Source organism: Hyaena hyaena, unplaced genomic scaffold (assembly GCF_003009895.1).
Source record: "Hyaena hyaena isolate Hyena2069 unplaced genomic scaffold, ASM300989v1 scaffold_1180, whole genome shotgun sequence".
Classification (NCBI taxonomy): Eukaryota; Metazoa; Chordata; class Mammalia; order Carnivora; family Hyaenidae; genus Hyaena; species Hyaena hyaena.
The window spans coordinates 64,908-136,996 of record NW_024081814.1 but is presented as its reverse complement, the minus strand read 5'-3'; the positions used below and the strand labels follow the sequence as shown (position 1 = coordinate 136,996).

The window sequence follows — 72,089 nt, the reverse complement described above, 5'->3', positions numbered from 1 at the left end:
TTTGGCTCATTTTCATTGGCTGCCTGATTCCTGAAATTATTAAAGATTATGACCATAAGAACCAGAAGACAAGAAAAAAAATTCCTGGAACAACACTTAACATTTTAGCAGATAAAAACAGCATCTGAAGAAAGCAATTGTGAAACCTGAGAGGAACACCAGATGGCTATTTCCCATCAGATCCAAAGGAACAGAGAAAGATGATGAAAAGCATCTAATTCAGCAGAAAAGTAAGTAAAATGAAGACTAAACACAGTACGTTGAGAAAGTTGTTAGATACTGTCAAAACTTGAGAGAGAAATTTCACAAGATATTGAGTAAAGGAGGCAGATTTTGGAAAGATGAAGGTGTGAACAGAAAGAGTAAGTCAGACATAGGCAACTTCAGGAATACCTAAGCACACTCACAAGGAGTCTTTTACTTACCAACATTTACATCTGAATATCACTGGCTACTCAGCTTGGGTGACTAGTTAACAACTCAAAGAAAATGTATTCGAAATTAAGGTTTTTTTTTAATAGTTTCTTGTCAAGTTCCATATAACACCCAGTGCTCATCCCCACAAGTGCCCTCCTCCTCAAATTAAATTCTTGATTTTTTTTCATGCAAAGTGTTCCACTCAAAAGATTGTCCATTTCCATTATTTGAATCTCCATCTTTCTGACTGCACAGATCAAACAATGAGCGAAATGAAATGAGGGCACCTTCCTCACTTATAAGACCTTAATTGGTGCTTCATGGGATTTAAACAAACAAATAAGAACAACAACAAAACACCTCCAAAGTGGCTTGTGTGGAAAGCAGTGTCCTCTGGGGACAACAAGTATTGTTGTAAAAAGAAAAAAAGATTGGGGCCCCTGGGTGGCTCAGTTGGTTAAGTGTCTTGACTTTGGCTCAGGTCATGATCTCTCAGTTGCTGGGTTCGAGCCCTATGTTGGGTTCTGTGCTGACAGCCCAGAGCCTAGAGCCTGCTTTGGATTCTGTGTCTCCCTCTCTCTCTGGCCCTTCTTTGCTTGAGCTCTCTTTCTATCTCTGTCTCTGTCTCTCTCTCAAAAATACATAAAGAAAATTTCAAAAATGAAAAAAGAACATATGGAGAATATTTGAGAAGATGTTAGTTTAATGATGATTAACTTATAGAAAGTGGAAGAGTGGACTCAAGTTGTGATACACTCTGTAAAGTACATGGGTACAGTCTGCAGTCACCACACATTAACATTAGCTTTGTTATTGGGCATGTACACAAGTTATTTGTGCCTTAAAATCTTCATTGTAAAATTGGGATGAATAGAGTTGCCTCCTGTATTTTTGTTTATTTGTTTTGTTTTGTTTTTGGTCTACTGCTTGTGAAGCTCTGAGTGTGGCATCAGAAATATGACAAGTGGTGGGCTCTCAGTAAATGTTAGCTATTATTTTCTTTACCTAATAGTTCTCAAACTTACATAATTCTGTCATTCAGACATGATCTCATCTTCCCCTCAATTGTTCCAATGCTGATTATGTTATTACATACACTGGTGCATTGTGATATTTGTGTATATCATATTTACCCCAATATGTTGTAAGACTAGAAGTTCTACTTCTTTGTGCCATTTATGACCTCATCCATGCTAATACTTCCAATCAAGTGTTTTACTAACAACCTTTTTTCACTACTTCTGGGGAAAACTGGGAAAATTTTCTTTTAAATCCTCAGTTTCTCCTCTTTAATAATATCTACTTTGTAGGGTTTCTGTAAGATAATTTAAAATGCTCCACACAGTATATTGGCACAGGCACATGTTAAATATACCTAAGTGTCTGTTCCCATCTCTTTTATATAGCATTCAGTAAATAATTATGGACAGTGGTAATGAGATCTATTTGCTAAGATCTTATTAACATGTCATAGACATATGAGCATAGACAATGCATAAAGTAGAGATGATATCACTGCAGGAGCCTAAAAGAAGAAACTATTATAATGTGGCCCCATTGTATTCAATGAGAAGGAGTAAATGACAAGGGAAGATGGGTACTTTGGGGGCATCAAGTTAAGCATTGAGATGGTGCCCCACATTGGGCTCTGAGTTGAACAGTGTGGAGCCTGCTTGGTTGTGATTCTCATTCTCTTTCCATCTCTGCCCTTCCCCTTCTTGTGTGCTGGCACCCCCCTCCCCACATACATACAATATATATACAAAATAAGTAAATTAACAGTTAAAAAAAGGAAGACAGCTATTTCGGGTGTGGTGAGACATCTTTCACTATTCACAAAGCTACCATATTTTCTATACTCCTATGATATTATCCATAATAAAAAAAAATAGTTTCAGATATAGAAGTATCTTTTAGGGAAAAAAAAAGCTGCTCTATTTTAGAATGTCATCCAAAGTTTGCCTCCATAATATCTTCCTCTTCACCTGTCCCAAGTCATGAAATCCATGACAGGTCACTTTAATCCCCAAGCTGTCTGACTTTTCTTTGAACCAAGTGGGAAGAGCAATGCTGTTCCTTCAGCTGGAGAAGGTGAGCATCGCCTGCTGGCCAGGTGGGTTAGCAGCTCAGGTGCTCTAAAGCACACCAAGTTCTCTCCAGACAGCAGCTAAGGCAGACTAAAGTGAGAAATCCATTATAATAACATGCTTTCTGAAGAAAGGGGATTACAGGTAATTTTCTTTTATTCCCTAGTAACAGGGTTTTAATACAGTGCAGAGACAGTAGTTGAAAATCAAATACCTCATTGAATTAAGGTGAAAAACAGATGAATTGTCTCACTTCTTTTTCAAGAAGCTTTGGAAATGTGGAAGTTAGAGATTTTTTAGTGAGTCATTTTTTGATCATCAGATACGCTTCAGTATCTAGAAAGCATATTTTCCCCCCAGACATGATGCAACATGACCGACTGTAAATTCCATGAAATTCATGTTAATGGGGTTTTGAAAACAGAACACTTGAAAATGACCACATACTCTGGGAGACACACATTTCAATGAGCGTATACTTGCACTTGAAATCACAAGGTTATCATGTCTATCAGTTAATTTGTTGTTGTTGTTGTTCTGAAGCAAATCTAAAGACATTTAGTAACGTTGTAACAGAGATGTGGTTTTGTTCTCATTTACCATATTTCTTTGATGGTTTGCCTGCTGATTGGTGACTCCGGCTGCTGTCAACAAAGTTTCTTCTCTCAGATATCTCTCTCCTTATTGTCCTGTAGTCATTGTAAAAACGAATCTCTGGATATTCATTCGGCTGAGACTGCATGGTGTGGTCAACAGACTGTGAGACTAGGTGCCATATCCGATTTGACCACATTCAAGGAAAAGGCACACACCCTTTTTGGGCCTTAATATTTTAATTTAGAAAATTGGAGAATCTAGTCTTGATAAAATTTATGGTCCAAACCAGCTCTAATATTCAATGTCACACACACACACACACACACACACACACACACACACACTCACCTTCACAGGCAGACAGTAGCTCTTTCAGAATATGATTTGTAAGTTCCTGGCACATAAAAGATGATCAATAAATATTTGTTGAATAATTAAAAGGGATCTGTACATATGAATTTTGTTAAATAGCAGAGCTCCTAAGACGCCAAAAATAACTCATTTTCTTCCACGTCTTATTTTTAAGTTTCAATGCTATGTGGATAATTTTACATCTTCTATGAGGTAGAATGTTTATATATTAAACCCTGAAAATGAATTTCTATTGGAAAAACCAACTGACCATTAAGTAGAGTGGTATTAGCAGTCTCTTCTCTAATGGCGCATTTACGAGTAGCTGACTAGCACTGCTGTGATTACAGATTGGTGAATTACTTTCTCTTTTAGCCTCTTCTGAGGGCTTGTACTCTATGCTAAAGTGTTTTGGAGCCCAGCTTTGTATTACTCCTGATTTTGCTGAGTGAGTAGAAACCTGAAATTATATGGTTTTCATAGGAATTTACTCAGCTCATCTTTCATATCAATGTCAATACAGTGTTTTACAGTTGGAATCCCTAAAGTAAATATAGAATGGTACCAAATTTTTAAAACAAAGTACCATAAACTCAAGGTCAAAAAACAAGGTTTTCAGAGCGAACTAAAATTTAGCACAGTAAACAGTGTCATCTACTTGCAAAGGAAAGTTAACATTTGACCTAGTACAAAGGAAAATCTCGATCACACTATAGAACCACAGGGGGAAAAATATTGACATCATGGTTTGGCAAAAGCATGTGGGATTTTGCAGGAATGGTGGCATATCTTTGCTGCTGGTAAAGCTTAAATTAACTGGGCCAAGGCTTCTGAGTACAAAATTTCTCTGTACAAGTTTCAAAGGGACAAAAATGAGGAGAAAGAGGGTTATCTCAAATGTATTGGCAAACTTCCTTAATTTCTGCTTATGAATTCCAGCATAAATCAAAAAGCCAATAGAAACTGATTGAAGTGGAACTGAAGCCAGATGGTGACACAGAGGAGGGAAGGGTCCTCAGCTGGCACTGACTACCACCCAACCATGCCATGATGACAACGTGGGGAGTTGTTGGAAAGAGAAATACTGTTTTTCCCTCTGTCAAATGCAATTTCAATCATGGCTGACTTAAGGCATATTACAGTTTAGTGAAATTTCCAATGTGTTATTTATGTGGATTTGTAAATTTCATTCATTTCCTTATAATATATTAAATTTCACTAAACTTGTCTCTCACTTGAGATAATACATATTATTACTAATATTTATATTCATCATTTTCCTTAATCACCAGGGACAGAACAACAGCTGGGGATTGCCTTTAATCCATCAGATACTATACCAGATACAAATGCACAATCTTCTGAATCATTTCATCAGTTTCCAAAACAAAAATATAAACATTAGTTATCATCTGTCACAATAGCTTTAAGTGATCAAGCCCTTGCAATTGATCAAAATTGAGCCGTTAAGCAAAATTATAATAAAGGAAAGTATATGATAAAAGGATCCCTGTGTATTATGAATATTCTGCAGCCATAATAGATTTTCCCTGTATCTTATCATGTTCCCAGGGCCCTCTAATACTAGACATCTATATCCCTGGGGCTAGAAATTAGGCCTGAACCCCATCGAGTTGTTGAAGTTTCAGTGGAAGAAACTCATAAGCAACACAGCTGTGAAATCTATTGATACATTTTTCTTAGAGATAGTTTATGGTACCTCAAGTAGATGGTCTTTAATCAGTGATACTTTCTTTATGCAAAAAATACAGATATATTGTCTGATAGTCTATATAGATATATATATGTACGTGTAAATGTATATATGTATATTTATGATGGAGGCATAGAGTTTAGTGAGAGAAGGCCAAGAATGTGCATCATTTTCCTCTTACCATCTAAATGCCTAGTGCCTGTTACTATTATTGCAAAATGTGTGCCACTGAACTTAGTTGGGTAATAGTATAAGCACAGCAATATTCTCCTGACTAGCAATTGAGGTACTTAAAATCAGAATGCAAAGTTGAGCATTCCAGTCTCTTCTTGATTGCAAGGAATAAAGACCAAAGACTAAATTCCTCTCCAATAAATTGAAAGAATGCGTGGGAAAATGACAACATCATGAGTCACCTCCACTACTGTGCCTTAAAGGGAATCAGCTAGGTTTCATGGAGACTGAAATATATGTCTGGAACTAGAACAAGCATTCAGGATACTATGGAAGACTCAGAGAAGTTACTTTATGGGTAACCCCTCTGCTACTGCCAGCCATTATTCCCGATACTGCCTTCATTATTTCAAGAACATTTTTTCTATGATCTTGATATAACTGCATTCTACTAATATTCAATCATTCATTCATTTGCCAAATATTTATTGAGTGCCCATTCTTATACTATATACTGAGGATTTATGAAAGTAAGACAGACATGATCCTTACTATTGTGAAGCTCAGAGTCTAGTGGGGAGAAAAGTATCTAAATACAATTCCACAATTAAGAAAAAGCTATGAAAGTTAGGTATAATTTTCCATGAGAACAAGTAACAGGTGTTTTTACCTTGTGCCTTCTATTTATTTGTGTTCCCCACTATCTCTACTATCTCATGGCCCCTACTAAGTGGGTCTTATTTTAGATTTGAGGTACTAACCACGATTCATTCTGTTAGAGAAAAACTGATTGATTGATTGATTGATTGATTGATTGAATAATTTGGTCATTATCAGCTTAGAGAATCTGTTTCAGGAAGAACAAATATTGCCAGGATGTTTCAAAATCCACGGAACACTTATGAGATTTTGGGGTCTGCAAAAACCATCCGTTTGTGTTCCAGGTGAAAGGGACACATAGTAAAAACATGAAGACCTATTTATAAGAATTCCTTGGAAGGGCTATTGGTATAGCAAGGACTCTGACTCTACCATTTGAAACAGATAGGTCCCCTGTGTGACCTAACCAATATTGGAATGCAAGCATCTTGTTTTTGTAATGGCTGCTTGCTTTCAGAAAATTCCCTTACAGACTGTTTTAAGTTAAAGTCCACTCAGTGGGCAATAACAACACCTGTAACTGATTCCGGGAAAATTTATTCTGAGGAAGTATTAAATTAGTAAAAGGGGATTAAGTCGCAAAAGGGGTAAAGAGAAGTCTAAAGCATAACGGGATAACAGAAGTAGGAAGCGTCACCAACTCCAGCACTGAGAGAGAAACAAACTTGGAAGTGGATGCTTCCTATCCTCTAGCACAAAGCTGACAGTGTCCAAGGAACCCCTTTTGGATGACAGAGAAGTTCACCGAGGTACTTCAGGAAACCACTCCCGGGATGCCCATAAAACTTACTAGGAATTCGTCTAATTGAGTAGCCATGGGAGTCACTAAGAAGCTGTTTGCTGTGCAGTAAGAGAGCTCACTGGGAAGCTGCCTACCCTGGTGTTGTGACATTAGCTGGCAAGCCATCACTAGGATATCCTATCACTAGGATATGATAATGGCAGAACTCTCCTGGAAGCTGAGGTGGATATCCCTCTAGCACCTTTACAACATCACCGTGCAGATGGCAAGGAGACAGCTCCAGCATCACAAAGTGTGGAAAGAAGGCTAGATTTGAAGTTGAGAAGCAATAAACTGATAACTAGCATACCCTCATAATTAAAGTGGAGGTCTTTGCTTTCCTCACTGCCATGGTTTTCAATTATGCTGAGGACTTTTGGGATCCTCTGATGAAAATCAGTCCTTATTTTAACTTGCATCCAGAAAAATGGTGTTTTCTAAAATTATTTATTGAATATCACAATCTGCAAACAACTCTGTGTGCAACACATAATGATGAATTCAACTATTTTATAATAGTGTGCGTACTTACATATGGATTTATTAGATTTGTACATCTTCAGAAAATTTGTTAATTCAATTTAATTCAACAATTGTTTACCACCTACTATGTGCAATTCTCCTTCTAAAGATGCAAAGATTTACAGGTTTCGTTGTTCTACTGATAGTATAAGTAAGACAAATTCATACAAAAGTAACTTTAACACAATACGAATTTTTGTGTGTTATTGTATTCAGTCATTTGATACATGTTGTTTGGCTGCCTACCATGAACCGTGTAACTTATTATGGTTACAAAATATGAAGGCATTAGGGAGTTCCCCTGGAGATCTCAGACATTCTTTGTAAAAATTGAGACTTGTATTGTGCTTTGAGGTATGGAATTATTCTTCAGTAGCTGAACTGGGGGGTGGAAAATGAGCAGTCAAGACCCAGAGAGCAACCTGGGCAAAGAACTGGAGGAGAGTGTAAGAATTTTTCTATTTATTACATTCAAATCATAGTCAGCTTTCAGTGTAAATAGATTCTCTTGTCCTCTCTCCCCACGGTTTAGTTTTCCTACACACTATAGCTATTTTAATCTTTGCACAACAGAGCTTGGATTATATTGTTATTGCTCGAAACCTGAACACGTTCAAACCACCTCCTTCTGAATTCAGATAAATGCCTCCTGTTTTTCAAGGCCCTTCATGGTAAAGCCTCCAACTCATGCTTCAATGTGCTATCCCAACTCCCGAGGGCTCAACTCAACTAATTGCCTCAAGTATCATTGTTCATATGTACCCTTTCACCCAGAACACACCCTTCACAACTCTATCAAAGAAATGCTAGCTTTATTTTTCCCCAAGCCCATTTTAAATGTTACTTTTCTACAAAGACAAATTTTAATCTCCCAATTAATGGAGTTTCTTTTCAGAACCCTGTTAAGAGTAGGGGTAGAAGAAGGGTTGGTAAGATCAATTATAGAGCTTCACTTGTTTTTACACCTCAAAGGTAATGATGAGGATTATGGAAAAGCTACGAGACTATAGAATATAAGATGTCTGGGATGCCTGGGTGCCTCAGTTGGTTGAGCGTCTGACCCTTGATTTTGGCCCAGGTCTTGATTCCAGGCTCTTGGAATCAAGCCCCACGTCGGATTCCGCACTAAGCATGGGAGCCTGTTTAGGATTCTCTCTCTTCCTCTGACTCTCCCCCACTCACACTCTCTCTCTCTCTCAGAAAAAATAAAATAAAATATAAGATGTCTGCTCAAAGTAGCTGTGACTAGAAAGGATCAAATGTTATGTTGGGAGCATTTCATTACCTATTCAGGAGGAGGATGGGTCACAAACCTCAAGATAAAACAGATTCAAAAAATGAATAAGCAGTTTTCTCCTGGATCAGATAAATATTCTGAGTATTCCAGTATTCCTCTCAGACTTTTCTAGAAGTAAATGGCTATCCTCTCCATGTCAACTTCAAAGGTCAGGGACACGCTCCCACAATATCCTAGATTCCTTTATGAAACATCAGTAGGAAGAGAGAAAGCCAAAAGCAGATTTATTGTCTATCTAGAGTTGTCTGATTATTTATACCGCTTCATTCTTCCAGGGCTTCAATGAATAGTAAATTTGCAGTTGACATCTATGCTTGCAATTGAGGTGCTATAAATCAAGACTGAAAGGTGCCACATTTTAGTTTTTTAACGGTCAAATGTTGGCAGTCATGGGGTCTCCTTATAGAAGGCTGCTTTTATAATCCAAGTGAAAAGCTTATTATGAATATTGAAATACAAGTTAGATTCCAGGGTATGTGCAGACAAGATTGGAATGGGAGAATAAGGTGGTATGGAAGACCATGATCCCATTCTAATTTCATTATTAATTCCTTAGAGTTACCGGTCTGTCTTGACATACTATTGAAATACAGCATCTAAGGATGCAAGATACCTTGTGCTGGAAACCACTTCTTTTGAAATGTGGCAGAGCAGAATTATATGGCTCTGTGGTCTCTGATGACTTGTTGTGGATGAAGCATACTATATACCTCTCACATCCTTTTCTTTCTAGAGAGTTGGGCTTATTGAAGTGTAACTGATTTTTCTTTATAGTATGTCAAACTGGCATTTTATTGATGTAGGTAGTGGTGTAATACCATAATACTTTAGATGCAATTTTACACTATAGTGGGATTTGGGGGGAGAGTTGCTGGCTTAATTTTCTTTTCTTTTCTTTTCTTTTTTAATGTACAACTTAATATAGATGTCCTTCCTTTGGAACTCAATAGAACGACGTATTTAGGTGACCAATAAAATAACCTTTTTGAGCTTTTTGCTGATTAGCCTCTCTACCTTTTAAACCTGACTTAAAGAAACTCTAACCCATCATTTAAAATGAAATATAACAACCTCCCAAAATCATAACCAAAGAAAAAGATAGCATTTTTATTTTTGATCTTGTGGCATAATTATTCTCACTCTTAGTCTTACTTGTTAGGACTTATTAAGAACTAAGACCATTATAGTATGTAAATTATACATTAATGTCAATTATAGTGAATAATCCTTTCCCTGATTATTGGGAATATATATTTTATTCAATCTTTTAAAAGCTTAAATGCTTCCATATTAAAAAGCAGCAATTAAATTATTTAAGCTTAACTGATTGCAGCTTTAGGTTTACAGTTGCAAGGAAAGTTTCGACACAAACTCACCACTCACAGAAAAATGGAACATTTCAAAGTATTAACAGTTAACTGCTTAACAATCAACTTAAAAGATCTGACTTTAAAAGTACATGCACAGACATTTATTGTCTCCAAGACTGGCATCACACAAGTGATACCGGCTTTTTATTCTTTTGCTTTTCACTCAGGGCACCTTTGACTATGAAGACCATTCATCACGGTCACCATTGTCTGGCACTTTAGAGATCTCACTACCAACAGGAGCAGCAGGAGACTCTGGTTTAGAAGAAGAAACGTTTTCAATTTCATTTTTAAAGAATGTGAGCCATTTAAAATTCTTTGTATTTTGACTTGTTCTATATTAGTAACAATGTCAGTCACACTATTGTCAATGTGCTCTGAATACATACTTATTAAGGGGCAGCTAAGACATTAGAAGCTATAACTCTGAAGGTTGGCTTCCTTTTTATTCTTTTGCCAAAGGGTTGTGACTAAAAGGCAAGGGGATGGCGTTAGTTGTGCTGGTCTCCATAACATCTAAAAGTGATGGGCTAGCTGAGTCCAGGGAACAAGCTGGGAGAAGTCTGGTACTGGTAAAGGTAGCTGGTCGCTCCATAATTCTGCAATTATCAAATTTTGAGTTCCAGCAGGAAATTTTAAGTGCTGACAACTTATTGAAAACATTTGAAATTACACACTTTAGTTCTGAAGATGAGCCAAAATAGTCGTCAGGATGAAACTTCTCTCAGACCAGAGTATCTGAATGTTTTTTGCAGGCTTTTGATATCTGCTTTCTGATATTCTTTGATTCATCTGATAGATTAGGCAGAGAATAGAGGATGTGGTTGTTTTATGATCATGTTTTACTGTCTGAGGTGAAAGGAAGAAAGATTTTTTTTCTTTAACTCAAAAAATAGAGCAATGAGCATAGTGAAGAATTTGTTCAGAATTGTTGGGTCACAAAATTAATCCTGAAATGGTTTGTGGTCTAGAAGACATAAACTGGATTAAGAACCAGAAATCCTGGGTCTCATTTCCTGTATTGTCTGACCTGTTGGAAAAGCTGAGAAGGTTGGGTTTCTTGACCTGCAGGATCGAGAGAGGAAGTTTTGAAATCTATATCAGTTATATAATTTCTCAGTCCCTTGTTTTGCTTTGGATCGGCATAAATCTGATCTAAGTAGGGGCAAATGAGATTGGGAATAGTGTCCATTTTCTTTTTAATAAACACGCTTTTGAGAGTAACTGCATGTAACATCCAACTGTACAGAGGATGTTATCTTAGGAAGCTGCATCCCTCTGTTATGTAGGCACACCCCCAAGATATTGTGCATTCATTTCCAAACCACCTCAATAAAGCAAATATCAATGTAATGCAAGCCAGGTTAATTATTTGGTGCATATAAAACTTATGTTTACATTATACGAGAGTCAATTAAGTATGCAACGACATTATTCAAAGTATGCACATACCTTAACTAAAAATACTTTATTGCTAAAAGCATTAACCATCACTTGAGCTTTCTGTGGGTTGTAAACACTGATCACAGATCACACAACAAATACAAAAATTATGAAAAATTTGAAATATTGGGAGAATTACCAAAATAGAACATGGAGATATGGACTGAGCTTTTGCTATTGGAAAAATGGTGCCAATAGGCTTGTTCGATTTGAGATTCCCACACATTTTCAGGATGTAAAGGATACAATATCTGCAAAGCACGGTAAAAAAAGATGGGGCTATTTATTCTTGTTGGAAACTACACTTTTCATTTAAAGCACTTCCCACAACTTTATGTTAATTTTTAAATGTGCAATTATCTATTTAGTGTCTGTTCTCTGCACTGGGCTCTTCATTCGAGAATGCAAGGAAGTCTATCAGTCTTGCTCTTCATGCCTCACACAGTGTCTAATACATAATATGAGGATTTAATATGTATTTATTCTCTGAATAAATTAATAAGTGGTAAATTTAAATTGAAAAACATCAGAGTCCCAATGGCTCTAGCTTTGGAATCCAGAAAAGGAGGAATATATAAATGGGGAAGGGAATGAGGATGTTGGACATTCATTCCTTCGATCACCAAGGATCAGATAATATTACTGAAGTCTTTATAAAGTTTTGTTTGTAATTGATCAAAATGCTCAAATACTTTATAATGATACTAACATGTTTTAGTATATCCCATCTAGTTTATAATGAAATGCAGTCACATTCTATAGATGGATTCTTATACCAACATCAAGAAAGAGAAGCATGGCTAAAGAATGAATGCTATAGATAATAATGGTAATGTAAAACAAGACAATTTTTAGCAATCTAGACACTTGAGTCAGAGAGATAGAGATTCAAATCCTTACTAATTTATTTTAGGCAAGATGCTTGATTTTTACACCCATAAAATACAAAATCGATAGGATGCTATAATAGTGAATTTAGACGATATATGCAAATCATATCACTGTGCCTGGGTGCCTGGTGCACAGTAAACATTCAAGAATATTAATGTCTAAAGTTATCATATTTGTAATTGTACTTTTTATTGAGTATTCCAAGTTTACAAAAATGAGTTCTATAAAAGTCTACAAAAAGTGAGCTCTCTAACCAGAGCACACTATCTGTGAACAACAGAGTTCCCATAGTTTCAATATCATGTGTGAAGTTTCCCTTCACCTTCCATCTGTTACTGAAATTTGGCTGTTTCTGAAGACTCTGCACCTGCTTTCAAGTGGAGGCAACTTTGCTCCCATACCCCGTGTATTACGATGCCTGAGGTGCTTTCCTTGACTTTTATCTCTCAAGTAGATATCTCCACTACCTGTCAATCACAGCTGTGTTAAAGAATGCCACCCACTGTGATTCTTTGTGCAGTCACGTATAACCTCACTGATACTCTCCTCATTCGTGAATGTTTTGGCCCCTGACTCGCTGTCTTCCCCTACAGAGGAATCCTGTCCTGATTCCTGGCAATTTCAAAAATCACAAAGGTGATTCATCTGAATGCTAGCTTCGGTTCTTTGACCGTATTACCAATCCTCTTTTCCTCTGCCACACTTCAGATACCCAACCCTGTGGTCATACATTAGAATTTGCTATCAATGCTAATGGCCTCACCTCTAAATGCCCAAATTCAAAAAGCCTACAGTTTTGCTGTAATCTCATAATTTTCCCAGATCATTTTCTCTATGAGTTTGACTTCAACTATACAAGGGCTCCAATATATTGTCCCTACCATGTGTTTACTCTGTTGTCTTTGTCCATATCTTTACTCTTTTACTTAATTAGCTTAGACCTCATAGCCCATTGTTAAAATCATTGAAATGTCTCTCTTATAGATATTTTTATAACTCTAAAACCCCTTTTCTACTCCTCACTCAGATCAGATCATCAAAATAACTTTAAAAATCTCATTTTAATGACAAAATAAAAGTGAAAAGAAAATAATCTCATTTTTTATGATTAAATCTGTTACCCACATGTAACCTAATTCTTTATATTTTTTTCTCTCAAATTTCTAGTTTCAGAGAGAGTTAACCTCTTTAAATTTTTTTAAATGTTTTTGATTTATTTCTGAGAGAGAGAGAGAGAGAGAGACAGCGTGAGCAGAGGAGAATCAGAGAGAGAGGGAGACACAGAATCTGAAGACAGGCTCCAGACTCTGAGCTAGCTGTCAGCACAGAGCCCGAAGTGGGGCTCGAACCCACGAACCATGAGATCATGACCCCAGTCGAAGTCCGACGCTTAACCGATTGAGCCACCCTTAACCTCTTAACCTGGGCTCTAGCCTTTACTCTTTAACTCAGGATTTTGCTGCAGAAATTATTTCTTCTCTCCCCTTTGCTACCAATTTTCCCTTCTTTGTTGGATCATTTTCAAAAGGAAAACTGAATGGCCTTATTAAAAATCCCTCTACCACCATCTAGCATCACATTTCTCAGTAACTTTTTGAAACAAAGCTCCTTGAATGGTTGATTTATGTTCCCTGATAACTTGTTCACTTCTAATCTCCTTATTAATATATGGTTGTCAGGATTTGGTCACCATCGCACCACTAAAGCTGTTCTTGTTAAGGCCATCAACAGATCCCTGTTGTGTAAAATCCAATTTTATCTCTCATTGTGTTCAAATGCTCATCAGCAATGGACACAAATATTGACTCTTTGGGTCTTGACCAGTCAATCCCCATTCATTTGATTTCCAAGACACCAATACATTTTGTTTTTTTCTCCCACTTCACTGATTATATTAAATTATTCTTTCCTCCTCTCTACTTATCAGTACATCCAAAGCAATTCTACTTACCACCATGGCTTTGAATACAGTAGAATTTTATGCCAACTCTTAAACCTTTATTACAATCCCTAAAGTATAGATCTGAAAAATCTTTCTGACCAATGACTTTCTGATTCCTGATTTCTACCCATTTTCTGAATGCTACCCATTTACATGCCCAAATCTGATGCTGCTAGTTCACCCTTATCTTAATAAAAGGCACTACCATGCAAGCCATTGTTCAAGCAAAAACCTTAAGAATCTTCTTTGATTTCCCACTTTCTTCATTTTGCTTTATCCAGGCAATCAGCAATTCAGCTTCTGAAAAAGTTTAAGAAATATTAAAAAAAAAGAAAATATGATGATATCCTTCAAGACATTGCATCTTCCACTCATCACCAAACCACATCCTTCAAAGACTTCCCATCTCGTTATAGATGATATAAGAAATCTTCTTCATTGACTGTATGAGCCCTACGGGTTAAGATTCCTAATTTTTTTTTCACTCACTCAGTCACCCATTCCAACCATATGGGCACTGTTGATGCTTCTTAAATGAGCCACACTCTTCTCCATCTCAGAGCCTTTGCACTGACCCACCGAAGTGCTTTTTGTTAGACCCTCACATCATTTCCTCCTGCTTACCATCTGAGTCACTGCTCAAATGTCATCTCTTTAGAAAATAACTTTTGACTGCTTTATTTCAAGTGTCTCCTACATCCCCAATAAGGAGCAGTCCTTTGATTGTATGCTTTACTTCTTATACTATTCGACAGTATCAGACTATGCACACACACTCCCCATTCACAACATATATATTTGCTTATTGATTTTTCTTAATACAATTTAAGATTCATGAAAGAAGTTACACCTGTTCAATGCTGTAATTACATGGCTTAGAATAGTGCCTACTACATTTTGGATATTCAAATAAGTGTTGAATCAGATTGGAGTCTATGACAAAGATGAATTACATATAGATGACTTTTGATTTTGTCTATGTGTCCTGTGGATTAAAGCAAAAATGTGGGGGGCAGAATAAAAATTGTGATTGGATGATATTATTGCAGTGCACCTGGGTAGGTCAGACAGTTAAGTGTCAAAATCTTGATTTCAGCTCATGGCATGATCTCACAGTTCATGAAATCAAGCTCCTCCTTGGGCTCCAGGTTGACAGGGCAGTCTACTTGAGATTCTCTCTTTCCCCTCACCTGTCCCCTGCTTGCACCCTCTCTCTCTCTCAAAATAAATAAATACACTTTTAAAAACTAATACTATTGCACAGAGAATATTTTATTCTCAGTCATTGAAGGTTTGTTTTGGTTTGGTTTGGTTTTTGTAGGAGTGTAAGGAGTATAATTTCTTCCAATCAGTATGCTGCGCTTCCTGCCATGGCAACGCCAGAAATAGCTTAGGGATGATCTTAAGGGTTTCAAAATTGCTGACTTTTTTTTATGTCCCTAACAAAGCTAAGAATATGTTACATGAGAATGGCAGTAATAAGAAAAAGGATAATTGGGTTCAACAATTCACTTTCGTGTTCAGTTCTAAGGCCTTTGTTTTAGTCCTCTCTGATCGGTGAAAGGGCAGTCCTTAGGAATTGAGTCACCGCCTAATTTTACTGAGAAGAAGCTTCTTGGTTAATATATAAATCCACGGATATTAAGCACCTACTATATGTCAAGTTCTCCTTAAGGCACTGAAAAATCACAGCGAACAAGACTGACTGCAATATTTCCAACCTTCATTAGGTTCATCGTTTACTGGGGAAGATGTTTTTTATCAAGAAATTGTGGGTGTGACGGGCCTTACAAAGGGGAATCGTAAGGTGCCATGTCACAATGATCCTCTCTAAAATACTTGCTTTTCAGTTTTTGATGGTCTAGATGTCTTTGACTTTTCTTGCTATTCCTTTGATATCGTAAGAGCTCTGGGACCCTTGTTCATGAGGAAATCCTTTTCACCCTGGACCAGTTGTACTCCAAGAACCCCAACTGCCCAAGAGCTGAAGCGTCAGACAAAAGTTATGTTATGATTTCGGCATCCTGAGAACTTTCCCAGTAAGTCAATACATAACTCCACCTTGGAACCAGAGATATTCTTATTTATCATTGAATGCTCACCACCTGATAGTGCCTGGAAAATGTCATCATTCCCTCTGCCTAATTGACACTTGCCAGGAAGACTGAGGACACAGTAACTTTCCTAAATCAACTCCCTCCAACTCCAGTCACTGAACCGGAATGGGTCACTATTAGAATGTGTATGTGCCAACCTCATATATCTCACAGATTATGAAACAGTGGCTTCCTCTGAATTTTACAAGGCTACAGGAAAAAAAAATATAGGTGATGGCAAATTATTTTGTTATTTTTATCTTGTTTAATTGGAGAAAAAGTGTTTAAGACTAATATTAAATACAGTTGATATGTTGTGAACATGTGGCTATGTTATATAACAAAACAGCAAGTAAGGACGCATATTCTACTTCGTTTTACTTGAACATTTTAAAGTAATGTTTTAATATTTGATAAATATAGATTTAAGAGCTTAAAAAAAGTGAAAATTAGGGGTGTATGGGTGGCTCAGTTGGTTAAGCATCTATCTTTGACTCAGGTCATGCATGGTGTCACATCTGGTGAGTTCAAATGCCCCCTTTGGGGTCTGTGCTGACAGCTCAGAGCCTGGAGCCTGCTTTGAATCCTGTGTCTCTTTCTCTCTCTCTCTGCAGCTTTCCCAGCTCACACTCTGTCTCTTTCTCTCACAAATAAATAAACATTAAAAAAATTAATAATTAAAAAACATAAAATTGTAGTTGCTCCTCATCTCTTTTGGACATTTTTAAAGACCTTTATGACTTGCTATTTTTTAAGGTTAACATATTCAAACTAAAATTCCCACCAGTATTTGATCTATTGAACCACCTCGTACTGAGTGGAATTGCTGAACCTCTTCCACTGTACATTTCCCAAGTAAGTGTGGTGAAGCAAAGCAAAACTTGTGTCTCTTTTGTGAATGTGAATGCCAGCTCTCCTGGCAGAACACTTAGTTTCTAAGATGGATGGGCAATTGACACTGGATGGAGCACATGTAAGCTTTTTACCTCCTGCAAAATAATTGAACCACATTGTGATTGTAACTTATTTCTCTTTCTAATGCAACACAATGTAATTCATTGGCTGTAAACAGATTTAAGAATTTCATGTGTCAGAATGGGATTGGAAATAATTGCTTTGTTATTAATGAATTAAACTAATTATGGGCACTGTATGATACAAACTTTGCTTTAAAATTAGGATATTATTGTAGAACTTAGTTTACCTTGATCTACTTATGACACACCTTTCTAAATGAGTAATTTGATTAATTATGGAGAACAGATTTTAAAAATATGAGATGCTAACAAAATATATTTGGTCTATAGAAATTAAAAAACTATCAAGCCCTCTTTCAGATCATGTGGCGTTACCTTTTTTATTTGTTTTTTAAATTTATATCTTACCTCCTAAGACCAGTGCTTTAAAAGCATTACATTGTACTTTCTTATGCATTATTATTTTGAATTATCATTATTTTTCAGAGTAACTGAACTTTGCAGAGACCTCTATCTACTCTTCAGCACTGAGATTTTGAGATACTAATTTTTTTTTATTATTTATGCCTAAAATAATATGTCCTATTGTCTGAGATTCTCAAATACAAATAATGTGCTTATTCTATTTATGTGAAGAACATGTATAAGCACTATCAGAAATATTATTTTTTGAAAAAGAAACTTCATCTGTTTGTGATATTAAAATTCTAGGCATTAGACAAGTTTCTCCCTTTAACATATTTGCATAATTTGATTTTTAATGTACAGCTGCTCTCAATGATAGTTTTTCTTTTAATGTTTTTATTTATTTCTGAGAGAGAGAGAGACAGCGTGAGCAAGGGAGGGTCAAAGAGAGAGGGAGACACAGAATCTAAAGCAGGCTTCAGGCTCTGAACTAGCCATCAGCACAGAGCCCGATGCGGGGCAGGAACCCATGAACCGTGAGATCATGACCTGAGCCAAAGTCAGAGGCTCAACTGACTGAGCCACCCAGACACCCCTCAATGATAGTTTTAATATGATTAAAAGTTATCTCTTATGAAAGGGTTCTGCTGCATAATACTAGCTTATTTGTGTTCTTGGAAACACTTATATTATTCTAGAGTTTGTGGAAAAACCTCAAGATTCCCACAGCCACTACTCTCCTGTCATAAAATCCAGAGCTTAAACTCTCTAAAAATAAAGCCAAAGGCTCCTAATCTCACTTACTTTTACTAATGCTTATTCTTCCTCTTCTTTCATGCACAATGACCAACATATTGGATCTATTCAACTACATGGAAAAAACAGATACATGTACTGGAAGTTTCCTTAGAGAAATCTATTTTTAACATCCTGTTACCTGAATTGCCTTTATCCAAATTTGATTGTCTTGACTGCACTGCTCCCCAGTTAAACTCCCTCTATCTGACCATATTGGTTCAAGTTTTTTCATAACCCGACCCTGTGTACTACTCCTCCAACTTGAAATGCACATGCTCTACCAGTTAGGATTTTGTCCAGCTCCTTTTATACAGAGTTTATGTCATGAGAATAACAATTATTTTCGTTTTCCTAATATAAAGTTGTGTTTTGTACAACTTTTCTATATCTATCATTGCTCCGAATCCCTTGTTATCAAGATAGCAAAATGTTTACCTCATTCTAGACCAAGAACTGACTTCAGATATCTCTGGTTATGATAATCGGTCATTAAAAACAGCCCCACCTCATCATTTTTTCCCTCTCCGTCAAAAACATTTTTCCTTAGACATAAATCTTTATTAAAAGTTGCAACACAGCTTTAGAAGTGATTAGCAGGGTTATGTAGAACATATTTATGGCAGACTCACGTATAAGTTCCTTAGAAAATTAGTGATGTTTTTTCTTTTGTCTTATAAGTTGTTCACTAATTTTTAGAAGGCTTTTCACATAAATGATGCCAATCAATTAAACTGAGTGATAATATTTGACCCCATCTACTGGAATCTTCTAGATAATCATATCTCAGTAGTTCTGCTTTATGGAAGGACCATTTCATCTCCACATCATAAAGAAATAGCAATTCTTCAAAGGTGATTGAGAGGATCAGGAGAAAATTATTTATACTTTATAAGAAAGTTGAATACTCAAGCGGTCCCTACCTTAGTAACATACATATACACTCAAGTTTTGAAGATATACTGTATTGAATATTTTCTTTAAATTACATCATTTCCCTAAGGATAAATTGCATGTATATTTTTCTCAGTTCAACATTGTAGAGGAATAAGCAGGCTTTAGTTAGCTCTGCAATACTCCTGACTACATTTTTGTTTCTTTTTCTAAATAAAATATCTCAAATTATGGAGATCACTACCAAAAACTCAAAGTCAGAAGCTCTTAAATATTTAGGCAGCCTGCATTCAACCATTTATAACAGATGTTTACTGCATTTAAGTATCTAGATGCATATTTGGAGTTGAACTTTTCCCAAAATATTTTCCCTTCTATGAATTCAATATTAATATTTGTGTTTAGCCATGCAGAGTCATGGTAGTATGTGATTTGCATTTTTTCTTTACAAGGAAAGTTTATGAGAATCATGTTTCTAAGTTGAAACTTTGGAATTTTGAGCATTAATTTTTCTGCATATTGAGGTGAAGCCAGGACTTTTTGTGAGGAATTTTTGCAGCTTCTCACTCTACTTCCTATGCCAACCATGTGTATAGGTGAGGTTACTACAGGACCCTTGGAATAAGGTCACAAGAAGATGGTGACCCTTCCTTCCCCCGAGTTGTTACATGACAAGCATAGTGCATATGGGGTTTCTGTCAGATTATATAACCTTGCATTCACCACTATCTTCATAAAAAATGTGGCTGTGCAACCAATATTCCTGGAGGAGTTCACAAAAATATGTAGTCTATTCACTTGAGGAGTTAAAAGTAATACATATGCCCAAGCCTCACACATGGGAATTCTGGTTCTATAATCTTGGCCTGGAATAGGGCTACCCGATTTTTTTTTTAATCCATGATTGATTCTGAAGAATAGTTGAGATTGAGAACAACTGTTCTAAGTCTTTTAAGTTAACATTCCTTGATCCTGTCAGAGAACCTCAAATACCCACTGTGAGACAACCTGCAAATTTGATTTTTAACTTTTTTAAGGAGCTAAAACCCTGAGGCTGCATCTATGAGAATAAGCCTGGCCACCCTTCTGGAATCTGCTGAGTTTTCTTGTATTCATTTGGCTCACAGTGGCCCTTGAGCATCGCAATGGTACAGAATGTGGTGTGTATCAAGGTACTTCATTACATGTGAGACTGGTATGGCAACAATGAGATTCCCAGACAATTCCAAAACTCTCCCCAAAGGATTCAGCTCCATTTACACTACTGTAAAAACTTCCCTGCTTCATCAGATGGTCATCTGATGCTGGCTGCCATCGAATTTTGTTTGAATCTCTATTAATAGCTTTTATCATCTTGATGGATTAGAGTGAGTCGTGTGTTTATCAGTCTCTCCATTGGTCTTTCCCTTGAGTTCATGGACATTGTCTTTTCAGCACTTAAACTTTCATGTTGACATCCAGCATGGTGCTTTTCAACAAGGTGTACTCAGTGTAAAGATGTCTCCAAAACCCAAATACAAGCTGAGTCTCAGGACCATAACTGCTATAACTTAGTTTACCAAGTAAATATGCAATAAGGAATAACAACTACCATTTTTGTACTAGTTCTCTATTGTTACTGTAACAAATGGATGCAAATTCAGGGACTAAAACCAATAGAAGCATATCATCTCACACTTCTGCAGATCAGAAGTCCAGGTGAACTTGGCTGGTTCCTCTGCTCAGGATGTCACAAGACCTAAATTAAGGTGTCAGTTCACATTTAGTTGGAGATTCTGGAGGAGAATCTGCTTCCAAGGTCACTGAAGTTGTCAAAATTCAGTTCTTTGCAGTTGTAGGTCTAAGGTCCCCATTTTCATGCTGGCTGATGGCCTGGAACCTCTCTCAGCTCCTTAAGACCACCTGCATCGTTGGGCCTGTTTATTATTCCCTCTGCCTTCAAGCCAGTAAGGATGAGTCTTCCTCATGCCTCCAATCCCTCTGAATTCTTTTCTTCTCTTTCCTTTTCTTTTTCTTCTTTTTTTAAATGCGTGTCTTCTGCCTCCAGCTAAAGTTCTCTGTCTTTAATGGTTTACGTGATTAGATTGGGCCCAGCTAATCCAAAATAGTTGTATCTGCAATCTCCCTTTTGATATGAAACGTAAGATGCTCTCTGGTCTACTGGATTAGACCATGGACACAGTGGGAGGAAATGGGGCCATTCTGCCTATTAGACTTTTGTGCACTTATTAGCACTCCACTTTTTCCCTATCCATTTTGTGTTTACCAGTATAACTCATAAGGAATCTTGCCATCATGTATCAGTTGGTTTTAAAGCAGATTAGGCAAAAGCCGAATCAAAAGGTCAGTGAGGTGTTACAACATTAGAGAGGTTCTGTATCTTCAATACCACCGCCTCTTTTCCCTCCCCAAGACACACTGACATTTTATAGTTCGTTTTCTTTTTTCTTATTCTTGTTCCTTAGGAGCCATATCACACCAACATCCAGAACACCTTGGCTTCATGTTTAATTAACTCTGAGCTCATAACTTCTCTTCCCCTTAGAAACTACAGAGAATATTTTTCTCCATTTATATAAATACTCTCTCCTATTAATTTACAAGAATGAGCATGAGCAATTTAAAATGTGTGATTCCCCATGGATTTAAGCTATAATTTGTTCCCTTAAATGCAAAAAAAATAAATAAATAAATGGAATATTGGGGGGCTTTTTCATAGAGTATACTAAGAGAAAACAATGTACATTCAAATCACAACTTTGAAATTTGTTTCACTTTTAAAAGAAGCAGCTCTGTCTTAAAATACAATAGTGTTTTGTGCTAAAAGCTGAAGTACTAAAACACATCCATTTTAAAATAAAGTCATAATGGTCTCAAGAGCTGCATCTGATCTCACTCACTTCTCACCAGAAAATAGTGTTGTGTACAGATGGCAGCAGTGATGTAATGTAATGTATGTCAGAGTATTTGTTAAGATACCACTGGGGGCTGACGCTTTATAGCAGCTGCACTCTTTCCTTGGTGAGTTTGGTTTTAAAAATGACTTCTCATCCATTCAAATAGGTTCTTTTGCTGAAAGTCTCCAAAGACTATTTCATTATCCTACCTTTTCAATGGCTTTCCATAAAGGAATACAAGACTTGAATCTGGTTTTAATATGTACCTTTTAAAGTAGTTATCAATGATACATTAGTCATTCCATCCAGTGCCCCTGTGAGGTAGGTGAGTGAATAATTACAGGTGACCTTCAGACAAGTGAGGATCTAATGTAGCCTTGAAGGCTTCTAAGTATGGGGTGTTTTGTCTGAAGGGTGAATAAGCACTGAGTCATTAGCATGGCATTTGAGAGACCATTAGGGATTTGTAACTAAAATAAACCTATTTTTCTTAGTCATGACAATGGGTTATTCTTCTTACCTGAATGCCAGATTTTAGATTTTTCTTTCCTTATTTCAGGATTTAGCACTTTATGGTATATTTTCTTTCAGGAAGGGACACAGAATGGAACTATCAAAGGAATAATATCTAATAAAAAAGTTAAAAGTCAGGACATTTTTAAAAGTTGAGAAAAATTATAGATTCCTAATCCATGGCTGATTTGGAAAAAAAAATCATTTCTAAGCAGTTCTGAATGTTTAACCCTGGTTTGTAAAACTGACCAGCTCAATTGCCTTGAATGAATAATTTATCCTTTTGAATACCACATTAAATCTGTCAAAATATTAGTTCATAAGTGGTGTGTGGAAAGCTCCTTGTCATCCATCTTTGTTTCCCTGATGCCCTGTATAGAGTGGGTGCTTAACACAGATTCATTGAATAATGATGTCAATTTTTTTGTATTCTCTTTTATTCAGTAATCTTTTTCTCTCTTTTTACTTCAAAGTGGTGAGAAAGAGACCTCATACAGAGGGGGGAAACGGGTTTCTATGCCTTAGATACTCTTTCAAGGTTAAGCCACATTTGAGAAAGCAAAACAATTCAGGCAGTAAAGGGTTGGATGCCTATAATGAAGATCTCTACCAAAATATTTCTTTCTCTTTTATGCATTGTACAAAAGAAGGATAAAAAAATAAATTCTTACTAATTTATTTAATGTCTTTTTCCATTTTTTAAATCATTTTCACATTTATTCTAACCTGTTAACTTTAGTTCTTTGTTTGGAGTGTCTTCCCATCATTCTCATCTGTAGCATTTTTTCCACTTGTCACTTAATTAACAGGAGACCCCCTGTTAACAACCTTCCATCTTTACTAGACTAATTGTTCTTTTTTCCTTCAATGTGCAAAACTAGTGAGGTATAAAAAACATACATCACTTGAGATGTGAATGTTAAAAACTACTCAATTTTCTTGCTTTTCATCTTTTCATTTTCCTCATGTTTTCCCCCTATTTATGTTTCCAATGCCCTTCTTTAATTTTATTTGGTTTTCTCTATTTTAGAGATAATTAGTAGCTTGTCATTTTTAATGCTCCATCTACAAGGCCAAAATCTACTTCATAATTAGTATGAATGGTTATGCCAAGCTAAACAGTCCTTGGGCATCACTTTTGTTAGGTGCTGGAAGCAAGCGCTTGAGGACTCTATTCAGTATACAACAGCATCAATATGCTGTTGATCTAACTTTCTTTATTGCAGCAACATGTGAGAGCGAGTTTCCACTTAAGCAAGACCCACTTGTAATCAGATGGTCAATAATTACAACAACTAAGAGAAAATGTATTATTTTACTCAGAACTTGCATCATTTATTCAAGAGGGGTGACAGTGTGACTGATATTGTCTTCCTATCCTTTCAGAATTAGTTTGAACTATACTAGGAACAACCACAAAAGACTAACAGGAAGAGCCTTTATCAGTTTATCTGGAGTATACTTACAAGGTCGGCTTCCTCGATCAACAAAATCTCTTCTACATGCACTTATTCATTCAATAAATATTTACTGAGCTAATAGCATATTCCAGGGCACTGTGCTAAGGGCTAAGGCACATTTTTCCTGCTTCAATGATCTCATATGTAGCTAGAACAAGGGGAGGTATGGGTCAAGACAGAAAAATATAATCAAAATCCAGTGTGTGATAACTGTGACTGAGTTGTGTCTGAGGAACAGTGTAACACAAAGGAGGACCTGATTGGTATTGATTCAGGGAAGAATGCAGTTGAACAAGACTAGCTGAGAAGCTTGCCTCCTCCTGATACTGTTAAGCACTGTTGGTGAGCCCCAGTACGTCTTCAGATTTCTGTTCTTTCTTGTGCACAAAGAGGGTATGAATCCGATAGTAAGCAACAGCTAAAATTTTCAAGGACTTCCTGTGCGGCAGTCACTTTTCTACAAATTTTACTTATAATAACTGATCTTTGTTTCAATCTATGAGAGAGATACAACTGAATATGTTAACTTTACCTGTAGCAAAGCCGATGCCATGGGAAGTTAAGTAGTTTTGGCAAAGTCACCAGTTAGTAAGTGGTAGAGACAAGAAAATACTACTGACTTTTTTTCTTCTGTGAGTCTGAAGTGAAAACCCATGCAGTGGAAATTTCCAAATTCATTTACTGGGAAAGTAGCCTGAGAAAATTGATAAAAATTGGGGAAAGTGGAGTCTTCTTAGAGCAAATTTATTATATATATAATATATAATATTATATTTTAAAGTTCTTCTAAACATGGTTGTATTTGGTTTCCATGGAATCCATGAACTTGCAGAGAACACAGTGTACTTTCTGAAGCCAGATGCTTAAATTCTTTCAGACATCTGACATAGGAGTTAAGGCAAGGAACAGGATGACTAAATTCAGAATGGGTGGCATGGGCAGTGTGGATGCTCCATGGAGAAAGTCTGTGGCCTTACAGACTCTTCTTGAGTAGTAGAAGTATCATTCCTTTTTTTTTTTTTTTTTTTTTTTATTGTTTGTTTTTATTTGAGAGAGACAAAGTGTGAGCAGGAGAGCAAGAAGCAGAGAGAGAGAGAGGGAGAGAGAGAATCTGAAGCAGGCTCCAAGGTCTGAGCTGTCAGGACAGAGACCAATGCAGGGCTCAAACCCATGAACCATGAGGTCATGACCTGAGCCGAAGTCAGATGCTTAACTGACTGAGCCACCCAGGAGCCCCTAGATATTATTATTTCTTAAGCTCTAACTTCACCACACTAAGAAGAGTTACTTTTATCTAAGAAGAGTTGCTTTTAGGTGTTCCCACCATCTGGGTGCCTGGGTGGCTCACTAGGTCAAGCAACTGACTCTTGATTTTGGCTCACATCATGATATTATGGGTTGAATTAGGTTCATGAAGTTCATCCCACATAGGGCTCTGCACTGACATTGTGGAGTCTGCCTGGGATTCTCTGTCTCCCTCTCTCTCTGTACCTCCCCCACTCACTTTCTATCTCTCTCTCTCTCTCAAAAAAAAAAAAAAACATTTAAAAAAATTTTTTTAAATGTTTCCACCATCCCAACATTTTCTCTCCAATTCCAGTTTACCTCTGGGTAGTACCTAAACATACAGGCATACAACTAAATTTAAACACTGCTAGGAAATATGTTTTACAGTCATTCCCTTCCTCTCCTCTTTCATCTATAGTAATTCTTACTTCCTATTTCTGAAAAATGGGTGTCTTCCTTGGTATTGTATAACATTAACAAATAAGGGGGTGCCTGGGTGGCTCAGTTGCTTAAGTGTCTGACTTTGACTCAGGTCATGATCTCACGGTTCCTGAGTTCAAGCCCCACATTGGGCTTTCTGCTGTTAGCACAGATCTTCTGGGGAGCCTGGGTAGCTTATTTGGTTAAGCAACTGGCCCTTGGTTTCTACTCGGGTCATGATCTCACAGTTTCATGAGTTGGAGCTCGACATTGGGCTCTACACACTGACCGAGCACAGTGCCTGTTTTAGATTCTGCCCCCCCCCCCACTCTTCCCCCTCTCATGTTCACTCTCTCTCTCTCTCTCAAAATAAATAAATTAACTTTAAAAAATTTTAAAAAGCAAAGAAAAATAGTCAGACTTTACAAAATCCTATTCAAAGGTAATGAGACAACTTAATTTTCCTAAACCTTCATTCTAAGGGGCAAGCTCTGTGAATATTCAATGGTTAGCTGATGGCCCTGTTAGAGTGGAGTTATATACCTTTTAAAACCACATTAAGTTTTGATATTTTTGATATAGCTGATTCTGTTTAAAAATGTTTTTAGCAAGTCATAAAAGAATGATGTGTAAATATACTAATTAATGTCAACATTCTTAAGGAAACCTATATACATTTAAGAAAGACTCCCTCCTACTCTATAAGCTTTGAATTGGTAATATAACTCAGATGAATAAATAAACTCATAAAGGCAAAATAGTTCAATGCTACCATCACCTCTGCTTTTCCCCCTGCTTTGCAGTAAATGTTAAAGCCAGTGCCAATGTTATTCTTTATCTGTCTAATATGAAAACAATTGACATGGGATTCTATTAATATTACTCATGATTAAAATAAGAAGTAATCATCAGAATACCAGTAAGCAAACTTAGACTTATTTAAACTTGAATTTTAATAATTAAGCCTTTGTGACTAATCGAACAACTATTTGAGTAATCAAGTGTATTTTACATTTAACAAAACACACAAATCCCATTCCAACGAGATATTTCTAAGCAAATAATACTGTGTCATGCCAATAAAGACAATATTACATAGTGGGTTTCTGTGGGGTTAATTGGAAATTCTGATACTTAACATTTCAAAGCCTATAACTTTAATTTAACATCCCTTATATTTGTAATGCACTCTTGTGCTTCACATTTTATAAAGTAGTTTACATAAATGGCCTTTCTGTTCCTTAAGAAAATCACTTATGGGGGGCGCCTGGGTGGCACAGTCGTTAAGCATTCGACTTCAGCTCAGGTCATGATCTCACCATTTGTGGGTTCAAGCCTCACGTCGGGCTCTGTGCTGACAGCTCAGAGCCTGGAGCCTGCTTCAGATTCTGTGTCTCCTTCTCTCTCTGTTCCTCTCCTGCTCAAACTGTTTCTCATTCTCAAAAAAATAAACATTAAAAAAAAATGAAAGAAAGGAAAGAAAATCACTTATGAGTTGTAAAGCATGAATCCATACTTTCATTTTAAAGATGAGTTGTCTAATGTTGGGAATGTGTTGTGCTGTGCAAAAGCTCAATATAGCCAGGAACCAGAACCCAGGCTTACAGATTCCAAAATTTATCTTTGTTGCATTAGGGCACATTCATTGTCCTGAAGGTAAATAAAATAGTTGATTTTCAAATGAAGACCCAAAGGACATTTTTCTTGACTAGTTTTGTTATTTAAGGCTAGAATTTTTTTCTCTGTAAATCATTCAGATTCATTTTTCATTTTATTTTGTAGTTTGAACTCTTCCTATGATGTATCAAAGAGGAGCAAATAACCAGGAGGAAGAATTTTTGATGCTAGAAGGATATTTGGAAGGTTTAATTCATCAGTTTACTCTCTTACAAACAAGTATGGATGTGTAGAAACCTGGCATCTGAGTTCACCTAGTAAATTGCATAACAGATTATCAGGGAAACTGGCAGGTTGTTTAACTTCTCTGCTTTGAAGTTTTAAGTATAAAATGAAGATTATAAGGATGCCTCAGATAATTATAAGAAAATTAAATAGATCAATCTTCATAAAACTATTTATGGCACCTAGTAAGCATTATCAGCATTAGCCATCATTAACTATTATTAATAAATGTTACAGCAGTAATATGTATTAACTGATGTCCTTTAGTAAACGATTTTTTAAATCACATACAGTTAAATAAACTTCCATTTTTTTTTCTTTCAAAGGTATTCACAATATCATTTTAAAGGCTGAGGTTCTCAAACAGCAAGGATAATTTTTACTAAGATTAAATAACCTCCAGGGTGGGAGTTCAGAAACGAGGGTGAGTCCTGAGTGTGTTTTGAACTTACAGATATTCAGACATTTTGACCCAGAAGCGTCCTGGCAGTTTCAGACTAAGCGTAGGGTGCTCTCTTTCTTCAATAATTGGCACTTAAAGATAATAATTACATCAGTCATGCTGTCAAGAAACATGTAGTATTTAGACTTACTGGGAAAAAAACCAACAACTTATTAAGAAAGAAAATTCTGTTAATAATGTTAATCTTCTTTTAATGTCCCTGGGCATGTATCAACACAATGGGTAAGCATATCTGAGGGACTAAATTTCTCCTCGGTCCATGATTGTGCTCTACATGCTCATAACGGAGGTGTCAGTCTTTGGGGGAACTGACAATTTATCATTGGCTAACCATGTTGATATATTGCCTGTCTTTTAAAGGATATTATTCAGTTAGAAAAACGATCAATGGCCAATTTTATTTTCTTTAAGTTTGTTTGTTAGTTTTTTGTTTGTTTGTTTATAGAAAGGGAGAGAATCCCAAACAGATTCCACACTGTCAGCACGGAGCCCCATGTGGGTCTCAGTGTCACAAATGGAACCATAAGATCATGATCTGAGCTGTAGTTGGGTGCTTAAGTCGCTGAACCACCCACATGCCCCAATGGCTGATATTAAAGTGAAGAAGGGAAAAAAAATTAAAGGAAAGGAGAGAGAATAAAGTTAGATCCCTTTTAGTTGCAAGTAATAGGTAAAGAGAAGCAAACTTTGGACTGTGGAAAAAAGCAGAAGAATTTATTTAGTGAATGATTAACCATTTCACACAACTGAAGGACAATTAGGACAGTACGGAAATACCGTAACAAATTGTTTTTATATCCTTGTCATTGTGGGGCATAAGGCTGTTGAGAGTTCCTGAATTTTACATCTCTAAATCAATCATCCCCCCAAAATTGACTTGACTTCCTTCTTTACTCAAGCCACGGTTCCTAGTAAAGGGACTCACTGGCCTGGATTCAGTCAGGTTGGAGTCTCAATACCAGTCACTCTGACTGGAGTGGGACAGGGTAAGAGGAGGGTGTTATGATTAGCCGGGTTTGGGTGGTCAGGGATCTGGGTCACCACCAATTTGTTCTTGTTCCAACCATGTGAAAGTGAAGAGAACGGTTTCTAAGAGAGGAGCACCAGACAGATAGCCCTAAAACATTCCCCTGGAATTGATTTGTTTATTTAATGTTCATGTAACTAGCATCTACTGTGCAACACATGTGTGCCAGACAGTGTTCTAGATGTCGAGGATGTGGCAACGGACAAAATAAACATATTGAACCTATGGAAACCTTGCATTATTTTTATTTTTAAAAATGTTTTGAGAATGCTATGGTAACTACTTCCATTATTTTACACCCACCTCCGGAGTAAAACTATCCATTTTTTTTTCCTTTTACCTGGAGCAAAACTTCCTTCTTATACCATTCAGTAGGCTGAGCACAGTAAGAGATTTGGTCTAGGATGGTATTTAGCTACATTTGGTTGGTCAAAGGTTGACATGGGCCCATTTCTATTTAGTCATTTTTACTCACTTTTTTTTTCTTTTTAGATATCTCAAGCTATTGCTTAAAGTAATAATTTACTACTAATTTAGTAAAGAATAGCCCTAAAGCTTTATTTAGAAAGATTGTGTGAGACTCTTACATGATAGGAGATCTTGCGTGCCAGGCAGGGCCTCTATGAAGTTCATTACTATTTATTAGGGATTTTTGCTCAGGTTCTGGGAGGTGCATAAAGGGCTAGACAGCAGTCCACAGGCTGGCAGAGTAGGATTTAACTCATAGAGGGAGGATGTCGAGGTTTAATTCCCAAGGGAAAAAAAAATATAAAATGACCAGCTTTGGGTAAGGAGACAATTGCAGTCCTGCCAGGATCTCAGAAGTGTGATTAAATGACAGGCACTGTACAGTGTCCTGGGACATAAAAGGCATTAGTAGCAGAGAGTTAATACTTTGGAAATAGCACTCAGTCAGTAAAAAGAAATGAGATGAGGTCTCAGTTCAGCTAGGAGGAACAAGAGTATAATCATCTGTAAAAGAATTTCATTGGATTCCTTTCACAGGTCAGATGGGCATCCAATACTGAAACTGTCACCTATTATAAAAAAAAAAAAAAAAACCCTGAGGGGGCACCTGGGTGGCTTAGTCAGCTATGTATCTGACTCCTGATTTTGGCTCAGGCTATGATCCCGCTCACGGCACAGAACCTGCTTGGGATCCTCAGTCTCCCCTCTTTCTTCCTGCTCTTCTCTCTCTTTCTCTCTCTCTCTCTCAAAATAAATAATTCATTTTTAAAAACCCTGAAGACTTACTGAAAGGAAGAATAAAGAATATCATTTGCTCAATTATTAATGATATGTTAACATTAAAATTATTCATCATTAAGAACAAATAATTTTAAACAGAATTTTTAGCAATCTACTAAAAAATCACCTAGAATCTTGCTAAATTCGTGATTTTAAAAGTGACTGAGAAAAATGTACATTTCTAAATCAAATATGTGAGAGGCTAAAAATACAAAATAAAAAAACAAATACTGTCATGGATCAGGTTGAAATAGTCTTTTGTTCATAGTGGATGCTAACAAATATGTTTAAACAGAGTGTGTCTAATATTGGTAAGTAATCTTACTTTCTTCGGTGGCTTAAGGTGGAACATCTAATACATAGAGCATTCATCAGCCTATAATAAGAGGGTAACAAACAATATGACAGTGGACAAATTTGAACGGCAATATTTTCCATCTATGCATAGAATGTACTTCAACATCACTTATTATCATGCTTAAAAGAGATATGGGAACTGTTAAATTGCATACTACTTGCATCTGGAAAAATACTATTTATTTAAATGAATTACACTGAATTGTATCGTGAGGATTTGTACAGACTAGGTTCTTTTTGACCCAAATATCCCCCAACATGAAAGTCTTTTGCATGTTTGTCAGTATTTCTGCATTCTGAATGTAGATTGTCTACCCAGAATCATCAGCATCAGACCCATGGAGTATGTATTTCTCTATATGGAACTTCTGTGTTTTTCTATAAGCAAACCTCTATGCAATAACCACAATTCTCGTTGCATTAGCAGTGAGGTTGTCACAATCATTCTAGCTCATATACAGTTGATATTAAAACCAGGGTTTCTCACAAGGTAAGCAACAGGGAAATTACATTTCCTAGATTCAAGTCCCCTGCACAATTTCCAGTGATGTAGCATCAACATCAGGCTAGGAGTTTAATTTTATGACAATGTGTTTACAAATATATTAAGAGTGGAATTTTCAGCACCCTGAATGGGATTTGAGATGCATTTCTTGCTTATCGTAACCGCGGATGCTTGTCTAGAGCTGGGTCTCTTGGCAATAAGATGAAAATGAGTCCAGTGTTTATTTTTGTTCCTCTTTGGGTTAAACTACCACATCTCCCACACACAAAAACCTAGTCAGATGATGTTTTAAGTGCCGAAAGGACACATTAATTAAATGTTAGAAAATAGATGCTCCAGAAAGGATATCATTCATACAGAAAGCTTCAATAAGGAGTCCATTTTGAATACTGAGAAGCCCCCAATGAAATACAATATAAATTACAGTGGCTTATCAGAATCAACACACATCTAACAAACCATTTGACAATTCTCCATCTCATCATCTGAAATTAAAATCCATATATTTTTCACTAAGGTCCAGTCCCAGGTGTCATATATTTTTGATGGGTAAACCTTAGTGAGCTATTACTTTGCATAACATAGTATTTCTAGGTTTATTCAATTCTGTTTTATTGTAAACTTTGGGCTTTGGGCCCTGTACAATTTACAGTAATCAGTTTAAGGACTACAGTTTTCTAAAAAATGTAAAAATTAAGGTCAAGTATGTAGTAATCTTTAATAGAGAAAAATCCTTGAAATTTTTTTTTGGTTCAAAAAATAGAGGCATGTTGAAGGACATTTGTCGGTAACGATAGTGACCCTTGGAGTCTGTCTATAGCTTCACTGCTAACGCACATTTTAGAGAGATTAATAACATTTTGTCTTCCTTTGAGTTTAGCCTCAGTTGTCTGGTATGTTTTGTGCCTTTCTCCTTTATGAAACCCATTTCCTTTACCTTGTTGTGGGTCAAATCAGCAATTAGAAAAACAGAAAACTGGGGCGCCTGGGTGGCTCAGTCAGTTAAATGTACGACTTCAGCTCAGGTCATAATCTCTTGGTTCATGGATTTGAGCCCCGCATCAAGCTCTATGCTGACAGCTAGCTCAGAGCCTGGAGCCTGTCATCAGATTCTGTATCTCCCTTTCTCTCTGACCCTCCCCTTCTCAAGTTGTCTCTCTCTCTCTCTCTCTCTCAAAAATAAATAAAAAAACACTATTTTTTTTAAATCAAGTGAGAAAAAAAGAAAATCAAAGTAAAATGTTTTTTTCTACCTTAAAAGTAACCAATAGTTTTTATTTCCACCTCACTTAATCTTGCTGGACTTTCTGACAGAAATTTGAAAACTACCAGAGAAATGGGCCCACAAAAGGCAGCATCTGTTCAAAACAGAATTAAACCTTTGATTTGAATCTGTGCTGGTTTATTTTGTGGAAATTATCAGATGAGATTTTTGGTACCAACTCGCAGTGCTGAGTGGGAGAAAGAAGAGAGCTAAAGAACTTGGAAAGTATAGCAAGACTGTTGAAATGAGTAGTTATGGAGATTAATCCATAAAGAGAAAAGCAAATAGCTAAAAATGAAAAAGAAGAGTAAGAAGGAGGTCTTGCATCTTGAGGGATAGTACTTCTGGAGATACTCTTTATTCTACTTGGTGCCCAGAGCCCTGAATTCGGGCTTTTCTTCTTCTATAACAGGGGGAAAAATAATTAGCATTGCTTTTTTGTTGCTGCTGTTGCTATTTTGCTCTCGAACCAGAGAGACTTGGGTTTAGATTTAGTACTTTGCTCTCACTGTGTAACCTTGGACAAGTGAACAGATCTCCTTAATGCTCACATTTCTCATTGGTAAGTGGTAGCTAAGGATACTCACCTTGCAGAGCTATTGGAAGGAAGAGAAGTAAGATGTAGTAGTAGGGCTGGGCACGTCTAAATGCTAATAAAAGGGAACTATGTGGTTGGTGAGGCTGCTATAACTGATAGAGACCAGATGGAGAACTGGTACCAATCTGAAGGTGAAATCCTCAGGACAGAATCCAACACACTCTGAGAGTTAATCATTGCTGAGATCCGTTCCTGGTTGAGAAAATAGGCTGGCAGGGGACACTGACCTGGGATCAAAGATTGGATCTGGGGCTGTCACTAACCTGTGGCCGGAGAGTCATCTCAGAGGCCTAGGGAACATGAGTTAAAGCCGAGGGCATAGACAGCCAAGGAGAAAGCCCAGCCTTTAGAGCAGGCTGAGTCCGCAGAACCAAGGGAGCACAAAGGTTGATGACATACATAAATTGATGAAGGTCAACAAAGGCAATGCACTGCAGAATCAGAGCCAACCTTTCCCTGCTAGGAAATGCTGGCTTTTAGAAAGAAATAAAGCATAACTAACATGGTCCAAAAGGACTTCTATCATCCTGCACCAGACTTCTCCCATAATTCTCACATGGAGCCTTTGCTGTCTTTCCCTCTGAGCTCCCACCACATAGGCTTTGAGGATCTTCAAGCATCACGCACCTTGTACAGGAGGGTTTTTGCTTATGCAGCACTTACAAATATCTGCACACCTTCGATCTCACTTTAATGCTACTCTCTTAGGGAATTCTTTTCTGCCCAAATCTCTAATCCTTGCCAAAATAATATTTTGTCACCCTGTCCCTTTTTCTCTTAGTCAATAGTAGTAATTTTGTGAAATTGACTAAATGTTTAATGAGTGATTTAAAGTTTCTTAACTTACTTTTTTTGGAGGAGAGAGACTTTGCCTACTGTATTCAGCAAGTTCTTATTTTATCAGTGTTTAGCATGGCAGCTTGCATAAAATGAGAAATTAATATATATTTGTTAAAAGAGTGAATGAATAATTATCAGACAGACAGAGGTAAGAGCCTAAGACTATAAGCTTTAGCAGCAACAATAGATGATCACGAAAATCTATTACCTAGGACAAAAGGGAAAGGGGGAAAAAAAGAGCCTAAATGGAGAATTAAATAGAACTTTCCACCAGTCTACCTAAAGCTAGAAGTTTGTCAATCTATTAGTGGAATACTCTGAGGCTCAAAAATCCTGCATTACATTTTAGGCTGGTAATAAATTAGAGGAAGAGAATCTATACATAGTTTGCCCTTACATTGTCTGGTTTTGTTTTGTTTTGTTTTTCTCCCCCCAGATCTGTCTTGGTGATTGCTAAACCCGGATTCAAATAAACTTTAGTTATAATAAAAGCAGGCATCTGAACTGTGTAAAGCCATCTTGTTAGTGATATCTTTGAAAATAATGATGCTTAATATTACTCTCAGGTATTGAGTAATCTCATTTATTTTTCTCACTTAATCCTGCTAACCCTTTGTGGTAAACACTATTTAAATTTTGCAGATGAGGATATTGAAGTTCAAAGAAGTTAAGTAATTTGTGTGAAGGTATACAGCTGTTAAGGAGCAGAGCTGAAATTTGAACCCAGCTGTAAGTTCTTGCACAGCTCATGCTCTCAACTTTATGCTGTCCTAGACATAGTATATCTGGTGCACGACTGTGTGTTTTGCTTTATTAGTTTTGTGAAGAGGTTATAAAATGGTATCCAAGTAGGAATTTTTTTCTATGTGTCAGAAAACCTGTATGTTACATATTCACCTCAAGAGTCTAGTCAGCAGGTCAAGGTTTTATCTATGTAACCTATTTTTTCTTTATTTCCATTATGATTTTATGTAAATAAAATGAGAAGAGTATACAAACAATTTGAACTAGCTGAAGTAGTAACAGGAAACAGACTTTCCATTAGTAGATTTGGAACTAAAGTGAAAAATTTCCAAAAATGTTAACAGATTGCATTAAGGTTTGGTACACTAGAGAGAGTAAATCTAAAACAAACAAATGAACAAAGCAAACACACAAATCTAAGGCAAATCTAAGACATGTTACTTATATTTCAATTTATTTCTTTTTTCTGTCTTCTTGTCTGTCTTTACAGTTTGGCTTCTCTCATGTTAATTTTATCTCAACATTTAGTCTTTCTTCTTAATTTAATACAAATAATTTTCAGATTGATGTCTTTCTGTGTTTCTTTCTAGAATAACATTTTTTTCAGGTCAAGCCTGCATGTTTACAAACCTTTCTTCAGGTTCCTGCGCATACATTGCTGTGAATTTCCATAGTCTGCCTCTTCCTGCCAAATACTGAATCTAGATTATGCTAATCATTATTCTTGCTTGAAATTATGTAACTTTCAATGAAACTGCACCTTGCATTTATTACTTGTTCACAATCAGCTACCAAGTAAGTAAAACTCTTACTTCTGCAATAGAATTAGACAAAAGTGAAGGAGCGGATTTCTGACTCTTTCATACGCAGCAATTTTTAAAAATTCTTTTCTTGGAAAAGTTTACATAAATAAAATGCATAAATCCTTAAAGAGGACTTTAAGAAGAGTTTTGATAGGGGCACCTAAGTGACTCAGTCAGGAAGCAACTGACTCTTGATTTTGGCTCAGATCATGATCTCATAGTTCTTGGGTTTGAGCCCTGCAATGAGGCTCCACATCCAGGCAGATGTGGAGCCTGCCTGGGATTCTCTTTCTCTGCCCCTTACCCTCTAGCTCACTCTCTTTCTCTCAAAAATAAATAAATAAACTTAAAAAAAAATAAAAGTTCTGGCAATTGCATACACTCATATAATCCACACCCCTATTAAGGCATATTGATCAGCCCAGAATGTTCCTTCATGTCCCTTTTCCATTGGTCCTCCCCAAACTCCAAAATAAAATGTTTGCCTTTTTTTTTTCACTATGGTTTGCTTTTACCATACGTTAAATAAATGCAATCCCACAGTAAGTACTCTTCATTATCTCATTGGTTCCATGTATCATACTATCTGTAAAATTCATTCATGGTGTTACTTATAGCAAAGATCCATTTTTTAAGTCCATTTATTTATTTTGAGAGAGAGAGCATGCATGCACGTGCAGAGAGAGGAGGGGAAGAGAGAGAGAGAATCCCAAGCAGACTCCATCTTGTGAGTGTGGAGCTCAAAGCTCATTGCAGGGCTCAAACCCTCCGACCTGAGCACAAATCAAGAGTCAGATGCTTAAGCCACTGAACCACCCAGGCTCGATAATAGAAATTCATTTCTATAATAGAAATTCATTATAGTTTTATTGCTGAATAACATTCCCCTGTATGTATACCACACATTGTTTTCCATTCTCCTGGTGTTGAGATTCAGGTTTTCTTCCAGTTTCTTCCAGTTGAGGCTATTAAGAATAAAGGGTATATGAACATTCAAGACTTTTAAAGAAGATATGTTTCCATTTCTCTGGGGTAAATATTTAGTCATGGAGTTGTTGGGTCATGGGCTAGGTAGCCATACATCTTTATAAGACATTACTAAAGTGTTTTAGATGCTGAGTAGCAGTGTGTAAGTGTTCTAGTTGTTCATATTCTTGTGAGCATTTAGTGTTGTCAGTCTTTTACTTTTAGCCATTCTAGTAGTTGTTTAGTGGTATTTCATTGTAACTTTAATTTACATTTTTCTGGTGACTGCTTATGTTGAGACCTTTTAGTGTGCTAATTGTCTAATTGTTTAGCATCCTTCCACAGGATGTATTTTAGTCTCCCCCCTCCCACTGTCTTATTATTATGGCAGGAGTTCTTTATATGCTCTGAATATAGGTCCTTTCTCAGATATGTGTGTTTTGCAAATACTTTCTCTCAGCCTGTGGCTTACTTATTCATTTCCTTAGTACATTATGAGAAGAAATACTTTTTCATTCTAATAAAGTTTTTAAGTTTATTTTACATGATGATTGCTTTCTGTGTACTATCTACAAAATCTCTGCCTAATTGCAGATTGCAAGATACTCTCCTTGTGTTTTTTTCTAAAACCTTTATAATTTTAGCTTTTACTCATTACTGTTGTGAATACAAGGTTATACTTTGCCTTGGGGTATATGAATACTCAAAGGATATTATTTTCATGTCAGTTATTATTAATAAATAATAGTAACCTAACTCTTTTGTAAGTACTTGACTCCATTTCTCCCTTCTCATTTTCTAGAGGGAGATATTTAGATAAATACTGTAAGTGGGTTAGAGTCTAGACAGAAAGGAGAAACCACCTTTAGTGTATTTACTACTTAGAATTTAATTCAGAACCGATTTTGAGGATGTTGTGGAGGCAGGAAGAGCAAAAGGAAGGAAAGTAAGTTTAACTGAAGATTAGTGACTGTGGAAACCAGAGCTGGAGGGGCAAAATGGCAGCAGAGCTTTCCCAGCACTTGAGAGCTCTGGGAAGATCTTGTCCTTAGAGACAAAGAACTGGGAGCTTCCCACAAAAGCCTTTGCTCTAGCACCTGCAGGATCACCTTCTGATCCTGCTCCATCATTGCTGCTGATGTCCCTGGAAACAGGAGAGAGAGGTCACTATTCTCTTCCTCCCCTCTTCCAATATCCCATCCATGCCTCTCATCTGCAGAACCTATAAAAAAAACTGTTAATGGTGTCTGTAGGGGAAAAAAATCTGCGGGTTTCTAGCTATGAAAATATAGACCAGAATGCATAAAGATAGGAATTTAGATAAATTGCAGAAACAATTAGCCAGCATATGAAGCACTGAGTCTCATTTCATTAAATAGTTTTGGGGGCTGCAGGACTTCAAATTCACACTCATTGTGTTGATCCAGAAGACCAATGGACAGTATATGTTTGTTTGAGGTGCTTGCCATGACTCCCAAAGGTCCTATGCAGTCCATTTAGATCATGAACCAAACTAAAACCTCAGTAAAATACTAGTCTTATCCTTACTCCTCCCACAAAATATATATCAGGACATAAAGTGAGAGCCATCTGCTGAGGAAGTCCTGAGCAGGCAGATTCCCAAGGTCCTCTTTCATGTTTATTCACAGCTCCAGGGTTTCTCTCAGGTTTGGGGTCATTGGACTGCTGACTGGAGCAATCTCACAGCTCGATGTAGCCAGAAAATATTTGTGGAAGACAAAAATATTACTACTAAGAGCTCTTTCCATATATTGCTACTGAATAATACAAACAACAAAGGTGAACCAATTGAAAACATCTTGGGGAGGAAAAGCACTCCAGAATGGTAGTGGGAGGAGCTCTGCAAACTCTTTCCCCAGAAAAATAGATATAGCAGGTAAAACTTGAAAAAAAAAATCAAGTCTCTGGAAATTGTCTTAAGCAAATTGAGATGTATTTATTCAAGAAAACCTTCTAAGTTTGGGTAAGAATAGTAAGAGTCTATGGAAGTCAATCCATGGTCCGCGCCCTTCCCCCACCCAGCTCAGTGTGATAAAAATTAAAAGTCTTACTCAAGGCAGGCACCACCAAGAACATGGATACCCTTAGGAGTCTAACTGTATTTGGGGAAAAACATACATGAGAAATTGAATCTAGAGGCTCCTGGGTGGCTCAGTCAGTTGGGCCTCTGACTTCAGCTCAGGTCATGATCTGACAGTTTGTAGGTTCGAGCCCCACATCAGGCTCTGTGCTGACAGCCCAGAGCCTGGAGCCTGCTTCAGATTCGGTGTCTCCTTCTCTCTCTGCTCCTCTCCCACTCAAACTGTCTCCCTCTCTCTCTCAAAATAAATAAATAAATAAACAAACAAACAAACAAACAAACAAACATAAAAAGTCTTAAACAGGGGTGCCTGGGTGGCTTAGTCAGTTAAGTGTCCGACTTTCGCTGAGGTCATGATCTTGCGGTTCGTGGGTTCGAGCCCCACGTCGGGCTCTGTGCTGACTGCCAGCTCAGAGCCTGGAGCCCGTTTCAGTCTGTGATTCCCTCTCTCTCTGACCCTTCCCTGCTCATGCTGTCTCTCTCTCCTAGAAATAAAACATTTAAAAAAAATCTTAAACAAAAGAAGTTGAGTCTAAAGGCACTTTCAAACAATGGGGATTTTAGCTAAGAACCACCCCTCTCCCACACAAGGCTCTACATAAGCTTCAAAGACTGGAGTTTAAGATTACTTCCACAAAGGGGTCAGACATTAATTTGATCAGACTGTGGAACAATGTATGCTCCAGGGTGTTATAAAGAAGAGTAGAATCAGCTAGCAATTAGTAAGGGCCAATATCTGGGTATGATACCAATATGGAGAGACAAGCCAGAAACTTACAGGAGGATACGGGAGATCAGCAAAGACAACTGAGTAGCTCAGATATAAACCCTTGTCCGGGGTTCTGTGTTGACAGCTCAGAGCCTGGAGCCTGCTTCCATTCTGTGTGTGTGTGTGTGTGTGTGTGTGTGTGTGTGTGTGTCTCTGCCCCTCTCCCACTCACACTCTGCCTCTCTCTCTCTCAAAAATAAATAAACATTAAAAAATTTTATACAAAACCCTTGTTCAGATCCTTCACTGGTGAATTCTAACAAATATTTTAAAAATTACACTTAGAATTTGATGGAGGAACAAGGGGGAGAAGAAGGGCGGAAATGGTGGGGGAAAGGGAGAGAGGCAAACCATGAGAGACTCTTGAATGCTGACAAAAACTGAGGACTGATGGATGTGGGGGGGAGGGGGGGAGGGGCATGGAGGAGGGCACTTTGGGGATGAGCACTGAGTGTTATGTGGAAACTAATTTGACAATAAACTATTTGTAAAAAAAAAAAAAATTACACTTAGAATTAATAGGCAAGTTCAGTAAGTTTGAAGAGTATTAGAAGACCAGTAATACAAAGTCAATTATCTTTATACACACTAACAATTAACAATGAAAATAAAATTAAGAAAACAATTCCATTTATAGTAATATCAAAACTAATCTTAAAATTTAGGAATATATTTAACAAAGGAAGTCCAAAACTTGCCCTGAAAGCTATAAACCTTTGCCACATATTGAAGATTTAAATAAATAAAAAGATATTTCATGTTTATTAATCAAAAGACTTAAATTGTTAGGATGGCATGATTCCCAAAATTGGTCTTCTGCTTCAGTGAATTTCTATCAAACTCCCAGGTATCTTTTTTTAGAAATTAATAAGTTGATCTTACAATTTATTTGAAAATGGAAGGGACCCAGAATAACAAAAGCAATTCTTTAAAAAGAAGAACAAAGTGGCACAATACATACTTCTCATTTTCAAAACTTACTACAATGCTACAGTAATCCAAATAGTGTGCTGCTAACATAAGGATAAACATATAGGTTATGGGACAGAATTGAGAACCAGAAATAAACCCTTACATTTATAATGAGCTGATTTTTTGACAATGGTGCCAACAATCCAACGGAGAAAGATGGATCCTTTCCTGATACCACGATAAAAATAAAGTCAAAATGAATCACAGATCTAGAGATAGATTTAGTGACAACTAAAACTGTAAATCCTAGATTAAATTTACGAGTAAATTTTCATGACATTGGGTTAGGCAATGATTTCTAGATAGAGCACTAAAAACACAAAGAGTAAAAGAAAAATAGACAAATTGGGCTTTATCAAATAACTTTATGTTTCAAAGAATATAATTTAGTGCTCACTTCGGCAGCACATATACTAAAATTGGAACGATACAGAGATTAGCATGGCCCCTGTGCAAGGATGACACGCAAATTCGTGAAGCGTTCCATATTTTTGGGAAAGGGAGAGAGGCAAACCATGAGAGACTCTTGAATGCTGACAAAAACTGAGGACTGATGGATGTGGGGGGGAGGGGGGGATGGGCATGGAGGAGGACACTTGTGGGGATGAGCACTGAGTGTTATGTGGAAACTAATTTGACAATAAACTATTTGTAAAAATAAATAAATAAATAAAAAATAAAAACTTAAAAAAAAAAGAATATAATTTAAAAAGTACAAGGATAGCTCACAGGAGAAAATGTTTGCAAATTGAATATCTGATAAGGGATTATTATCCAGAATATATAAAGAACACTTAGAACTCAATTATAAAACATAACAAACACCCAAAAAGAAAGCAAATTTTAAAAAGAGGAAAAGTGAACAGGCATTTATTTAAATATATATATATTTAATATATATTTGGCAGATATACATATATATGTATATCTGCCAAAATGACCAGAAACCACAGGCAAAGCTTTGCACAGTGGCAATATTGTAGCCAATAGGGTTTATCTGAGGCACGATTATTGCTAATTGAAACCATAGGGAAAAAAATATTGGCTAGGAGTTCCTCAGTATATTAAACAGAATTACCATATGATCTCCAGCAATTCTACTCATGAGCAATTCTACTCATGTGTGTATAATGCAAGAAAATGGAAAATATATATCTGTTCAAAATCATTAGCATCATTATTCATAATTGCCAAAAAAAGTAAAAAACATCTCAATGTCCATCAACTGACAAATAAATAAATGAATTATAATATACACATGCAATGGGATATTACTCAGTAATAAGAAGGAATGAAGTACTGAGATATTCTCTAACATGGATAAAACTTGAAAATATTATTTTTAGAAAGAAAAGCCAGTCACAAAAGACAACATATTGTATATCTTGACTTGAAATGTCCAGCATAACTAAATGCAGAGAGACAGAAAATAAAATACGGTATAGAGTTTTTTTTGGGGGGGGAGTGAAGAAATATTCTACAATTATGTAGTGGTGACCATTGCAAAAGTCTATGGATATATTAAACACATTGACTTGTATACTTAAGCAGATGAGTTTTAAGGTATCTTAATTATATCTCAATAAAACTTTAATAGCAGACAAGAAGTACTTGGGAAAATTCTATTTTATTCTTAAACATTGTAATGCTTTTCTTGGCTCTTCTCATTTATATAAATGCCTATAAGATCCATGAGGATGAGCACTTCACATATATATTTTCACTTAATCACAATAGCAATTCCATGAAATGAGTGTATTATTACCTCTACTTTTTAGACAATATAACAAACACTGAGAAAAATGAAAGTCATTATTTTTTTTTTTAATTTTAGAGAGAGAGACAGACAGTGTGAGCAGGGGAGAGAGAGAGAGAGAGAGAGAGAGAGAGAGAGAGAGAGATCCCAACATCAGGCTTGATCCCGAGCCACCCAGGTGCCCCAAAAATTGCTTGTTAAGTTCACATCATTGTTAAGTCTCATAGCCAAATTCTTGTTCTTAGCCATTATGCTGCACTCCTTCCCTGCCCCTCAAATATGGCACCTAACTGCTTCTGACTATAAAGGGCCAACACCATTGAGTATTGTACAAAATTTCTATCCTTCTTGGGGAAATTTAAAAATTTTCAGACTAATATTGTATTACTAGTCTCACAAAGGGGATTTTAACTGGAAAATAGTAAATTTGTAATAGTAAACAGTACAGATTGCTTGTTAGCTCTAATGTTTTGGCACGAAGGGAGGTGTGATAAGCACATAGGATAATTCATAGTGCCCTTGTTTTATCTTTCTTTTCAAATATGACCACACATCAAATTAGACTCATTTCTAAATGCCTTCATGGATTCCCTACTGTTATTTGCACAGTGTGTGCATGATGTAGGTTGTAAAAATACAGATCATGATATTGAACTCAAGTAAAGGAAGACATTATCAATATCAGCTAATGATGGTCAACAAAATGAAGAGTGATGAACAGTGAATCAAGAGAGGACATATGTACTCTTCCAAATTGGAAAGCGATTTGGTTTAGGTTTACTTTTAAGTGAGATCACTCATTTCTAACGTCCCAGAGTTGTATATATAAGATTCAAGGACAGACCCAAATAATACAGATTAAGTACGCCTCTACAGATGAAAAATACAATGGCTCAAAAAGTCATGCTTTATCCAAAGTCGCAGAACTAAGCAGAGATAGAACCAGAACTAAAATCCAACTGTCTTGGTTCTCTGCTGGTTCCAATGCTGCCATCTCCCATTTAATCCCAGGAGACAGAACATTCATGTCATGTGGATATGCAGCCTTTATTTTTACTAGACAAAGTAGGAAAAATATTTTTATCAAATGATGGTTAATCATATTTTATAAAGAATTATTAATTATGTCCCAATTAGATCGTATATTTATTTAATCATTGCTTTCCTCCCTATTTCTCCAGAGGACAACCTATCCCTTGCTCTCTGTAGCCCCGATGCATAGAAGTTTATTTTAGCAATCATATATAATTAAAGATGACAGTTAAAGATTAGGGAAAAACATGCTGCTTTAAGAGATCACTGGGGCAGTCAAAAAAGCATGACAAAAAGGTAAAAAATAATATTCTCACAAATATAAAGTAAAAACCTCATTTAAAAATAAAGTTTGAAATTTAAATGCAACTATCCTTTTCCCGGTAATAGCAACGAAATTTTAAAAATCCCTTTATCAAATCTGACAGGGCCACCAATACTCCTGTGATAGGACAACATTCTCTTCTTTAAGTTCTTGGATCAGAGAGGATGTTTTCATGAGAAACTGTTTATGTTATATGATAGGCTCTTTCAGCATTAATTCTGGTTGTTTTTTGGCATCAGTTCCCATTTATAGAATCAACTAGGATAAGACATTGTAAGCTCTATCTTTTTTTTTTTTTTTTTTTTTTTTTTTTTACAATTTGTAAACTCTACCATTCGTTTGGTTGCTACTTTCTACTTGTTGATATATTATTTTACATTTTAAATGCTTTTGTCCCTTTAACTAGATTGTGCCTTTCTCTTCTTAATCTGAATATGGTTAATTTATGATCACAAATTAGTAGAATGTGCCTCTGATATAATCTATAATCATTCATTTAGTTATTGGCAACAAACTATTATCTGAGAATCAAATGGTAAATCTAATTGTCTTGGTTCCAATCCCGGGAGAAAAAATGAACAAATCGCTTCAGAAAAAGAAAAAAAAAAAAAAAAGACATTTTGGCAAGCTACCACTCTATATTTAAGGTTCCCATTTACTTTTTCAAAAGGAAGTCTCATAAAATATCATTCCTTCATTGCGGATTTGTCACTCTTATTGTCCTTTATAAAAACCATACAAATTATGAAGGTTCACATGGTCTCATATTTTGATCTGCTTCTCACCTTTACCTTCATCAATGCTGAAATAAGTAGAAATATGAGTATAAAAGATGTATGATGAGGGGCGCTTGGGTGGCTTAGTCGGTTAAGCGTCCGACTTTCCGGCTTTCGCTTAGGTCATGATCTCGCGGTTCGTGGGTTCGAGCCCCACGTCGGGCTCTGTGCTGACTGCCGGCTCAGAGCCTGGAGCCTGTTTCAGAGTCAGTGACTCCCTCTCTCTCTGACCCTCCCTGCTCACGCTGTCTCTCTCTCTCTCTCTCTCTCCAAGAAATGAATAAAACATTAAAAAAAAAAAAAGATGTATGATGTTTCCTTGAACTGCCAAGACAGATTTAAACTGTATAACTATATACATATATATGTATATATATTTCATATATGTTATTTTATATGTAATATAATTACATTTTTTCACAAAATTACTAAATATTTAGTATAAAAATTATGGAAATTATAGGAAATTATTTTTAATCATCTATACTTTCATCACTTAGAATTAACCAATGATAATATTTTGTTTCTTCTAGCCTAAATAAATATCTCAAATAAACATTATATGTATACTCTCCATGCTTATCATAACCAACTGGAAATGCACTACTTGCCACAGAGTCAGAATAATATAAAGATCATTTTTTAGCAGAGCATCCAATTAATATGATGAGAAGTCTAAGGGTAGCATAAAGCTTGATCTTTATGAATTTGAAGTGGCATGTTCAGTTTAGACAGATTAATTAAAACAACCAGGTACATGTTGTTATCATATTCAATTCACATCTTCCAGTATTAAGGTTGTATTAGGTTTATAAAATGAAGAATTAATCCAGAGAGGTGCTAATTAAATGTAAATAAAGGCCATTATGAACTTCTCAATGGAACTCAATTGGTATTATTATATTAAATAAAAGTGGTGTCAATCAGATGCCCAGGTACATGGCTTCTCTTAATTTTCAGTTTAGGTTTTTCAAAGAACTATTATTAACTAGATAAATTTAATTAAATATTCATAAAAAGCTTTGCTGACCATTTACTTGGATAGTGTGTAATATTCTGCAACATAAACTATTTATTCCCTCAAAACAAAGATTTGTTTCATCAACAAAATGGCTTTAGACTATTATTCATATCAAGCTGTTAGGTTCAGCAGAAAATTCCTGGAGTATAATTTCAGTTGTGGATCTTTTCCAGGAAAGTGATCCAAGCATATTTCACAGTTTGCAAATTGTACTATGAAATATGTTCATAGTTCCCTTTCTCATTCAATTTGTTTTGAACATATCTAAGTGTCTGTAGGTACTAAAAATAAATCTTTAAAATGGATTTAATAAATGTATGATTACAAATTTCATGATAGGAGAGAAAATATATTTAAATGGTAGAATTCTAGTCTTGATAATAAGTGCCTCTGAAAAATAAGTTTGATATATTATAATTAATAATTATTAGTTTAGGCTGAATAGTGTCATAATTTATTTGCTATTCTTCAGTAAAGTGGAAAATTGCAGTCAGACTTGTGCTCTTACTTTGGCTACTGTGCATTCTTTACATAAAGCATGTGGTTAATTACAATATTAGATGATTTTGAGAAATTTAGGTTGCCTGCCCACAGGTCTAGGGCCCAAACTTGCAAATGCTTTGTGACTTCTTAGCTAAACTATGATCATATTTGATGGTGTCAGTCAGATTAGAGTGTTCTGTCTTACTAAATTGAGTGGTCTCCCATTTCCTTACATTAAAGATTTATCTCCTAAGTAATAATGTTTTAAACATATGCATCCAAATAATACTTCTAGCTAGTAATATTGTAAGTTTTCAGTAAGTGTTTATTATTTTGAATGGAACTTAAAAGAAACAGAGACTAAACTTTCTATTTTCAAGAAGTTTAAATTTCTTATAATGAGACTAAAAAAAAATTAAATGCAAATAAATAAGGACCAATCCTGATACAAATGAAATCTGAAACATTGTTAGAAAACTGAAGGCATTACATAATTCTACATACTAGGAAGAAAATAGAATTAATCTTCTATACCTGCTTTATCCATCAGCATTTAGAACTGAAATAATATCATGTATTGTTAATGGAACAATATATCAAAAGACAAGCAAATACAGACTAATTATCTGTGGAATAATACTTTCAAGTTGGAATTTACCATAAATTAATCTATTGTTTGAAGTTTTGCATGATGACATTTTTGCCTTTTTTGTTTGATTTGTGGTGTTTACCATGCTAACTATGCCAACAAAGAAATTCTGGCATATTCTTTCTGTTACATACTTTGAAAGACTTTTCTCAGGTCTAATTTTCACAGGTCAAGAATGTAGGACATCTTTCAATTAGATTTCAAGCCAAATAAAAACTATCAATAGCATGTTTCTAAACTGAGGGCTGGAGATTTTGGCCTACTCTTTAGACAAGAGGAAGGAGGTCAGGAGTGTTGTTTTCCAAAGCTTTCTATCTTCCCTAAGCCCATAAATGAGAGTTTCACCAGATGAGGAGATTCCTCACACAATGACAATTATAAAATCAGGGAATTTTCAAATGTGATGGTAATGTTTTATCAAAGATTATAGACATGTTTATGGTAGAAAGCAAATCACTCTGGGATACATTAAATTTAGGTAGAAACCTTATGACTGCTACTTCGTAGATGGCTGACCTCAAGTAAATTGTTTAACCTCTTTTAAAATATAAGGATAATAGAAATCAGTATTTAAGATTATTGTTAGAATAATATGCAACTGCCTAGAATGGAGCCTGGCAAAGAAAGGGTGATCAGTAAATAGTATCCATATTATTTTTCTTTTAAATATTTATTTATTTTAAGAGTGGAGGAGGAGCAAAGAGAGAGGGAGGTAGCAAATCCCATGCAGCCTCCACATTATGAGCATAGAGCCCTATGCAGGGCTTGAACTCATGAACCTTTGAAGTCATGACCCAAGGCAAAAACCAAGAGTCAGATGTTTAATTCACTGAGCCCCTAGAAACAGTATCCATATTCTTACTTGATCAATATATGAAAGGCATTTAATGCTTTGAGAAAAAAAGGAAGTCATGGTTACATTCATACATTATTTTTAAAAACCTTCACAGAATCCTACTACAGTGGAGTCAATTTATCAAGAAGATATAGCATTGTAAATATTTGTGCATCTAACATAGAACATCTAAATCGATAAAACAAAAATTACAGATCTGAAGGGAGAAATAGCAATACAATAATAGTAGGAGTTTAAATATCCCACTATCATCAATGGGTACATTACCCAGACAGAAAACCAATAAGGTCATATTGGAAGTAAACTATGTGTTAGATGACATGAACCTAACAGTCATTTAGAGAACATTCCACTCAATAACAACAGAATATGCACTCTTCTCAGGGATACTCTTAAGATCGTATTTTAGGCCACAAATAAGTCTTTTTTTTTTTTTTTTTTTACTTTTATTTTTTTATTTTTTTACAAATAGTTTATTGTCAAATTAGTTTCCACATAACACTCAGTGCTCATCCCCAAAGTGCCCTCCTCCATGCCCCTCCCCCCCTCCCCCCCACATCCATCAGTCCTCAGTTTTTGTCAGCATTCAAGAGTCTCTCATGGTTTGCCTCTCTCCCTTTCCCCCACCATTTCCCCCCTTCTTCTCCCCCTTGGTCCTCCGTTAAGTTCCTCCTAATCCTCCTATACGTGCAAACATATGATATTTGTCCTTCTCTGCCTGACTTATTTCGCTCAGCAGAACACCCTCAAGGTCCATCCATGTTGCTACACATGGCCAGATTTCATTGTTTCTCATTGCCATGTAGTATTCCATGGTATAGATAAACCACATCTTCTTGATCCATTCATCTGTTGATGGACACTTAGGCTCTTTCCATGTTTTAGCTATTGTGGAGAGTGCTGCTATGAACATTGGGGTACATGTGCTCCTATGCCTCAGCATTTCTGTATCCCTTGGGTAAATTCCTAGCAGTGCTATTGCTGGGTCATAGGGGAGTTCTATTGTTAGTTTCCTGAGGAACCTCCACACTGTTTTCCAGAGGGGCTGTACCAGTTTACATTCCCACCAACAGTGTAGGAGGGTGCCCGTTTCTCCACATCCTCGCCAGCATCTAGAGTTCTCTGATTTGCTCATTTTAGCCACTCTGACTGGCGTGAGGTGGTATCTCAGTGTGGTTTTGATTTGTATTTCCCTGATGAGGAGGGATGCTGAGCATCGTTTCATGTGTCTGTTGGCCATCTGGATGTCCTCTTTGGAGAAGTGTCTGTTCATGTCTTCTGCCCATTTCTTCACTGGGTTGTTTGTTTTTCGGGCGTGTAGTTTGGTGAGTTCCTTATAGATTCTGGATATTAACCCTTTATCTGATATGTCATTTGCAACTATCTTTTCCCATTCCGTTGGTTGCCTATTAATTTTCTGGGTTGTTTCCTTGGCTGTGCAGAAGCTTTTAATCTTGATGAGGTCCCAACAGTTTATTTTTGCTCTTGATTCCCTTGCTTTTGGGGATGTGTCAAGTAAGAAGTTGCTGCGGTGGAGGTCAAGGAGGTTGTTTCCTGCTTTCTCCTCTAGGGTGTTGATAGTTTCCTGTCTCACGTTCAGGTCCTTTATCCATTTTGAGTTGATTTTTGTGCATGGTGTGAGAAAATGATCTAGTTTCATTCTTCTGCATGTTGCTGTCCAGTTCTCCCAACACCATCTGTTAAAAAGGCTGTCTTTTTTCCATTGGATATTCTTTCCTGCTTTGTCAAAGATCAGTTGGCTGTATACTTTTGGGTCCACTTCTGAGTTCTCAATTCTGTTCCATTGGTCTATGTGTCTGTTTTTGTGCCAATACCATACTGTCTTGAGGATGACAGCTTTGTAGTAGAGGCTGAAGTCTGGGATGGTGATACCTCCCGTTTTGGTTTTATTTTTCAGTATTACTTTGGCTATTCGGGGTCTTTTGTGGTTCCATACAAATTTTTGGATAGTTTGTTCTAGTTTTGAGAAGTATGCTGGTGCAATTTTGATTGGAATTGCATTGAATGTGTAGAGTGCTTTAGGTAGTAATGACATCTTAACTATATTTATTCTTCCTATCCATGAGCATGGAATGTTTTTCCATTTCTTTGTGTCTTCTTCAATTTCCTTCATAAGTTTTCTATAGTTTTCATCATACAGATCTCTTGTATCCTTGGTTAGGTTTATTCCGAGGTATTTTATGGTTTTTTGTGCAATTGTGAATGGGATCAGTTTCTTGATTTCTCTTTCTGTTGCTTCATTATTGGTGTATAAAAATGCAACCGATTTCTGTACGTTGATTTTGTACCCTGCAACTTGGCTGAATTCTTGGATCAGTTCTAGTAGGCTTCTGGTGGAGTCTGTCGGGTTTTCTATGTAGAGTATCATGTCATCTGCGAAGAGTGAAAGTTTGACTTCCTCTTTGCCAATTCTGATGCCTTTGATTTCCTTTTGTTGTCTGATGGCTGATGCTAGGACTTCCAGCACTATGTTAAACAACAGTGGTGAGAGTGGACATCCCTGTCGTGTTCCTGATCTCAGGGGGAAAGCTCTCAGTTTTTCCCCGTTGAGGATGATGTTAGCTGAAGGCTTCTCATAGATGGCTTTGATGATGTTTAAGTAGGTTCCTTCTATCCCAACTTTCTCGAGAGTCTTTATTAAGAAGGGATGCTGTATTTTGTCAAATGCTTTTTCTGCATCTATTGACAGGATCATATGGTTTTTATCTTTTCTTTTATTGATATGATGGATCACATTGATTGATTTGCGAATGTTGAACCAGCCCTGTAACCCAGGAATGAATCCCACTTGATCTTGGTGGATGATTCTTTTGATATGCTGCTGGATTCGATTTGCAAGGATCTTGTTGAGAATTTTTGCATCCGTATTCATCAAGGATATTGGCCTATAGTTCTCTTTTTTTGTTGGATCTCTGTCTGGCTTGGGAATCAGAGTGATGCTGGCTTCATAAAATGAGTCCGGGAGTTTTCCTTCGACTTCTATTTTTTGGAATAGCTTGAGAAGAATTGGGATTAATTCTGTTTTAAATGTCTGGTAGAATTCCCCAGGGAAACCATCAGGTCCAGGGCTCTTATTTGTTGGGAGATTTTTGATCACTGATTCGATTTCTTCACTCGTTATGGGTCTGTTCAGGTTTTCTATTTCTTCCCGTGTGAATTTTGGTAGTGAGTGTGTGTTTAGGAATTTGTCCATTTCTTCTAAGTTGTCCAATTTGTTGGCATATAATTTTTCATAGTATTCCCTGATAATTGCTTGTATTTCTGAGGGGTTGGTTGTAATAAGTCCATTTTCATTCATAATTTTGTCTATTTGGGTGCTCTCTCTTTTCTTTTTGATAAGCCTGGCTAGAGGTTTGTCAATTTTGTTTACTTTTTCAAAAAACCAACTCTTGGTTTCATTGATCTGTTCAATTGTTTCTTTGGTCTCTATGTTGTTTATTTCTGCTCTAATTTTTACTATTTCTCTTCTTCTACTGGGTTTAGGGCGTTCTTGTTGCTCTGCCTCTAGCTCCTTTAGGTGAGCTGTTAGATTTTGGACTTGTGCTTTTTCTAATCTCTTGAAATAGGCCTGGAGAGCAATGTACTTTCCTCTTAGGACTGCCTTGGCCGCATCCCATAGATTTTGAATTGTTGTGTTTTCATTTTCATTTGTTTCCATATATTTTTTAATTTCCTCTCTAATTGCCTGATTGGCCCATTCATTCTTTAGAAGGGTGTTCTTTAACCTCCATGTTTTTGGCGGTTTTCCAGACTTCTTCCTGTAATTGATTTCAAGTTTCAAAGCATTGTGATCTGACAGTGTGCATGGTATGATCTCTATTCTTTTATATTTATTGAGGGCTGCTTTATGTCCCAGTATGTGATCTATCTTGGAGAATGTGCCATGCGCACTTGAGAAGAAAGTAAATTCCCTGGCCTCAGGATGTAAAGTTCTAAATATATCCGTCAGATCCATCTGGTCCAATGTGTCTTTCAAGTCCATTATTTCTTTAGTGATTTTCTGTCTGGTTGACCTATCCATTGCTGTAAGCGGAGTATTAAAGTCCCCTGCTATTAGCACATTCTTATCTATAAGCTTGTTTCTGTTTGTGATTAATTGTTTTAGATATTTAGGTGCTCCCATATTCGGTGCGTAGACATTTATGATTGTTAGTTCTTCCTGATGGATGGACCCTGTAATTATTATGTAGTAGACCACAAATAAGTCTTAATAAACTTAAGGTTGGAATCATATGAAGCATCTTTTCCAACAACAATAGTATGAAACTAGAAATCAATTATGAAAAGAAGCTAGAAAATTTATAAATATGGAGAGACTAGCCAACATGCTCCTGACCGGCCAATGGGTCAAAGAAGAAACCAGAAGAGAAATAAAAAAATATCTTGAGAAAAGTGAAAATGGAGACACAACATACCAAAACTTATAGGATGCAGCAAAACCAATGAGAAAAGGGACGTTTACAGCGATAAGTGCCTACGTTAAGAAAAAGAAAGATCTCAAATAAACCAAACTTTACACTGTAAAGGACTAGAAAAGGAAGAAAAAACTAAACCCAAAGTCAGTAGAAGGAAGGATATAATGAAGATCAGAAAAGAAGCAAATGAAACAGAGACTTAAAGAACAATAGAAAAGATCAATGAAACTAAGTTCTACTTTTTTAAAGATAAAAAAAGAGAAATTTTACTTAGACTAATCCAGAAAAAAAGACAGGACACAAATACAGTTAGAAATTCCTATTATTTGAGGAATTGCAATGGATATCACAGAAATACAAACAATCATGAAAAAATAGTATGGATAATTATATGTCAACAAATTTGACAACCTAGAAGAAATGAATAAATATCTAGAAACATATAACCTACCAAGAATGATTCATGAAGAAATAGAAAATCTGAACAGATGAATTCCAAGTAAGCTTATTGAATCCGTAATCAAAACCTCCCAAAAAGAAGACTCCAGAAACAGATTGCTTTTCTCGTTAGTTCTATCAAACATTTAAGAATTTGTTCCAATCCTTCTCAAACTCTTCCAAAAAAGCAAAGAGGAAGGACACTCCCAAGCTCATTTTATAATTATTATGATACCAGCTCAGCTCCAGATAAGGACACTACAAAAAAGAAAACTATAGGCCAATATTTTTGGTGACTATAAATGAAAAAAAATTCAACAAAATGTTAGCAAACGGAACTTCCAATAGCAGATTTAAAAGATTATACACCATGATATAATACACCAAATTCCATTTGATCATGGTGTATAATGAGATGCAAAGACATTTCAACACACACAAATCAATAAATGTGACATACGACTTAAAAAACTAAAAGTCATATGAGCATGTAATTAAATGCAGGAAAAACATTTGACAAAATGCAACCCCCTTTCATGACAAAACTTTAAATAAATTGAGTATAGAAAAGTGTACCTCAACATAATAAAGGCCATATATGACAAGCCCACAGGTTACATCGCACTCAATGGTTAAAAGCTGAGAGCTTTTCCTCTAAGATCAGGAACAAGACAAGGATGCCCATTCTCACCACTTTTATTCAATATAGTACTAGAAACCCTAGCCAGAGCAATTATACAAGAAAAATAAATAAAATGTATTCAAATTTTAAAAAAAAGAAGTAAAATTATCTCTAGTTGTAGGTGGCATGATATTATATTTAGAAAACATTATAAGCTCAACCAAAAGCCTATTAGAACAAATAAACTAATTCAGTAAAGTTGCAAGATAAAAAATGAACATACTGAAATCATCATTTCTATTGACTAATGATCTTTCAGAAAGAAAAACTAAGCAAACAATCCTGCTTACTATCATATCAAAAATAATAAAATCCATGAGAAAAAATTTAACTAAGGGGATGAAAGATCTATATACCGAAAACTGTAACATCAGTGATGGAAAAAAATTGAAGATGACATAAATAAATGGAAAGATATTCTGTACTCAAGGTTTGGAAGAATCAATATTGTTAAATATCCACTCTACAGAAGGTTCTCTTCAGATTCAATGCACTCTTTATCAAAATTCCAAAGGCATTTTTCATAGGAATATAGCCATGCAATCCTGAAATTTGTACCAAGCCACAGAAGATGCCCAAATATCCAAACCACTCTTGAGAAAGAACAAAGCTGGAGGCATTCCACATTCTGATTTCAAACTGTATATCCAGGCTATTATAATCAAAATATAAAAACCAAAACATAGATGAATACATCAGAATAGAAAGCCTGAAATTAAACCTACACATATACGGCCTTAATTTTTGACAAAGGAGCTAAGAATATATAATGGAGGAAGGATACAGTCTTCCACAAATGGTGTGAGAAATTGGGCAGCTGCATGCCAAAGAATGAACCTGGATCCTCATGTTAAACCATACATAGTAATCAACTCAAAATGAATTAAAGATCTGATTATAAGACCTGAAACTCTAAAACACCAAGAAAGAAAACATAGTGGGTAAGCTCCTTGACATTGCTCTTGGCAATGATTTTTGGATTTGACAACAAAAGCAAAAGCAAAAATGAACAAGAGGGATTACATCAAACTTAAAAAGCTTCTGCACAGAAGGGATGAAGAGACATTTTTCCAAAGAAGACATCCAGATGGCCAAGAGACATGAAAAGATGCTCAACATCACTTATCATCAGGGAAATGCAAATCAAAATGACAATGAGATATTGTCTCATACCTGTCAGAATGGATGAAATAAAAAAACTCACAAGAAACAACAGGTGATGAAGGGGATGTGGAGAAAGGGAAACCCTCTTGCTCTCTTGGTGGGAATGCAACCACTCTGGAAAACAGTATGGACATTCCTCAAAAAGCTAAAAATAGAACTACCCTACAATCCAGCAATTGCATTACTAAATATTTAAGAATACTAAAATACTGACTCAAAGGAATACATGCACCCTGATGTTTATTGCAGAATTATCTCAATAGCCAAATTAGAGAAACAGCCTAAGTGTCCATCAATCAATGAATGGATAAAGAAGATGTGGTGTGTGTGTGTGTGTGTGTGTGTGTGTGTGTGTGTGTGTATTCAATGGAATATTACTCAGCCATATAAAGAGTGAAATCTTGCCATTTGCAGTGACATGGGTGGAGCCAGAGATAATTATATGAAGCAAAATAAGTCAGTCAGAGAATGACAAACGCCGTATGAGTTCATTCATACGTGAAATTTAAAAAATAAAACAAATGAGCAAAGGGGACAAAAAAGAGAGAAAGAGGCAAACCAAGAAACAGACTCTTAACCATAGAGAACAAACTGATGATTACCAGAGGGGTTAGGGTGGGGGGATGGGTTAAATAGATGATGGGAATTAAGGTGTGCACTTGCTGTGATGAGCATCAAGGGTTGTATGGAAGTCTTGAATCATTGTATTGTACACTTGAAATGAATAATACACTGTATGTTTACTATCTGGAATTTAAATAAAAACATAAATACATACATAAATAAATAGCCTATTAACAATAAACACAATTTGGGGATAGATAAAAATGAGATTTAAACAGTAAATAATTTTAAAAAGCCTGGGAAACATTAATAAGTGAATAAGTAAAAAGCTTCTATACAGAAAAGGAAACCATCAATGAAATGAAAAGGCAGCCTACTGAGTGAGAGAAAATACTTACAAATCATAAATCTATAAGGGGGTCAACATCCAAAATATATACAGGACTCATAGAACCCGATAGGAAACAAACAAACAAGCAAACAAAACCCCAAGAAAATGAATAAAATTCCAACTATGCTGTGAGGAGGCTGAGGTCAAAAATGCATAAATATTTCAAAATTATCTCACTGTGCAATACTACTTTTCTTATTTTTTGTTGAAATATAATTAATATGCAATGTTACATTAGTTTCAGATGTACAATGTAGTGATTCAACAATTCTATACATTATTCAATGCTCATCATGATAAGTGTGCTTTTGTTCCCCTTTATCCATTTCAACCAACCCCCAACTTCTCATACAACTTTACAGTCTTCTTTAAGGATTAGTGCATATTTTTACTGACATGTTTACATTTCTTTATTTTTTTATTTCTGTATTTTTTATTTTATCTTTTCATTTTATTAAGATGTAATCTTAGTGTTCCAAGAAATGATGCTGAGTATTGGAAAGTACTCACATTCTTTTGCACACAAATGGGACAGATAAAGGAATTGCTCTTACCTCACGGCCTTTCAAATGAATGTTGAAGCAACAAGTGATCCCACAAGAAAGCTATGAGACCCTTGAAGAGAAACGCATGAAGAAAAATTGATCTGCATGGTGATGAGAGGCTGCAGCATGTGACTGATTGTAAATGATATCTGTAGTATGGAATGGTGTTTATATTGTTTATCACTTGAAGAAACTTATTTAATTTTTCAAATATTTCCCAGTGAACATGGTGAAAATGTTGACCAATTGGAACAGACATCTGAAACATGAGGTCAAACACCCAACCAATCAGAACAGATACTGTCTGTCCCAGAGCATATTGGGCAGTTCCCAGCCCAGCACTTAGAAGGGAAGCTTCTAAGCTCATTTCAACTATTCCATGATGTCGGGCATATCCTGAAGCCAATGTGACTAAGCCAGCCTGACTCATCTCCACTGTATTGCATTCACTCTGTCATCCCAAGGAATACCAGGACTACTGTATCTTTCACATGATTTATATCATTAAGAACCTGATGAAAATTAACTCCTTCTTCAGAAAAAGTGCACGCTGTGTAATGTCACCTACATTACTATGGAGTTCAAAAAGGTTAGAGTCAGACAATGCTGGGTTGAGATCTCAATGGGGTAAAAAAAGATAATACCCAACCTTTAGAGCTACTCAGAAAATAACATGGGATAGTCCCTAACTTATTCACTATGTCCAACTCTCACAGATATATGAGAAAATGTCTATATTTTAAAAGTCACTTATTTGGGGGCACCTGGGTGGCTCAGTCGGTTAAGTGTCCAACTCTTGATTTCAGCTCAGGTCATGACCTCATGGTTTGTGAGTTCGAGCCCCTCATTAGGCTCTGTGCTGGTGGCAGAGACTGCTTGGGATTCTCTCTCTCTCCATCTCTCTCTGCCCCTCTCTGACTCATGTTCTCTCTTTCTGTCTCTCCTCCTCTCTCAAAATAAATACATAAACATAAAAAATTAAAAATCACTTATTTGTATTTGTCAAAAATAAAATTTGTAACACTTTTTGTCAATATAACATTATTTGTATGATATTTCTTTGGTATTTCTTTTCCAAAGCATATTTTTCTTTTATAGCATTCATGTCTCTAAATACAAAATTACAGAATTGGATTGCTATTTTGACAGGAGTGGAAGGAAATGTGAGCATCATATGTATTGCAGCTCGTGATTGTCTAAAAGTATGAAAGATAATTAGTTATGCAAGTTATAGTGTAGCACTTCATGCATACAGCTCTCATTTACCTTCTCTTTTAGAATCTAAGAAATGTACCTGTCTGACTGAATATCTACTATATGTGGAGGCAATTAATGAGTCAAGGTCAGGAGGCCACTCAATATTGACCTTGAAAATAATGAACCAAATAACTGAGGAAGTTTACCAACACACTGTAGGAGTATTTCTTGTAGTTCTGATATTTTCTGAAAGCAAGTTAACATTTCCATAATACTTGTTAACTCATAACTCTCCACTCATAGAGAGGACAAATGCCTCGTCTATTCATAGAATCTCACCTTGAATTTTGGTTGCCTGCTGGGTTACAACTGCTATGTATTCACCATCTACTTGACATATTCTTTTCTTGCTGCAAGAAACCCATACACAGCCCTTGTTTGCAGACTTTGGTTTCACTATTTTATGTATCATATATAACATAGTCAGCATTGTAACTAAAACTATGTATTTATTATTGTTGACTTGAAAATATCAGAAGTTTACTGCATAGCAGGTCTGTTACCCTTGCAGTATGCAAATTTCTTTTTCATGTTGGTCAGCAGTGACAAAAACGGCTTACTACATTTTAAAATTATGTTAACTTATGACTCTTTTAATTTCTCATTCTTGATTCAAATATGTAAATAGCAATGATTTCAATTTCTTATGCTTCAGTGGTTTCTTAGTAGCCAGTAAAAGGAGCTGGTAAGTTTTATCAAGCCATCTTGGACATTATTATAGAACATTAAAGTCTTCATAAACCCAGTTAGCTGTAGTATAGTTTCCTCTTCATAGCTGTGTACCTGGGAAAAATATTGGGGTGAAGCTTCACCTGAAAAGAAAGATAGTTGGCCCTGAAGGGGTAGAAAGTTCAAAGATTTGGGGGGCCCGGGTGGCTCAGTCGGTTAAGCGCCGACTTCTGCTCAGGTCATGATCTCACGGTTCGTGGGTTCGAGCCCCACGTCAAGCTCTGTGCTGACAGCCAGCCCAGAGCCTGGAGCCTGTTTCAGATTCTGTGTCTCCCTCTCTCTCTGACCCTCCCCTGCTCACGCTGTTTCTCCCTCTCTCAGAAATAAATGAAACATTAAAAAAATTTTTAAAAAGAAAGTTCAAAGATTTCACTTCTGCCTTCCAAAGGATTCCACATCATTCAACAGTTTCTTTTTGCCAAAAAAGTGAAGTCCATTTTTCCAAAAACAGAATACTAGATGCTTTAAAAAGTGACACTCATGAAAATTTCCCTTCTTTGTGTTTTTAGTACTCCAATCTTGGAAAAAAACACTTGGGAATATAGTATAGAACAAAACAGACAAATTCCATGCTTTCATTGAGCTTATATTTTTGTGCCAGGAAGTGGATAATACACAAATAAGTAATGTGGAATGACCCATGGTGATAAGTGCTGTGAAGAAAATGAAACCAGGACCAAAGGGAAACCTATGACTATCTGCAGGAAGAGCATTTCAGGCAGAAGAAGCCACAAACGCATAGGTCTGAGGTGGAAGGCTGCGTGGAATGTTTGAAGAATAGCAGGACAGCCAGTATCTCCAGGGCAGAGTGGTTTGAAGAACTGTGGTCAGAATGTTAGTAAAGCGAGGGACTGGAGATTCTGAAGGGCCTGGGAGGCCGTCTGGGTGACTTTGGTTTTATTTTGTGATATTGTAAAATTAATTATTATTGTTTGATTTTATTCTAGAATATTATTCTGGCATATTTATTCTTTGATTTTATTATAGTAGTCACTGGAAGAATTTAAGCACATGGGTGACATGATCTGACTTGGGTTTTATAAAGATCTCTTTGTCTACTATGCTTGGAATAGACTTTAGGGGGGTGGCTCAGGTGGCTAAGCAGCCGACTATAGCTCAGTTCATGATCTCACAGTTTGTGGGTTCAAGCCCCGCATCGAGCTCTGTGCTGGCAGCTCAGAACCTGCTTCGGATCTGTGTCTCCTTCTCTCTGTCTGTTGCTCCCCCTCTCATTCTCTCTCTCAAAAATAAATAAACTTAAAAAAAAAAGGAATAGACTTTAGGACACAAGGACAGAAGCTGCAAGAAAAATTAATCTATTGGAAAGATCTGGGGGATAGCTGACAGTGGACCAATAGCCTAGGTTGAAAGAAGACCTGATATTTTTTGTATGAGGAGTTTTGGCCAGAAGCGTTGTTTTTAAACCATGGATATTTTATGATTTGTGAATTGGAGCCCTGCATGGGATTCTTTGCTGACAGCCATAGACTTCTTGGGATTCTCTCTCTCTACTCCTTCCCCCTCAGACTGGCACACGTGCTCATGTGCTCTTTCTCTTTCTTCTCAAAACAAATAAACTTAAAAAAAAATAGAATGAAATCCATTCCTCACCAATATTGGGGTGGGTTTTTAGATTATGCAGAGAAGATTAATAACAATAATAGCACTACTGATAAGACAATTTAACGTTAGTAGGTTTCAGACACTGTACTTTATTGACAATGAACAAGTCTCATCGCAACCTTATAAAATAAGCCAGACGAGATACTCAGATCAGCCCTTATTATGTAAACTACTTTTTTCCTGCAGGCTATGTAGGTTTGTTTTTGCCTCTTAAGGGTTTGTGGAACCAAACAAACAAAAAATGATCCTTAAGCAATAATAGGAATAACAACACATACATGGTACTTACACTGTGTGAGATACTCTTCCAAATAAATCCTTTACACCTGAAGCCACAAAAAAAATAAACACACACACACAAAATCACTCCATTTTGTAGATGAAGAAACTGAGGCACAGGGAGTAACTTGATCATGATCATACAATTAGAAAGTGGGAGAACAAAAATTCAACTCATGACAGTCTTGCTCTACTGTTCACATGCTTGGCCTCCATACTATAGTACTTCTATAACCAAAGGAAGATTTCTTACTCTTAATGAAAAATATATTATTACAGTGATGATATACAGTGCAGACAAGGTGGTTCAAATTATAGCTCCCTCTTCTAGCTATTGACAACAACAGTCTCACGCCTGCCCTCTAGACTGAGTGTTGGGCAGTAAATTCAGAACATTGTACTATGCAGGTGAGTTGACTTTTATAATGCCTGACCCTTGTGATTTCAACTGTCTTTGCATTTGAGTTAGTTTTACAGTTTCGACAGAAATGTTTGGTTGCTACTCCAAATGGTAGCTGGCCACGTATGCACTAGGGAAGCTCATGCATGTGATCAGTGTTCAGCAAGAAAGTACTGCAGTTGGCAACTGGCAAAAATTCAGTGGGGAAAAGTCTGCAATTAACCATTTCCATTGCCACAGTTTTAAAATGTTGAGGTCAATTTGAGGATAAGCATCATTCTGCAAACTTCTCTAGGGACTAAGTACCTGGACTGGCTCCAAACATCATGCAAGCGGTGTCCAGGCAGTTTTGGCAGTGAGTCATGCTGTTGACCTGCAATCCTTTGCTGTTAGCGACCATGGTCTTCACAAGCAAATGTTGCCAAGCTAATTGTGCTGTGCCAAAATGTAATGATTACACAAATATCCACCAGGCTCCACACTGAACATTGTTTATGATTTAGTAATGCAAGAGTCTTTGAAAACTTCTATTGGCAAACCCACTTTCTGTCTTTCTTCCTCATAAAAACTGAAACCCAAAGAGGCTCTTCAAAGTTGCAGCCTAAGATATTTGAAAAAGTGTTTCAGTGTGCTCAGAGGTGCCTGCTTCCACGAACTGCTGAGTTCAGCCACATCTTGGGAGGACCCTAGAGATATTTCTCCTGCCTATGAACTTGATTTGGAAATGATTAACAGAGGAAGGCTGGAGACCACAGTGGCTCTAGTGGAGCTAAAAAGTTCAGTTCTTAGAATAAAGATTTCATTAAGACCATAGAGTTTGGATATAGACCTGTCACTTTAAAATATGCTTGCTTGACTGCTTCCACTCTGATGTGTCTTTGAGAGGCTTCCCTTCTAGAACAGAAGAGAAGCAGAGCCGCCCCACACATATTTTAAAGTGACAAGTTTGAATATTCAGTGTGAATGGAATCACTGTATCCTAAACCCCAAAGTAAATGTGGGAGCAGAGGTGAGGTGTTCTGTCAGTCTAAGCCTTTCAGATAAAATTGTCACAGGGAATTACCCAAAATAGCCCAGCCTAATTGCTGAAAAGGACTATAGCAGGATGAGGGAAGTATGTGGTAAGTCATTTATATTCCATGAACCATTGGCCAGCCTAGTCTATTTATCAAATATTGAAGGTGCACAGTTAAATTGCTCATGATCAGTTTAGCATGGAAATAGTATCCTATTTATTTTGTTTTAGTCCTATATATAGTAGGCTTCATTGCTTTATTGAATTTTGCAAAAGTCGATACGTGGAAAAAACATAAAATATATAGGTTATACGTAGGTTCTGTGAAAGAGATAACTTTTCCCCATAACTGAAAGAAGAACCTAAGGCATTACTGGTGCCATTTATCATTCCTTCCTAAGTGTGTATTTGGATGGAGGGGGGGTCACGGGCGCCCATCCCGGAGAGCCCGGGATATCCTTCCTTAGCATTCTCATGCGTGAATGAGCCTACATTTGGTTGACATCTATGCAGTCTTTGCTGTGTCTATAATAAAAAGGAAATGGAAATGTGGAAAGGCAGAAGTTTAGAAATTGCTGCTGTTTAAAACAAAATCATTTCTGACACACACGCACACACACACACAAAGGAAATGGATATTTTTTGGAGTGGTGGGGGAGTATTGAAGGGTGCCAAAAATGGCAGAAATGGAAGCAGCATTCATGTGAGGGATTTGCTACTTCCTCAATCGCCGAGAACAGAAAAATTCTTGGCCGTGAATCCCTGTCATATTGGGGCGTCCTCCAGCTTCCGACGTGTGTTCTCTGCATCTTCTCACTGCGGACAATCCCATCTGAATCCACTGTTTTCAACTCTGGTTATTTGAAAACACCCCCAAATGGATGTCTCTAGCCTTGGACTCTTCTAAACTGCAAGCCTAACATATCTGCGCCACAACCTACAGCTTAGCATGTTTACAACTAAACCCAGCCCATTTTTGTTTGTTTTGTTTCTGGTTTTTTTGTTTTGTTTTGTTTTTCTTCCAATTATTTAAATAAATTCAGCTCATTGGTCCCAAACACCTCTTTCCCTACTCCATGCTTGATCCATCTAATTAGAAATCTGGACTCCTGAACTGCTCTGTAGTCCTTTTCTCCCACACCATATTATTTCCCAAGTGTGCATAGTCCACCTTCTGAATATTTCCTGAAGACAGACACTTTTCTCCAATTCATTTTCTATTCCCTCAGTTCCAAAGATAATGTTCATTTCTTGTCCCAAAGGCTGTAAAGCTTTCTAACTGTTCATCCTACCATATATTTAATTCCTGATATCCATCTATCATTGTGATAATTAACTTTGCATCAACTTGACTGGACTAAAGGATATTCATATAGCATTATTTCTGAGTCTGTCTGTGAGGTCGGCTCTGGAAGAGATTCACATTTGAATCAGTAGACTAAGTCAGGAAGATCCACCCTCACCCATGTGGTCAGGTAACATCCAGTCTTCGGAGGGCACAGAGGAAAAACAAAAGGCAGAGCCAGGGCAAATTGTCTCTATTGGGGGTGTTCATCTTCTGCCCTCAGACATCAAGGCTCCTAGCTCTTGGACTGCCAGAGCCTTTACCAGAAGCCCCCTCACTCTGGTTCTCACACCTGGTCTGAATCACACCGCCAACTCTCCTGTCTCTCCAGCTTCCACAGCACAAAGCAGGCTATGGGGTTTCTCAACTTCCATGGTCACAGGAGTCTTTCCTATAATAAATCTCCTTATATATGAATATATCTTCATGTATCTGATTGGTTCTGTTTCTTTGGAGACTCCTGACTGATACAGCCATCCTACAGACTGTGATAGTCTAAAAACATGTTGAGAAGGAGTATGAGGGAAGGCTTATAAAGGGTGAGAAGAAGCTTTTGAGGACTAACTAGATTATTAGCTTGATCATGGCTTTGGATGTATGTATTGCTTTTCATTTTAAAATAGAGATTTTTGGGACACCTGTGGGGCTCAGTCAGTTAAGTGTCCAACTCTTGATTTCAGTTCAGGTCATGATCTCAGGGTTTGTGAGTTCAAGTCCCATGCCAGGCTCTGCTCTGACAGGTGGAGACTGCTTGAAATTCTCTCTCTCTCTTTCAAAATAAATAAAATAAACATTAACAATTTTTAAACATAAATAAAACATAGATCTTTCCATTTGGCCAACTTATTCAAATAATTAATCAACTCAGCCAAAAAGTAATTAATGACTTATTTTCTGGATAAAGTAAATTATAAACTGTATCATTAGGGACTGAAATAATCAAGCATTTTTATCCCTTCTCATTTTCTCTTACTCTCTTGAACCTGCAAAAGAATAACCAAGGCTTAGTCCTTGAACAACTTCTCTTTTCTGTCACAATGTATCATTTGGTAACTTTATCAATTTTCATAGATTTAAATATAATCTGTATGCTAATGACTCTTACCACCCCTCAAAAAATCTTCTTGACTGCTTCCTTTGTGTCACCTGTCTCATCTAGATCATCAGGAAATCTTACTGGTCCCATCTGCAAAATATGCTTAAAAATTCAAACCCTGCACAGTACTCAATTCGTGCCATTCTAGTCCAAGTTTTTGTTGTCCTCACCCAGATTAGTTCATTTGTCTCTTAAGTCATTTTTCTGCTTCAGTACTTGGTCTCTTGAAATCTATTCTTATCTTGGCACCAGAAGTAATTCTTCAGATACAAAATTAATTATGTTGCTCCTCTTCAATAGCTTCCTTTTTGTTAATTTTTAATGTTTATTTATTTTTAAGAGAGAGAGACAGAGTGTGAGTGGGGGAGGGGTAGAGAAAAGACACAGAATCTGAAGCAGCTTCCAGGCTCCCAGCTGTCAGCACAGAGCCCAACACGGGGCTCGAACTCATGAACCGTGAGATTATGACCTGAAATGATGTCAGATGCTTGACCGACTGAGCCACCCAGGTGACCCAATACCTTCTTGTCTCAAAGAGAAAGAACCTATAAATCATTGGACAATCTGATGTCCTTGACTGTCTCCTACTACTCTCCTCTCTCACCCAGCTTCAACCAGAGTGGCCTCTACATTTTTCCTCCAACAATACTGCCAGGTCTCTGACTCAGGATATTTGCACTTACTGTTCCTTCTGACCAGATCCTACAAATATCCACATTGTTGGCTCCCCATTTCCTTCAGATCTTTACTCAAACATGAGCTTCTCAGTGACATCAGCCTTACAGACCTAGTGGTTAAAGTTTGACCCATCCCATCCTCAACATTTTCTACTATTTTACCCCCAATAAGATATAAACTCCTTGAGATAGGAACTTCAGTCTCTTTTGTTCATTGTGGACTTCCAAGTGCCACATAGTAGACTTTAAATTTTATTTTTTTTTTTTAATTTTTTTTTTTATGTTTTATTTATTTCTAGGAGAGAGAGACAGCGTGAGCAGGGGAGGGTCAGAGAGAGAGGGAGTCACAGACCGAAAGAGGCTCCAGGCTCTGAGCTGGCAGTCAGCACAGAGCCTGACGCGGGGCTTGAACCCACGAACCGTGAGATCATGACCCAAGCGAAAGTCGGACGCTTAACCGACTAAGCCACCCAGGCGCCCCAGTAGACTTTAAATTTTAAAAAATATGTAAAATATATTGGTAGTTAATAGAAAGACGTTTGCTGAATACAAACTGAACCAAGAATTCCCTCAAATAATAGAGAATAGTTGACTGATATTCTTGTACTTATTTTAAAGAAATTGAACATTTTTTTCTTTAGCATAGCCATAGTCTAGATGGAGTCCTTTCCTTCACAAATGTGTTTTTATGAAAAGTAAAGAGAGATGGCCAGTGATAACCCTTTAACTCGATTGTACAGTGTACATTACAGTGAAGTTTTCAGTCTTGACAAGAAACTTCTAAATTCTATGTTCTAAGGAGATCATGCTTGCTATTTTGAGGTATCTTCAATGCAGTCAACGATTCTTAGATTCTCTTAGCTCCAAACTGCATCTTTTCTGAAAAATTTGCTTCACTTCTTTCTGGGTCTGGATCATAAAAAATAATTTTGCTATTTTTAAAAATCCCTTAGAAGGTTCTATATTTGTTCCTATGCATCATAAAATCAATATTCATACTATCTGAATATTTATTCTGAATTTGAAGACATTTATTATAATAAGCATGTAAATGATTCTGGATTTGGATATTGAATTAGGCTTTCTTTATAACATATATTAATTTTAAAGTATCAAACACTTTAAAATCATGCAACTTGAAAATCTTTCCTCAGAAGGTAGAAACATATCTCTACTTTAAGCATCTGCTTAAGGAAACCTCTACAGTATAAAGGTGTTAAATATCTTCTCTGCAAATATTTTATTAATTACTATTTTAGACTTCAGGCATAAATTGTGATGACAATGGTTTCCACTGGAGCAAAATAACATGCACAGACCACGTTATAGGTAAATAGACAACAGAAACCTACTGTGCATTTTGAAATTTAGAGTAAAGCTTCCCACAGCTTCAGCAATATTAAGCATTGATGGGTTTTGTTCTATTTAGTAAAACAACTTTTTTAGGGTAGGGAAAATGTGACATTTGAATAAAGTTTTACATTTTGAACAAGTAATAAAAATAAAATTAAGGGTTGCATTTCTAGAGCCGTGATTGATAACAATTGCTCAGTTTAACTGCATTTTATAGGTTAGGTAAGCAGTTTAAATTAAAAAGTGACCTACACAAATACATGGGCTTGAAAAGAAATGAAAGTTAATAGCTTTTCTTCGCAACTCCAAGAAACCTGATGGGACTTTGAATTTCTAGAGATTTGAGATATTAGAAGGATATATTTTGTGGTGCCTTCATATGAAACATGTTTGAAGATTCGTTTTTCTTGGTATAATGTTTCTGTTATGACTACTAAAGCATTCCCTTGGATTTTGCAACATGTTTGAAATATAGTTTATTACAATCAATTATATTGTGAGACATTGTAGATGTTCTCTGAGGATGAGTTTGTAAAATGCACCCTCCTGTCTCTAGATCCTCCATAATTAACAATTTCTCCAGGGAATCACCTGGTTACCTCAATTAGGAGAGCTAGTGATGGTTCTGTAACTCTGAGACGACTAAATACAGTGCTATATTCTGTAGCATATAAATTTTCCATTGTCTACTATGGAGTTGTAGATAATCCAAAATCTAGCGTATTATATCCATTATGGTTTGCTTAGCCAAGTACTAAACTGAACTTACCTTCCTAATCAAACATCTGCAGCTTTAAGAGGAGTTAACCAGAAATGAGCTAAATGATAGTATATACCTCTCTCTATATTATATATTTAAAATATATGAAACAGGTATTTGTTTCAATTTTCAGAGTCTTACAAAATATCACTTGGCCTCTAGAAGTTTTACTGGTTTCTTAACACTCCTGCAAATATCATCCTGCAACTACCAATACTCTTTTTTCAAATCACTGCTTTACTTATGTCTTAGCTTTATTTTTCAAATCATTGGTTTATTTCTATCTTTATTTATAAGGTCGATGAACACGTTTGGTCATTTTGGTACAATTGACTTTCCTTAAGAGAATATGTCTCTCTCCAAAGCTCTTTCACTACCAAATGAATAAAACAGTTGAGAATGCTACTGAGATCTTAAAATAAAATGATTTTTGCTTGCAAAAGTGAGAAATCTTCCAAATTAATCATCTGAAAAATTTTAGTGCCTTCTTCTTCATATATATATATATATATATATATATATATATATATATAAATGGAATGTACTTAGATTTTTCTCTTTTAATCACACATTTTAGGAAACACACACACACAGTAAACAGAAAGGAAAGACAACTGTATTAAACACATAGTGTATCATTAAAAACACAGTGTACCTCAAGCCTCCTGGGTGGCTCGGTCGGTTAAGCATCCAACTCATTTTTGGCTCATGTCTTGATCACATTTGTGAGCCCCATCTCCAGCTTTGAGTTGACAACACAGTATCTTCTTGAGATTCTCTCCCCCTCTCTCTCTGCCCTGCCCTTGCTCACACAGATAGTTGAGCACCTGCTCTCTCAAAATACATAAATAAATCTGAAAAAAAACACCGTTTACCTCAAATTTGTGTTTAAATCAAAAATTTACATATATATATTTATATATACATATGTATATATGTTATACTAAGATAGAGTTGACTAATTTACAGGAAACAAATTTCCTTCCTTAAATGGCATGGTCATTTATTCATATACTTAACACCAATGAATGTGTAAACCAAGAGTTTGCATAATAAATTTTATTTTATTTTATTTTTCTTTAATAAAAAGAACTTTTCTTAATTTTATAGGGAGAGAGTGAGAGAGCATATGTAAATGGGGGAGAGGGACAGAAGAGAGAAAGAGAATCCTAAGGGGCTCCACACTCAGTGCAGAGGCTGGGGATCAATCCCATAACCCTGGGATCATGACCTGAGTCAAGAATCCAGCACTCAACCAACTGAGCCACCCAGAAGCCCTATTTTAAATATACTGTAGCAACTCAATATTTAAAGTCATTTTGGGGCAACTAGGTGGCTCAGTTGGTTAAGCGACCAACTCTTGATTTCGGCTCAGGTCATGATTTCAAGGTTGTGAGATCAAGCCCTGTGTTGTGTCTACTCAGCGTAGAGCCTCTTTAAGATTCTTTCTCTTTTTCTCTGCCCCTTCCTACTTGCACTCTCTGTTTTTCTATCAAACTAAATAAATAAACATATTTTTTAAATCATCTTATGGAGAATATATTTGGTTGTAGGTTTTTTTGGTTTGTTTTTGTTTTTCTGAGAGAGAGAGAGAGTGTGTGAACAGGGGAGGGTCAGAGAGAGAGGGAGATACAGAATCTGAAGCAGGTTCCAGGCTCTGAGCTAGCTGTCAGCACAGAGCCCGATGTGGAGCTCAAACCCACAAACTGTGAGATCATGACCTGAGCTGAAGTCGAACCCTTAACCAACCAAGCCACCCAGGTGCCCCTGGAGAACATATCTGTATGATCCTAAATCCTCTTGTTTCTTGAATAAATCATATTGCAAATTATCTCTTCTGTGCCTTTGGATTTTTATCTAGGATCCTTAAAGTGAAACATTTCTGTGTTAAAAAAAATGTTTAAAGTAATTTCACATAGTAAAAGTGCTCTTGATTCTTAAAATATTCAAATTTGTTCTAAGAATTTTTCCAAAAGAAATTGAATCTACGAAGCTACTTGAAAAGCTGACCTATGGGGGAAAAAGGGATGAAATAAAACTTTAGAAAAATTATTTTCTTTTTTGTATTTAATATGACAAAGAAGTTGGAAGTTGTACTTTTGTTCAAAATATGAAATCTTAAAATTTTTAAAGAATGAGGAAAGGAATATGTCTGAAAGTCTTCAGGTTTTAGTTAGTAATTTTACGTCAAACTACTTTTGAGTAATATCTCCCAGTCTCTCAAACTAAGGGCAGTCAGTCCCTAAATGCTACAGTCTTCCCTGCTCTGTTCACCTCCTTTCCTTGGCATAAAATACTTTCCTATAATTGGCCATATATAACATAGATTAGCACCTGGAAAATTAGAAATTCATCTAGATTGGTTTGATCATCTAATCAATTCACATAGTCTAAGAGTTTATTCTTACCTAGTGTGAACAATTAATCTGCATAATTCTCACCAGTACTCTTAAAAAGGCCATTCTTCGCAAATGCTTCCAAAAGTTTCTTAAGCTTGATGTTACATGATAAGTGTGAATGGTCCCACTGTGTCATGTAACCAATTTGTAGAAGTCCCAAATAAGTGTTTCTGTATACTCTCAAAATTACAATTATGTCATAATGGCCATTTTTATAAGTACCCTGACATAGAATATTCAGATATTCTGATGTAAAAGGAACATAAGCAATATTTATGGTAAATCAGTATTTTAGTATGGTGTGGACTTTAGATAATTATTTCTAATTTTTAAAAGTATCAAAAATGCCTTAGAGAAATGAATAAATTTTAACATATTATAAGTTTTCCTCATGAAAAATAGACTGAAGGGAAAATACTTGAACAAATGATTCCCTTTAGGGGCATATGGGTGGTTCAGTTGGTTAATCATCTGACTCTTGATATCATCTCAGATCATGATCCTGAGGTTCTAGGATCAAGCCCTACTTTGGGCTCCATGCTGAGCATGGAGCCTGCTTGGGATTCTCTTTCACCCTCTTTCTCTGCCCTTCCCTTGCTCACACTTTCTCTCTCAAAATAAATAAACATTAAAAAACATTAAACAACATTAGAAAAATGATCCCCTTTGGTGTATTACAAACACTCTTGTGGCACTTTTTTTTCATATGCTATTCTATACTGGAGATAATTTCATATCAATACATAGTATATTCTTTCTTTTTCATGGCTATGTAATACATTTTATTAATTTCTTACTATGGATATTTGGGCTGTGTATAATCTTTGCTAATACAAAAATGATCCTAATTATCCTTGCGCATATGCATTTTACATGAGTAATTTACATAACTTAGATCTAATTCTGTCAACAATTCAGTAATAGGTGCATATTATTTTCTTTTCTATTTATCAGGAAATTGGAACTCAAGCTAAGTAAATTTTTCACATATACATAAGTAATAAACAAAATATAGTATATAGGCTCAAGATTATCGTATTCAAAAAGTGAAAAATCTCTTTTTCTTACCTGAAAACAAAACAAAACAGAGGGGAAAATAAAGGTTATATGGCTACTAAAGAACTGTACAATATCACATTTGTATTTGTATGATACTACATGTTTTTGACTTATGCTCAGGTGCTCCAGCATGGTTATATTACATGTATGATTGATAGAGGTCTAACTTAGTGTGGGTTCTTAATACATATTAAATAATGAAGGAAGATGCTGATGTGTAGATAAGATCAGAAATAAAATAAATAACTATCACTTTTCAGGACAATACTTTTCATTTTGGAAATATTCAGGTTGGAGAAATAATTATCAGAATTTCCATTATTTAGCACTCTAATCTTATTTGGTGCTCATGTATTTCCTCTGGGGAAGATGCTTCTCAATTATATTTCTAGGATTTACATTTTCAAGTAGTCTTCTTAATATATTTCTGAATACTATAGCTGTTACTGTTTAAATGGTCTAATCTACATGAATAATTTAATTGTAGTAATTTACTCCTCTGAAATACAGAAAAAATAATGTGATTAATTTACTCTTCATTGACTAGAAGCTTGTGTTTCACTGGAAAAACATCAGTTATATTTGAAAACATATATGGCTTTTTGCTTTGACAACTGCCAGAGCTACCATATTCAAAGGCTTGATGATCTATTACCGAATTTGAAAGGGAAAACCACAAAAAATTTACAAGCACACTGCAGAAAGATGTCAAAATTTCCCAGAAGAGGTAGATGTGACTGAATAGTTTAAATGCACTGTCATGAAATTCTAGATACATCGAACTTAATGCAAACGAGTAAACTCATGAATTGGAATGAAGTAACACTTCTTTAAGGATGCAAATTAAAAAGGAAACATCAAAATAATGAAATCTGCCATTTTTTTCTCCACTGAGAAAATTCTTTACTAGATCTCAAAAACAGACTGGGCTCTTTGGAAAACAATGATAGAAAAAAGGTATTTGATGTAGAAATGGGCATTGAGAATTCTCCCCAGACACTCCAGTTAGTATTTTAATAACCTTATAAGAAAACTACTGTAATTAGTTGTATTCGTTACACATAGTTAAATATTCATTAAATCAGAGCATATTGTAGAAGAAAAACGTATTTTCAAAAACATTGTAGAAATCAATGTCACCGTTTGGTTATCTCCATAGATTGGAATAACTCCTTTGTCTGAATATAGGTGTGAGTGAAACTTTCTGTCAAGTATGCTACTCTGATGTTTCCGGATTGTACCCTGTACGTTCAAACACTCAGAAAAATTTGTCAAAGAAATTTTAACAAATTTTTAGATAACCATTTTTAATACAAAGATCATATATGTATACTGTTGAGAATTTGGAGATCACCGGAAGTTACAGAGGAAATAAAAATTCCTATAATGCCATCACTGATGAGTAACTATCCTTAGTAAGTTGATATATGTTCTTCCAGTATTTTTATTACATATAAAATATAGGGTTAAATTGCATTAGAATACTATATAGGATTGTTATGATAGAAAATGAGTGTAATATATAACAATCATGATAAAATTTTTATGTAAACGTTTCTTCCATGAATTAGTTTTTATTCCCCTAGGGTAGATATGTGGAAGAAATTTCAGAAGAAAAAGGTTGAAAGTAGCTGCATGGGGAGTAGGATAAAGGTGGGTATAGCAGTCCTGTGGTAACTACATAGCTCTTCTCAGCTTTGTTCTTTGTTATCCTGAAGCAATAACTCTGTCTTTTGTTTCTTTGATTTACTTATTACTTACCTACAGTATACACTGCGTCCCAATTTTCTAAGACGTGGACCATCTGACCATCTGCATTATCATCTTTTAGAGGACCTCTTCAGATGCAGATTTGAAGGTTCACTCAACATTCAACATGAGAGGGGGATAAGTTTAGTTAGACTCATTTTAAGCTACCTCCTGGATGCTGTTATGTGATTTAAAATGTGAACACCACTGTTGTTGTAGCTGTGACTCTTCTTGATTAATGGAGGAATCTGGAGCTCGAGTCTCTTCTCTCTCTCTCTCTCTCTCTCTCTCTGACTCAGAAAACATGGAAGGACTCATTCAGATTTACTTTGGTTTTAGATCCACCACTAGCTCTATGACTTTGGGCAAGTTTGTCTGAATTCTTATATGTTCAAATGAAGACAATAACACTTCCAATATCTACTTAAATGACTTTTCTAAAGAATTATATACAATATGTTTTGAAATTTCATGATACAAACCAGTTGAGTAGGCACTCAACAGTGTTAGTCTCCTTCATTAGAAGTAAGAGACTTTTTTAAGTTTAGTCACTTATTATTTCTGAGAGAGAGAAAGAGAGAGAGAGCACAAACGGTGGGGGAGGCAAAGAAAAAGAGGGAGACACAGAGTCTAAAGTAGACTCCATGCTCTGAGCTGTCAGTACAGAACCTGTCACAGGGC

At 36.2% G+C, this 72,089-nt stretch overlaps 1 non-coding gene and 1 pseudogene across 1 annotated transcript; both read left to right on the top strand.

Annotated features, from left to right (window-relative positions):
* Window positions 1–40,938: 40,938 nt before the first annotated feature.
* LOC120224496 lies at window positions 40,939–41,042 on the top strand. The gene has a single exon (XR_005526580.1). It is a non-coding gene; the product is annotated as a U6 spliceosomal RNA (small nuclear RNA).
* Window positions 41,043–41,506: 464 nt separating this feature from the next.
* On the top strand, window positions 41,507–41,658 carry LOC120224495 (annotated as a pseudogene).
* The last annotated feature ends 30,431 nt before the right edge of the window (window positions 41,659–72,089 follow it).